The sequence below is a fragment of the Dromaius novaehollandiae genome, chromosome 4 (assembly GCF_036370855.1).
Source record: "Dromaius novaehollandiae isolate bDroNov1 chromosome 4, bDroNov1.hap1, whole genome shotgun sequence".
Classification (NCBI taxonomy): domain Eukaryota; kingdom Metazoa; phylum Chordata; class Aves; order Casuariiformes; family Dromaiidae; genus Dromaius; species Dromaius novaehollandiae.
Genome location: NC_088101.1, coordinates 37,743,068 through 37,815,156, shown reverse-complemented (window position 1 = coordinate 37,815,156; position 72,089 = coordinate 37,743,068). Strand labels below are relative to the sequence as shown.

The following is a 72,089-nucleotide window of genomic DNA, read 5'->3' as shown; positions in this document are numbered from 1 at the left end:
TTCCAGGAAGGACTGTGTTTTTTATGTGAGTGCCTGAAGTACTTCAAAGCTAGAGTAGCAGAGAATGGAAATTTCTTCTGATTTATTTTGAAGGAAGTCCATTAGAGGTGTCCAGGACCGAACTTTAATAAAAAGATTCAAATTAGCCATCCCAAACATCCTTAGTTGATGTGCCACATCTGGTATTCCATAGTCCTGGGGCAGGAATACTGAGCTTTAATGTTTTCAATTTATTTGTAGAGCATTCATACATCAATAGGCCAGGGGTCCATTATCATAACAGGCTTCGTCCTATTGTCTGAGCCAGCACTCCCAGGTGCATGCATGCAGCTCCAGGGGATTTGGCTGGGAGTTGCTTTCACATAAATGAAAACAGAATTTTGAGTCAAATGGTTAATTCAGTTCTGAGAGACACACTGACAGTATCTGAATGAAGAAATTGGCTCACCTCCTAAGTATCTGGTCCTACCCTGCTTACTCAGGCAAAGCTTCCACTGACTTCCAATAATCCAGTTTAGTGTACAAGACAGCAGTAAAGTCCACTTCAGTGTGAGTTTTGCCAGAGTAAATAGTACATAACTGTCTTCAGAATTACATACTTCCCTTGCAAACCCTGATTTTCATTTATTCATATGATTGTGCAAAAATACATTTTGTAGTCAAAACTTCCCATGCTTTGTCCTCTCCAAGCTCATTTCTTTCAGAAAGCTCAAAGGAAAACTTACTAAGATTCTGTTACAGACTTTCCTGCTAGCTTATACTAATGATTTTCCAGGTCATTGTAGCTTGACCTGCTTTGGAGTTTCACAAGGCAACGAAAGAGTGTCCCTGAAACACCATGCTACTCTTAAGTATCTGCTTCTAAGTATTTGGGCAAAAACATTTCAGATAAAAGCCTGATAGGATTTGTAGATTTGTTTTGGGAAAGGAATGAGTGATCATGGCTATTTTCTTTTAAGAAAACACATCTTCAGAGTAAGAAAGACAACCAGCATGAAAAATTTCAACCCAGACAGTTACTGTAAAATTACAATCAGTGTAAAACCAAGTCTTGTGATAAGCTAGTGGGCAACATAAATAACAAGCAGCAAAAACAGCCCCACCTATGATACTGTTAACTATATCTCAGTTGAAGGTTTTAGACATTTGCCTGTGTGTTTTGAGATTGAAGGCAGAGCTTGAATAATTTTGTAGCTTCCGTCTACATGGCCTTGGCCAGCCTGTGTAGAAAACTATGGAAGTGCAATGCTGTTATGGTGGAAGGAGCCTTGATGTGGAAGGACAGCTAGCATGTACACTTCAGGCTGAAGTATGATGACCCTGAAACATTTCTGGTAGAACGAGTTTGCAGAAATGCACTGACATTCAAAGAGATGAGTCATGCAGATCTTACTCTTTATTTTCTCCCTCCTAACAACTTCCTATGAAGTTGGTAAGTAAGTATACATGCTGTAATGTGAAGATCCGTCTTAATAATGACCTTTGTCATAGACTTCTCATTAAGAACACTGAATAATAATACCGCAGTGTCTAATATCAACTGTTCAAAAGAAAAAGAAGTCTTTAGGTGACCAGCAGGAACTGGCAGAGAAAGGAACGGCTAATCACTTTTCTACATTTCTAATGGAGCACCTATCTCTGTAAAACAGAACTTATGTTTTATTAATTTATTGTCATTTTACTGATGTTGTACTGAGGCAGGGTATGATTATCGTTAATTATCTAGGTATGATTTTAGGCTTCGCTGTGGACACTTTACAGGAGTTTAGCTATTTAAGTGATGTGTGAAAGCTCATTCACACAGTGTTAAATCAGAATCACTCTGCATTCCCAAATTGAGGAGGAGTATCCTGTAAATCTGTTCAGATGGTCTAACCAGTTGCCCTACTCTGTCCTGACAGCTAGGTTCAGAATTTTTATGCTGCAGCCTTTCCCTCACCTTTAAGGTTATATCTTCTAAGAGACGCAGCAGAATGCCAAAGTGTAAGTACATACCCTGCTGTCAAAGAGGAATGCTCTGCCAGAGCCTGGCAGAATCTTTTAAGTATAAACCCAGTGGCTGAAAACTAGCCAGGGTCAGTTTAGGGCTTGGTCCATATATCTGGTGAATGTGCTGATAAACTGGTTATAAAGCTTCCATTTCTATCAGAAAGGGAGTGCATCAGTTAGAAATCAGCAATACCAAGGACTGGGCCAAGAGGAGGGTTAATGTATCCTCTTGCACAGATCCATTTCATCAGAGGAGATGAGAGTTTGTCATCAAAAAATAAGCTAATTCAGCAACTGTTTGCTCCGGAAATCTAACAGTAAATGCTCTTACAATTTTTGTTACAATTTTGTTTTTCTAGTTTAGTACTGTTTATTTTAATGTCTCCCAATAACTATTTGAGTAGAAATACTTCTGAAATATTGCGGTGAAAACTGCAGATATTGCATATAGACAAATGCAAGTGTATAGCTCTTACATCAGTTGTTAATTTAATTAAATTAACTGAATTAATTAAATCAGTTATTGAACTGAAATGCTTCTTGGTGTAAAATTAGAGTTTACTGAATTTATTTTTACTAAAGGAAAATGATTTGGTTCTATAGATAGGAGCCAGTGGAAAAAACCAGACTGGTTTTACAGTGCAAAATTAGATCTTAATTGCACGGGATCAGAACATTTTTTTAATACATGTTTTTTATCTGATAGGATGCAGTAAACAGAAAACAGTCACAAATCACTAGGACAAGACAATATTCACCTAAGAATTCTGAAGAAACTCAAATGAGCTTTTGGCTGTAGGTACATACGGGCCTGCCTCAATACCAGAGAAACAAGAGGTAGCAAATACTCAGTTAAAAACAAAAACAAAACAAAACAAAAAAGATTCCTGAGTGAAACTGTAGAGCAGTAAGCTAGAGTCTGTATTCAGCAAACCAGTAGAAATTTTAACAAGTAATAGAATTAATGGCTACTTTGCTAAATATTATATGTTTAGAAGAACGAACATGGGTTTTGTAAAGGGAAGTTGCATCTCACGAAACTCTTTAGATTCACTGACAGTGTTATTTGTTGAATAAGTTTACAAGGGTTGTCAAGTTCATATAATCTATTTGGATTTCCAGAAGGCTTTTGATAAGATCCATCTTCAAAGACTATTGAATCAACTAGGTTTTTCTGGTGCAAACAGAATGTTAGGAGTTATTACAAAAGGATAAAGAACAAAATAGAACATCATTATGCTACTGCATCTTGAGCCCTAGGTCAAGTTGGTTTCTTTTGTATGCTTCATCTCAAAAATAGTATAGTAGAACTAGGGAAAATAAATACACAAAAGGGCAAAAAGATGATCAATGGTAGAGAACAGCTTTCATACAATGTATAAGTGAACAGACTAGCCAGCCTGGAAAATGCACCTGACATGTCTATGAACTCATGAGTAACAGGGTAAATGAAGAATGCATGTTTACTCTCTCTTCTAATGCAAGAATTGGGGATATTATATGAAATTATCAAATTGTAAGTTCATAGCATAGCTTCACACAATATAAGTGAAATCCCTGGATTCATTTCCTGAAGATGCTGTGGATACCAAAGATTTACATGGAGTGAGAACAGTAAATTCACGGAGAAATATCCATCTTTTAACATGAATATACTTGTTCTCACTCCAGAAATCCCTCCAAGTGGCGAAGGCTTGGAGAGTCTGCCAGTAAAGTGTCATTGTATGCTTATGTTGTCATTATACCCTTCTGTAGGTATCTACTATTGCTCATTATAGGTGAGAGGGTGGTCTGTCTCAGTGTAACTGCTTTTGGTTTCTTAGATTCTTATGATGATTAACACTCACTTGAGACTGCTCAAGGTAGAGCTGATGGTAAATTATCTAATTTACAAATAGTCATTGTTCATACACCTATACCTTTTGCTGCTTATTCCTGATGACACAATGTGTAATTTGATAGATCAGAAAAATAAATCACAAATAGTACTTTTTTACTTTCCAAAGATTATATCTAGATATTCTAGATAGAGAAACGCAGCAACAAATTAACAAAGTGATCAAGTGGATTTTAATTAAGGCTATACTAACCTAACAACTCTTTGTCCTGGACAGAAATGTGTTGTATTATATAGAGAGTTCTAAACTAATCTATTTTTATAGCACTAATTTCTTCTTCTACCATTTTTTTTAATTACTTATATTTTGAAGGACCTCTTAAGAAATTGGCTGATCCATTCCCTAACATCTAAACTTTTGTCTATGTGCTATCAGGATTGGATGTTTTAAATCACGATTGTATATTTTGAATGCAATTATTCCACAAATAATCACATCACAGCCACATGTTAAATCCCTGCCTGTGACAGTTAATATCTCTATGTATTTGGCCCAAACCACATTTCTCTGTTTTTCCTGCCATATCTCGTTGCAAATGCATTGCTTAATTGCTGATCACTGTCACCTGGAGGTCTGTTTTTATGATTCTATCTTTCCAGTAGGAAGCAGCCTCTGATTATCTTCTTCAGATGTATCGCCTTCCTTTTCCACACATTGGTACAATTTATCTTCTGTCTATGTTTATCTCCTTTTTAGGATTTAATCTGTTCTATGATGCTATTATAGAACTAAATTGATTTACTTCCTTGTTTGTAGTTAATCCTTCACCTTCTCAATCTTTTTTCTTTTTAGAGTAATATTTTGAAAGGTGCCAGACTGACAGTCCTAAAAAGTACATTTTCTAGCTATTCTGACATTATGAACAGCAAGAGCTGTAAACTCCCACACGTTGCTCTGTTAATACACTTCAGGCTTGACCTGAAAGGGCTTTTTCTGGGGCACTGTTTGTATTAGTGAAATTTCTAATGCAGCACTCCTGAAACTCCACAGATAGAAGCAAATGTGCTTTCCCCCCCCACACACACATGCAATTTTGGAGCAAGAAAGCTAGTTAATTTAGATCGTTTAAGGATAAGTTCTGAAGGAAAGATTTTGGGATCTGGACCTTTGTTTCTTTGCTAAGATTCTACACAAAAATCATATGACTGCCCAAACTATGCTTGATCTAGAGTTACATGAATTAATTTGGGTACCATTAACCGTTAATTGCAGTAGCATGTTCTGTCATGTTTGCTGTGCTGCTGATGTTAAATTTGCTGTCTGGCCTGAACATTTTGCTTCTGTAGCTAGATTAGAAATAACAAATCTAGGTCAATTTGGCTATACCTGTTTATAGTTTGCCACCTCTGGAACTGTTTGCAATATAAATACTAATCCATTGTGAATTAGACTTAAGAATTTTCTATCTTCCATATATCTAAATGTTTTAATTATTACTCTATAGCTTAGTATAAGGATCGTATAAAACCATTTGCTTCCATGATGTGGGATAGAAGTACTCATCTTTTTATTGATGATAATTCTGGAGTGTATTTGAGAGAATTTGGGGGAAATTGGACTGCAAATAGAAAGCATTTCTCCAGCTTTAGGAACTCATTTTGAATACCAACATTCAATGGCTTTTTTCCCCCATTAGTTTCATTCTGTTCCCTGTGTTCACCTGTCCTGCAACCATTGCATCAAAATTACTTTTTCTTCAGGAACTAGCCTGACAATTTAAGGTATGTTGATAGCAGAAATTGTGATATAGGGTAATAATACCTAAAGCCAACTTTAGGCCTGGATAGTGGCAACATTTGAAGCAGTAGGAGCAGTCAAAAGTTCAGCATGGGTTAATGGATCCTGCTTCCTTACAGTGATAAGTACAGAAAGGATCTCACAGAGAAGGACAGGATAGTAGGAGAGATACCAGGGACAAACTGTAAGCATTGAGCAGGAAAAATTTGTATTCAATGCACAACTGCTAATTTCTCTAACTTATGCATAGACATACGCATTCAGAGAGAGTTTGTGTAATCTTTTGAATTTGCAGAGTTCTCAGGGTTTTACAGAGTTGGATGATCAAACATAGTTAACTCTCAAAATTTCTTGCATATCACTACTTATCCTTATCATCAGACTGTTAGTATTATAAAATTTCCTTTTTACCGTGTAAAAAGTTATGCAGAGTATGTTGCCATAGCCTCACAGAACATAGTTTTAGAACAATTTAGTATTTATACAACATGTAGTTGAAGCAACACTGGAATAGATTTTTAACTTGTTGGTGAGCTCAGAATTGTTCTTGAGTTGTATTGTTTGTTTATCTGCATTGGTCAATCCTTTCCACTTTTCCCTGGCACCCACTGTTACAAATTGTTGCTAGCTAGAACTGTTGACCAGTTGTAGGCATAGCATGACAATTTGGGTTGCAAAGTAGTGCAGAAGAAGTAATCTTATTTTTAAATTAATCAAATGTATCCTATTTGGAGAGATGAAGTGAGCTAATTATCCAATAAATTAAGCACCATTCGACATTGGCTTCTTGTTTTCCTTTCAAAGAAGAGATTATTGAAATTAAACAGCAGATAGATTAACTAAGAAGTTCTTGTGGAGCTTGATAAGAAGTATGTCAGTTTGGCATAGTTTATAGAAAGGCCTTTTTCCTGTGACATCTAATTCTTTCCATGTAATACCTTTTCCATATTATTTTACTTGACAATTTTCTTTGCATACAGAACAAGGTTTATGAAATGACTTACTCATGGCAAAAGCTGCAGAGTGGGAATGACTGTATATGAGAGTTCTCATGCAGTGTTTAGTTAGTGTAAAGTGTGTTTTCCCAAAGCCTACAAAATACATCCTTAGAACAGCTAAATATGCACTTGGCTACAGAAGATGCATTTTCCAAAAGTGTTTTGTATGTGCAGTAGGGAAACTGAAAGAAGGCAGATTCCAGTGATCTGCATATCAGGAGAATTGAAAGGGTTTTCAGTTTGACTCAGCAGAGTAAACTGCGCCCCCCCCCCCCCCCCCCCGCCCCCGAGATACTTTTCTCTTGTGTATATCAAGTGCTTCAAGAATCCAGCACATTGCAGTGATGAACACTGATTCTGTGATTTTTCTGATATAGGATTGCTATATTTCTGAGAAATATTTGCTCACACTGTAATATGTCCACATTGATTTCAGTATAGCTCAGAACAGTTTCACTAAAACTGATCTGCATGATTGCAGTAGGCTTATCAGGGATACCTAATTTTAGGGTGTTGCAGCTAACTGTACACACCTCTGGTTTCTGCCTGAAGAGTAAAAAAGGACGCATCCAAGTAAAACAGTAGGTGCACTGACATAGCTCATCCTGTTGGTATCTGTGGGATGACTTGTATAAGTAAAAGTTACACCTTGGAGTAAGGCTTGCAGGATCAGGACAATATTCTGGATTTTAAGAATATCAATGTGCTACACTGAGGATTGCTCTCTGTAAGTAGACAGACTTCCTGTCTTCCTGTTCTGGCCACTCATCTCTGCTGCTTGAGTGGTGTGAAAGTAGAACCGTGTTACCTCTGACTTCTTTTGCTGAGCTGCTTTTATGGGAGGAAAAGTGTGCCAATGCTCCATTTCCTGCCTGGGCATAAGAGATTATAATTTTGCAATTATTCGTGCAAGCCACACAGAGAATCTTCTACTTCTTCTGTTCTGCTTAGCTGTAAAGGCCTTAGCCACATTACCATAGTCACCATGCTGATGGGGCTTCACTGTATATTCTGACAACGAAATCCCAGTCCTGCTGAAGTCAGTGGCAACTTTCAAATTCACTTTGGTAGGGCCAGCATTTTATCCAAAGTTCTTAATTATAACTTGAAATTACTTTAATTAAATTACTTTAATGACTGTTTTTAACTTTGGTTGGGGTAATACCTTCAACTGGAAAATAAAATAATATCCTTCTTTATTTTCTTTTTATTTCAATCACTGTCAATACACTCAATTCTACTGTGAGCAAATTAAAATCTTGAGCAACACTGGCTAAGTGCTGATAACTTTTTAATGCCTTCCTAGCTGATTTTATATATATTTACACATACACACACACACACACACATATGTATGTCTGTATTTCTACATACATATATACATATGTATGTATAAAAAGAATTGATAAAATTTATAAAAGCTCTTATTTGGAAAAATAAATTATTTACAAAACATAGAACTAGGATACAGTAGAAATGTAGGGCCACTTCTAGCTTGAAGAATCTGGAAATCTTGGAAGTGAGTTTGATCTTTATTCAGCCACTTTTTTATAATAAAGTTGTAGCTGGTAATTTTCTTTGTAGATTAGCCTTATGACTTTAGCCCAGTGATATTTCAAAGATATGTCTAGCCAAATTTGGGCAGCTCAGCCCAATTCTCATATTCTCCATCAAATGAGTTTACCCAATTTTTAAATTTACCACTACTATACTACTGATTTAGTCCTATTTTCTAGACTATAGAATATTGAAACATACTTTGATTTTTATGCATGTACTTCGTCTTTTCTTTTGCTCAAAAGGCAGTTTAGTTAAAACATTGAGGTATTTGGTTGCCCAATGCACTATTCACATCATTACTCATCATAGTGTATAGTCAGTTATATGTGGTGTGGAAGTGCTCATACTTAAATTATGAAGTATTTTTCTCTGCTGTCTGTCTAAATGACTGACACTTTAAAATAAAATACAAGAGAAGTTCAAAAAGGAGCCTTGTTTTTTGTACAAATGCAGATATTTTATATGGAAGAACAGCCACTGTTTAAAATTCTGTGCAAGCAAGTTCTTACTTGTACAAATGATCATAAAAAGGAAATAATCCAACATTTTTTTGATTACGGAGAAGTCATTGGCACTGGAATCATTGCAATTGCTTACTCATATGGGAAACCTAGAAGATGCTGCTTATTACAAAAAATATTAACCAAAGACTTTTTGTAGGTACAAGAAGGCAGTATTAGTTAACACTCAGTAAGTCATCTCCCCTTTTTCACGATTATCTGAGGCTGAGATGTCTCTCTCTAAACTAATACTTTGGAAAAAGACTGCAGGGAAATCAGAGAATCTTGCATTGGATAGTTTTGTCTTCCTGATCCCCAGGATTTAGAGCCATTTTATACACTGGAGCATAAAGAAAAGGGCATGTCCCTTATGTTAGTTTATTCCAGCTCCTGTAACTGTGGACATTTTCATTATTCACATGAGCCATGTAATCTTTTATTTATTAATTGTGGTTGAATTAGCAAAAGTGATAAGGCTTCAGGTTTTTCTCTGTAGAAAATCAATATATTTTCCTCTATCAGCAGTAAACAGTAGTATTCATTTGTCCCAAGAGTACTATGTTGGTTTTCTATTTAAAAACTGACCCTAAAAATTTGTGACTTTTCTGGTAGTGTAGTTTAACTGTGCTTCTATATTGGAATATACCACAGATCTGGAGATGGATGCTTATTGATATTGTATAGCTATTTCAAACAAAGCTAAACAAAAAGTGGACTTTATTCAGAGGTGATTCAGAGGAAGTCTCTTTTTATATATTTCTTTTAATATATATCTCTCTATAAATTTTCTACTAATTGTTAAATGTGTTACTTCTCTAAAAGAAATTTTTGCTTTATTAAATTTGAATTGTTTATATAGTAGAGTAAATAAACAGAAGTTGTCCCCTTAAAAGAAGGATGTTTGTTTTATAATGAAGCATGTTTGAGTTAAATGCTCTGAAGAAGCCTTGGGATTTTCTCTTCATTTTACAGAATTTTATGCTTTAGGAGATTCTGAGTACCCCTCAGATAAAGTTGTGCTTTCCCCAATGATGCAAACCCTCCTCTTTGACTTACACATATAGTTGCAAACTGCTTCTTTGCTAATTGTGCCTTGGACTTATTTTGCTGGGACAATTATGTTGGTTTAGTTTTGATAACTTTATTTTTAAGAACTGTTGGGGTAGCTGGTAGGATTTGTAAAAAAAATATTACCTAATCAATTTTATGTGGAGGTAAAGGTTTCAACAGCAGTACTTCTTTCACAAGCATGCTGAATTTCCAGGATTTGGAAATCATAGACTGTGACCATAAATGACACTGCCAACTAAAGTTTCCAAAACTTGGGGTGCTGTGCGTTATCAGTAACAACAGTAAATGACAGAGCCAAAAAGAAGTTGATTCTGTAGGCCATTTGTATAAGCAGAGTACAGACAATAAAAATGCAGGAAAAAAAAGGCAAAATCTCCTAAATCCTACTCTGTTATTTGAGAAACTTCAATTAAATACTGGATGAGCATAATTAATTTTGGTAATTCTAAATTACTTTGTATTAGAAAACCGTTTGTTGGATGATATCCACATGGAAGTGATAGAATTTTAGTGATTTTTTTCCTATAGTTTTTCCTATAGTTGTTCAGTTCAGAGAATCCTGTCAGTAATTTGACCACGTGCTTGGAAGTTTTAATTATTTGGTGAAATTCCCAACTGAAATATGCATTTCATTGCTTCTAAATGATGGAAGTCCAACAGAATGTTTATAACATGCTATACATAGCCAAACTGAAAGCCAGTTTCCAAATTCTTGGGAAAATCCCAATGAAAGCATAAAATCCAAATAAATAAATAAAGAAGCAATAAAATCTGAATATAAAAACTGCTCTGCTAAAGATATAATATTTTCGCATGTCTCCCAGTTCACATTAGCTGATTTCGTGGAGGTGTTTATAAAATGACACAATTTAGAAATATAATTCCTTATTTTCTTTTTCTCTTTACTTTCAGCTGTATCACTTACAATGGTAACACTGCCTTCAAATGTTCAATTTCATATTTCAGTTCTTCTAGCAATCAACAATTCTCTTAACAGAATTCCCTCTTTAAAATTATGTGATTGCCTAATTAGCTTTAGGTCCTCCGTTTTAAAACATTTTAAAAATCTTTGCATCTCTTGGTCATTAAGACAATATTCTCACCATTCTTCTGAACTTGCCATTAGAGCAAGTTATATTAAAAATACAGCAGTTCCTGTTCTTTTCCCATAGTTTCAGTATAGCTCTGTGTCAGCCTAAATCATTCAGAGAAGTTACATGAGATTGGATTAATATCCTGAGCTTTTAAAAAGTATGCCTTGTGACTTTTTTGTATTTCTAGATACTGAGTTTTAGAATTAATGTGTGCTAGTTTACTTCATAGCCTTGAAGTTAAGAAAGATGCTCTTTCCTCTCATCCTTTTTAATAGAAGCTCAGCTTCTCATGTAATCACAAAACTTCAGGGGTTACCCTTTAGGGAAGACAATGACTATTGAGGGAGAAAAGACACAAAAACTTCAGACAAGGAGATTTCAATAAAAATGAAGTGTGGTTATGGAATGGCAAGTTGGTGTCTAGTAATAGTGTATTCCTAATCTTCTCCCTACATTTCAAATGTATAGCAGAATGCACATTCTCATAGATGGCTTTTCTAGTCACCTATGGAACAAGACTGAGTTAGCTCCAAAGCACAGCACCAAAACAGAAGCACTATGAATCCAAGATGAGGAAAGATGAGGCAGAGAGAAGAGGGAGCTGGTGTGCATGTGATTCCAAAAGACAGCAACCTATCCTGCAACTTGGCTAGGAAGGACGAAAGGTCCAGGAATGGGAGTCTCTCTCCCTCCCTTACAAAGGAAGAACTCTTGCCTTCGTGAGCATGACAATTAGATTAGGAATCAAGAAAAAGAAAATTAATTTCAATTTGAAACTCAGAAAAAGCACGGTCATTGCTGCCTAAGTCATGTCTTTCTCCTGGAGCTCAATCTATAGCACTACAGTTCTGCACAACTGAGTTGGCTTATGCCAGTGAGATGCAGTTTAGCCCTCTACCTGCAGCAAGTGCTTTGGAAAGACTGTGGGAGCAAAAAGAATAAGCAGCCTCCTGGGAGCACATTAGAAAAGAACCAGTGTAAACTTTTATTCAGGACTGCTGGAGGAAATGTTCCTGATTTCTGCTACAGTCCTCTGATTGCTCATTGGCACTTAAACTGCAGCTGGCTTTAAGTCTAATGATCTGGAAAGAGATAGTGTGTTGCTGCCATCTATGTACTTAACAATGACTTTTGAAGTTGAGACAGGAAAAGAAAAACCAAAAAATATCCAGCCATGGTTAGATGGAGGAAATTACTCATCACAGTGTGGATCTAGTAACCTTCAAGACAAAGTCTAGTTTCCTTCCCTGACATTTTTGGACGCCTACATATAGGAAAAGATTGTGTCTTTCTAGTAAGATTTCCTTTTAATTGTAGGCATGCCTCCATTAATTGTATTAGCATGCTTCTATCTGTTAGAATCTACTAATATTTACATTTTCATATTTGTTATAATATTTTGGTGTAAAGTTTAATTATATACTCTCAGTGCTCAGAAGGGCTTCTCGCGAGTAGTCTTGGATGCATGATTCAGCCTTTTTGCTCCCAAGGACTATGCTGGCATGATATCAAAGGCCTTATTCTGAGGTGCTCTAAGAGATTTCCAAATCACAGATTTTAGAGCAATTTGTAGATACTCAGTTCCTCTGAGAAATGTGGGCAGAATGCTGCTAAGGAGTGGACTTGGGTGATGAGGGTGTAAGGGGAAGAGCTGGAAGAGCATGGTGGATAATGAGCGCAGGAACCAGTGCTTTCTGGTGAGTAGGAGAACCACTGGTCAAGGCATCCCTGTCCCCAAGCAAAAGATAAGCTTGATCCAGATAGTGTACATCCTATTCAAATAACAGCTTTGACAACCAAGCCCATGAATTTAGGCTAAGTGCGAGAAAGTAATTATTTTATTTAATTGAGGTTGGCTTGTCATTAATGTTGCTTGCTGAGACTGCTGTTTATAATGCTGCTTTCATGGGCCACACCTTCACTTGCTGTGACCATACTGCAGCTATTTCCTATCCCCTGTACTCTTCAGAGAAAGAACCACAGCCTGTTAAACTACTGATGTCCAATAGTCATATGCTGGCTGTGTGATCCAACAGCCATAGCTATTTGCCTGTGGGTAGGGTAGCTTTGAAGGACTTCAAAGAGACTACAGGTGGCTCCACTGTAGCCTACTTAAAATTATTAGTTATAGAGAGTTTTTAAGTAAAATGGTGGGAAGGGTTGTAGAGGCTTTGAAAAATACTGAGTCATGAGAAATTCTTGCATATATGTGTATATGTGTGTATTTGTAACATGTAGTTCCCATGGTCCCCTGTACCTCTGGAAATTCCCATTAAATATTTATTAAATATGTATTTTATATTAGATTTTAAATGGAATTAGAATGCCAAGTTTTCTAAATGTAATGTATTTATCAAATAGAAAAATGAGTAGACTAAGTATTTTTGATGATTTATGTTGTGCTGATTATGTGGTATTGCAGATTAAGCTGTTCAAATATAATTTTTTTTCATATCAGTTCTAGCACTTACTGTGTTGAACATTACTGTAGTGAGTAAAGAGGAAAAGGGTAGTATTTTAAAATATGAGAAATGTGTTCCCCTGATAGCAAATGAGATTTTATCATCTACTAATTTATTTATCTAAATGTATGTTGTAAAAAAAATTTGAGGACTGCTATTGTTGTAAAGGCAATATATATCATGTGAGGTGATGGGGTGAAAGAATATCTGTTACTATTAAACTGCCTGATTCACTTCCAGAAATCTTATATTTAGATTTTTGTGTAAGTGTACTTTTGTTTTTATAGATAGACAACAGCAGGTGTATTAGGCACCTGTGGAACATACATTGTTTTTCTGCCGGCTTTAGAGTAGTTGTTTGTTTGCAACTGCCTCTGCTGGTTGTTCCCCTTGTTCTTTCCTTCTAAACTCTGAGCATAGATTTTGGCTTTTATAGTGCAAATGCATTGAATTGTCATAAAACAATCTGTTTACAAAAAATCTTTTGATTAATACAGTGTAGAAATTACTAGAGAGATGTGAGGCAAGTTTCAGACCTGTTTTGCTGAAGTGTGTATTGGTAAGGACAACATAGTGATTTTGCCTGAGCATAAGGGACAAGAAGAATGACACTTGTAGCTCCTGATAACACTTAAAATCTTATGAAACAAACAAAAAAAAAGCGGACGGATAGGAAACGTGCTGTGCAGTGGCTTCTAGTACAACTTGATAAATCGAATAAAGCAATGACACATTTTCTACTGCATTTTCACTTTGGTAAGTGACATTGTTCAGAAATAATCATAACATGAAAAGTTATAATTAACATGCAAAGGCAACAACAATTGTCTTTACGTTGAAATCTTTAGATTTAGCACTGCAACAACATACTCTTTTAAAAACTGGAGCAATTGATTCCCCAACAGTCTCTATGTGAACATTGGTACTTAAAATTTCTGCTTTAAAAGACGATATGAGGATGAAACAGCACTGGAGATGTGCTCCCTGCACTTGTGATACTCTTCTATGTATTAGCATTTTCAACACTTTACAGCTTATGGCAATGCTGGATTTGGCAGTCTTTATGTTGTTGGAGGTTTTTTTTATGGTATGCTTATTTAGCAGGAAGAAAGTAGGAAAACTGAAGATGTAATCTTTAATAGCTGAAAAAGTTAAGGCCTCTTTGGATGGCTTTTCCGAAACTGCTCTGTATACAAAGATTTGATCAAGTCAGGTTGACACTGAGGGGGGCTTAAAAAATCTGAAAACAACCCTCCCTCCAAACTCCTACAGTCGATCATGACTCTCCCCTTGCTTCACTGGTTGCAGGTGAATGATGGACAAGAAAAAGCAGAGCTACAGTTCAGTGTTTTTAAGGTCCCAACAGACCTTGAAATACAGAAGCAGTATTTTTTAACAGATCAAGAATAACAAGCTAATGTAACCTATGAGACCGCAGAAGTGTGACTCAAACAACAGTTCATTTCAGAAGCAGTTGTGTCTGTATAGGGAAAAAGCTGATTCTAGATGGAATACTGGAAGTCATTTCATTTCATCTTCCTTTAGAGAAACTGGAGATGATCTGCTTTTTTTGATTTAGTTCTCATCTTCCTTTCCCACACTTGCACTATTGATAGCTGTGTTTCTTTTAGAGCCACATTTCAAACTTGCCTGGGTTGTTTTTTTATGCCACTTGGAGATTGTTTCTGGTTTATAGACTTTTTATGTATCTTCCCTCACGTTAATTTTGAAGATAATTTCCTTTATTTAATCTTTGAAAGGGTGGGAAGTGTAAATTAGGAATACTTTGCTAAGCCCAGCTCTGCACAATTGATTGTCTTGAAGGAATTTTGTAAGGCAATGTTAGCATGCAGTCTTCTACTGAAAGTGCATGTTGTCCCTCAGGGACATTTGAGCAGAAATCTGTTTATACAAATACAGAGGAATTTGAATTTGTACCATGCCTTCTTGGAGACTGTATCCCATAGTGCTTCACAGAATGAAATGATACAGTAGCAAGACTGTGGTAAATATGTAAATGATGAGAGAGAAACAGCAAAAAAGCAAGTAATTCCACAAGCAATGGAACTTAATGAATACTGGTTTCCAAGAATGTGTGTGTTGTGGTTTGATTCTCAGATGTCTTAAAAGTAACAACCTCTGATCAAAGCTTTTCCTGCAGCTACGATGTTCATAACTTCTATCATGTGAATTTGTTGAGTAGATATAAAATCCATTTCAGCAATTCTCTGTGTAGAGCACTAGCAGGATCTTGTTCTTCTATCTATCCACAGATTTTCATGAAACTCACTGGAACTTCATAGTGATGAGAACTCTAGTCTGTAAAATGTATTGGAAATTGGTTAGGGGGTTCAATAGCTATTTTTGAGAGATTGAGGGACAGACAGGTAGACACCTGAAACTGCCTGTCTTGAAAGTAAATATAAACATATGCAGACTTGAGGGTTGCATAAGCTTCATTTCAAGGAGCCAAGCTAAGTTTATCAGGTAAGATTTATGATGGATTACTGCATAGGCATTTTTTTTTTCCAAAGCAAAGGAGCTAGTTAGGTCACATCCGAAGCATGAAGATTTCCATGTGTAAATAAATATATACAAACAAATATAATCAACGCCTATGTATATTGTATCTGTGAGGCAAATAAAGATAAAATAAACCAAAGAGGAAATGTTTAGTGAGGTGATTTGAAATAAGTGCAAATTAAAAACAAGGATAATAACTGGATTCTAAAATGGAAGAAATGCCCGGAAAGTGTTTGCAGTTGAGATGTACGACTGTATACAAGAGAAAAGAGTCAATGACGTTTTACATTGACTAGAGTGAAAAAAGTTCAGAATTGTGAAGGCCACAGAAAAGAGGACTGTGATAATAAAATATATTTTAATTATGATACACAGACGTTAAAAAAAGTCTAACAAATGAGTCTGAACAAGTGAAGAATAAGAAAAAAAAATTGAAATCAAGAATCATACTGAAAACATGCTAAATACTTCTCTTGCCCAGCAAAATAATTCTGAGCCTGAAGCTTTTAAATACAAGAGACACAATACTAAGCAGGAGTAGGAAAAAAAGTATTAATATGCCAGAGGCATTAAAAGTGTTAAATATAACTATAGACATGAAGTCGAGGTTACTGATAAGATTAGGAGATGGAGAGATGGGTCTTCTAAGATTCCATACAGAAGAAACTTACGGATAACAGAGATTCTGTCAACTGAAGAAAAAGCTAGACTTGGTTCAGCTGAGGGGAAAACAAACGGCAGACATGAAAACATCTATAAAAAGGGAGGAGGAAGGAAGGATACTTATTGTGGAAAGCTTTTCTGATGTAAAAAAGAAGGCAGCTTCTGTGCTTCTCCCTGTTTCTGCTGAGAAAGCAGCAGAGCAAAATCCCCAATAAACCTACATTGCTTCTGATGCACAAAAATAAATGTCAGAGCACCTTTTTGTAGAAATTGGCAGAAAAAGGCTAAAGTTAAATAGGGTAGTTGAATTTCAGAATCATGGAAGGGTTTTGTTAGTTCTTTTGGAAAGGTAAGTCTTTCAAAATTGAGGGCAATTACAATACTAGGAGCAATATTTACCATAACCAATGCAAGAGGCAATAGTAGGAGAGAATGAAATAAGTATGTACTTTAATATGTTTTACAGAAACATCAGTTCCTGCTCACCAGAGCTGTCACATCATAACAGCCTTTCTCTTTATGACTGGCTTGTGCGAGCAGCAGCCCTATGCAAAACAAAGTTTGAGACCTCCTCCTCACTGCCGTTTAGGCTTGCTCTGTCCTTCCACTGGCTGGAGGGGATGGGATGAGGACCGCTAGCTAGCTTTTGTATGCTTCGATCCTTAGAAGTAAGCTTCTAAAAGAATCTTCTAAAGTTTTCTAAAAAAAACCTCTTGCATCTATTAGATACTTTGCCTTTTTTTTTTCTTTAGTTAAAGGACACAAGTTGTGTATTTTATAGTGCTGTCATTGAGGTCAGTCAGCCTTTGGGGAGGAGGAACATGTGTTTTCCAGATAGGCTAAACTGGCTTAAAGTCTGCCTTGTATTGCATGTGTATGTGTACTTTCTTTGCCATCTAACAGAGCCAACTATTGGGTTGAAAGCAACAGATGTTCAGAGTCTTAATACTGGAAAGAAAACTGTCAGCTTTTTACAACTTGTAGTTGATATCAGTGATGGTAAAGCCTGAAGATGGTCAATTTAAGAAGTAGGTAAGAGCTGAAATTTTTGCGGGTAGATCCCCTTTTTGTAGCAGTAAAGAGGCCTAAGGTATCTGTGGCCTGGATTGCCTCTGCTGTTCACTGCCCTGTATAGAAAGATAGAAATGATTGTCTTTGAACAACCAGATTATTGGTTTGCTGATATGGGATGAATTTTTGGTCCACCTAACCATCAGATGGTTAGATGGCCAGAGGTGGGGAAAGAGCACAAAGCTTTTTTTTTTTTTTTCTTGCATTGAAATAATGAGGTGGCAATTTACCACTTAAATCCATTCCTCATGTCTTTTTTCTGTTTACCTTTTTCATCCACTCAACATTCTGTCACAGCAGCAGTGAAGGTGTCAGGCTGTAAAGAGACCCACTAAACCAGCCTTTTCAGGGGAAAGCATTGTTACTCATTTGCTGTGATCTTCAATACAAATTGAGGATGAAAAGTTTTGAATAAAATTTAGCCAAGTCTCGTTCAATAGCATGCTCTTGGGTATTACTACAGAGCACATCAAAAGACTGTATTTAGGCTTATAACATATTATCATAAATGTGTATGTATTTATACATGCATATATGCCATAGAGACAAAAGCACACAAAAATACATAAAGAACTTTTTTTAATATATGTTAGAATATTTGTGTGTATGTAAACATTTGGAAAACTTGTGCAGCAGAAGTCACTGTAGGCACTAGTATTTTGACTTTGTAAAAAAAATTCAGAATTATGTCTTTCACTTGAAATGTAACTGGATGTTTAAAAACTCATGGATTTTTAGTTACGGCTTCTCAACCTTGCACAACAGATGCTATAAATCTCCTAGCAGAATTATGTAGGAGGCATATTATACATGATACCACAGTATTTAATTCCATTATTTAATAAAAGGCTATCTATTAAAAACTTTTATAGCCAAACACTGAATCTCTTGCCATGTAACCATAATGAATAGAAATGAAAAATAGATCACCTGTTTACATGTATGCAAGCAATATTTTCTATATATTATTAATAGCATTTGTATGGTTAATAATTCTAGTAAACTATAAAAACCCCATTAAAATGTTTAAATTTTGTGAGAATAAGACAAAAAACTCTGCAAGCATAAGGTACAAAATGTCCTTATGCACATACAGCTGTTATGGACTTCCATAGTTTCATGTTCACTATGACTTTAACTTTCTGTCCATTTAAATAGTGTTGTGCATAGTTGCTATGATAGTAATCACATTCTTAAAACTCTTTGGACTGCTTTAATAATGTTTTGCTGTATTCCACTGACCCTCGTTTCAATTTATATTTAAAGCAGCTATAATCTAAATAGATTAATAGGTTCATATAGTTTATGAATTAACATGGCAGTTGATCAGAAACACATGGTAAGATTCCCCTCTATGGATATTTTTCATTCTTTTTGCTGGTATAGAATACATTTACTTCGTAGAGAGCATTCAAATAAATAACACTGTATAGTACTGTGTTATTGATACCTTGTTTTTAGTATTAACCTGTGCTTAAGTGCCAAATGTTGGTGCTATTTTAAATGGTCTTTTACTATTTTTGAGTATTGAAGTGCTACAGATGTGACCTGACCAGCTAATGTCCTGACTCATAACATAAGTAAATAAAATACTGGTGTGAACCAACACATTTTCAAACCTAGACTTGAAGAAAAACCCAACAACAACATGCAAAACATACTGGTGTATGCAATATATCCACCACAAATAAAGGTAAAAGACAAATGGGCAGAGATAAAATATACAGTCATAGACAGATTCCATATTGATATCTTCTGAAAAGTTCCATGGTGATTAATTGTAGGTGACAGTCAGGTAAAAGGGTTGTAGTGTACCAGTCAGAGATACAAGACAGTTCCTGCTTGGTTCAGAAAAGCAAACCACAAGTGTGGTTCAAGTCAGTTTTTTGGTTTTATAAACACATCAATATAATTTTCAGAGACAGAATTACCATCCAGACGATCTCAGTTCACAGAACATCACATTTATAGTCAGCCTACTCAGCACCCCTGGAATTATATGCAAGGGTGCACACTTCTGAATTATGTTGTATGGAACACTCACAAGGCTTCCTGTTCAAATAGCTTTGTTGTGACTTTTTTTTTCCCTGTTCGATTCTGAAGTGGTGCCAGAGTCCTTAATTTTCAGTTTATGCTGTCTTTATGGCTGCTGCGATCTGTATTGTGATTTAGTTCTTGATTTTTCCACTGAATGCTTGTTCCATTCATGGGCACTGAAGTCACTAGACTTTTAGATTGGGAGCAGCAACAGCAAAGACATGACTGGAAATTAATAAAAGAAAAATGTGATTAACATGAATCTACGAACTCTATGCAGCTTGCCAACTCTATCCTTTGTTCAGAAGTGAACAGATGATTTTAGGTGAAGAGAGACAGCCACACCCAAAGAAATTTTTTATCATAAAATGTAAACAATTCTTAGGCCTGTTTTTATTTAAGAAGAACTTTTGCAGCATCAGAAGAGAAATTTGTTTGACTAAGGTAAACAGGTTGGGAACTAACAGAACTCCACACGTATTCTAAGCGCTGGGGGAGAGTCCTCTCTCTCACTGTGCTGAGGACCTAGAGATCAGTAGTAGCTGCTTAGCAAGTAGGGGGGAAAACAAAAATTCCCCAGCAAGTGATTTAGGTCCCTTCCAACATTTTGGAGGAAGACAAAATTGTTTAGCGAAAGAGACAGTGAATATATCGAGGCCCATCATTTTTTCATAGCTAAGAGTAGAAAGGCAGTCAGGATCATGCTCCCAGGTCCTTTGCAGGCAGGGATGTTCAATTTTCTCCATTTTTCAGAAAGAATTCTTTGGCTATCCTCCCCTCCCTTTAACAGAAAGCAATGCTGAACTCTAGGTAAGTGGGATCTTTCCACCTTATTTAGAGGAAAGAGTTATGGTCTCAGAGGAGCAATGACAGTAGCAGCAGTTGATCAATGACTTCTCTGAACTCAATGAGAAGGGAGTGTTGCAGAGAGGTAAGGCCAGGCTTAAAATACATGTAGTGCATATTTGTGGGTGGAAATGTAAAATAACTATGTTAGTACAGAGGTAGGGTGGGAAACTCAATTATAAAATGGAAAGATTGCCTGAATTAATCACACTGATACTAGAAGGAAAAGGAGAAGTTACAGTGAAAATTGGGGAAGGATTAAATAATAGCTGAAAATTATTTAATTAGAGTTGTTGGATCGCAATTTTATTTGGAAGGGCAAATGGAAAGACAGAGTTAATGATACGAGGATCAGCCTGGTAGTACCCACTGTACTCCCTTGAGGACAAGTCCAGGCATAGTATCTTCTCCAGTTTCCCACTGAAGTATGGAACTGTCAATATCAATGTCTAACAGATGGCAAAACAGATTTCTTATTTCTCATGTGGAAATAACCCCTTAAAAATAGTTTGTAAGTCTGAATGGGCTACAGAAAAACAAGCATTCTCTATTTTAATCATTTATTATATTTTTCAATAGCTTGTGTCACTTATTCATAGCCTTAAGGTTTATTGGAACGGTTCTTTTTGTTTTTTTGCAGATAAAGCTGTTTCAGTCTTCCATTTCACCACTTTCTTCTCCAGTATTTGCTCTCATTTTCTTTCTTCCTGTATTGTCTTTATTAGGTGAATGGGGACTTGCAGAGACAGTGTGATAAGGAAATTATTTTAGCCTTAAAATACATTTTCCTGTGTTGGAACTAGAAAAATGCAGGTAAAAGACATTAATGCTTATTTAATTGCCAAAGTCAACTCAGGTGCCCAGCTTTGGTATCCAAGCTTGAAAATTTTAGTCAGAATGTGACTGTTTAACTGCAGGCAGATTTGGTATCTTCTGTGCATGTTGTTTGTCCTCACCCAGAGTAGGAAATACGTTATCAAACAAATTCTGCTTCATGTACGTGCCACGTGCAGATAAATAGTACTTAACAAGAGCATGACTATCTCAGTGATTGTTTACATAGGAGGACTATGTCAAACTTATTTACTGGTTTAGCATTTCAGATAATGAGGATAGTTTCAGCTCTCAGTTTGGTATGTGTGCTATGTGACCTACTAGAAAACTAGATGATTTATAATCCTTCATTCCTTTACATGCCTATTCTCACAACGGATGAAAATATGTAGTAACTAAATGATTTAATGCAGTTCATCAACTGGACATAAAATCTCATCAACAGTATCTTACCTGAAAACAGTTTTTAAACTTCTTGCTCACAAAATAGAGAGCTATTGGGTTTATACAAGAGTTCATGGTTGCCAGGTTGATGCTGATATAATCCAGTGGCAGCAGGAAACTAGGCAACAAAAGAAAAAACAAAACATTTAAACTCTTCATATACTGTCAAAGCATCTGTGCTATTTGTGGTTGCAGTCTCTTCTGTCACAGAAACATTCTCTGTCAACTAGCTTCCTCAATCTAATCTTTTACCATGCCATGTCTGGAATAACCTGTCTCGCACAAGTTCACAAAAGCAGGAGGAAAGTGATTGCAATGGCATTAGACAACATTTATTTTAATTTTTGTACCCTATTACAGCTGAAACTCCTGAACATAGAAGGATGTAGTAGAAAAATCATGAAATAACAGTCAGTTCTTCTAACATCACAGTTGCATGCACAATGACATTCCTTACGTAATCTCCAAGTGTGCTGCATTATATTTTTCAATAAGAACATTTGATTGATATAAGAAAATAGGGTACCTGAGCAGCTCACATCTGCCAGGGTCTCTTTCATTGTATACCATTTTTTTCAAAATTCGGCTCAGATGGAGAGGAAACCAGCAAAGAGCAAAAATCACTACTAAACAGAAAACAGTCTTTGCAACTTCTCGACGCTAGAAAAAGAAGTAAAGAAAATGATTACCGATGGCCTAATTCATATTGGTAGGTGTCTATAGTGGAGTGATGTTGGCAGCAAAGTAAGTAATCTAGATAAGCATGCAAGGATTTCCAAAGCACAGCCTCCAGGCTACCTGCTGTCCATGAAACCTTTTTTATGGAGCCAATAAATTGAGCTAGTTCTTGAAATCTGACCACCCTCAACAGAGCCTACTGATCACTTAGACTAGAGGAGCTAGAGCACATGGGTGATTGCCTTCATTGAGCTGTCAGCCAAGGAAAATCCATCGCTGGATTTTCCTGAACCTGACTACTTTGCTAGCCATTCCTATTACTCTGCACTAGATTAGTTTTCTGGCAATCCCTTGGATAAACCTTTATCTTCAGGAGCATATGCACTCTGCAAGGAGACTTTTTCATGTATTAGGGAAACTGATATCAGACTGGACTGTTAAACCACTTTCATCTAATCCTTGATTTGGGGCAATTTGTAAGCCCACAGCACCTAAATCAATTGGTAAAGAAGTTTTATTCAACTGTGTATCTAGTCAGGATGTCAAATTCTCTGTGATGTACTGTTTTACATTTAGTGTGTATGCATTGTGTCATGTAAAGCGATGCTGAACAGGAAAGAGTTGCACAGTGTTTTAATTTTGCTGTGTGTGCTTGCTATGTGATCTTGATGTTCCTGAATAAACAGTCCCTCTACAAACAAAATTTTAGAAACCTCTGTATTGCAGCTTAATCACATAATACTTTGTCAGGAAATAATTTAATTTGATGGATATTTTATGTGGCTCTAGAGACTTACAGATGTTTTAGTGGATTTTTGACAGTGCATATGAGTGGTATTTGGTAGGCATGGATTTGATGAAGAGAGTCATACTTGGGGTGAGAATACCACTTCTTGAACTGCCATTGTAGTGTAACAATAACAAGCATTGCAAGGCTCTGTCATTAAAAATTTTCTAGTCAAATATATGATTAGATTAAGTCCTGTTTGTCTTCGAATAAGACTATTATTGTTTCTTCTTTCTTATCATGGCAGTTTTCATCAAAATATGAAAGGATCATAACTAGACATTAATGTGGACAAGGCTGTAGGGAGTAAGGAGAAAGAGAGGAAGAGCAAAAAGTGATAGTTAAAAAGACACTTTACATTTGTAAATTGCGGCATAAATCCATCCTCCAGTAACCAGTCCAAGTTACATGCTGGGCGCTGCACTTCATGATGGGGAAAGAGAGAGGGAAGACTGCCCTGTACATACCATTCTAGTCCTAACAGGTGGAGTAGATTATGTGGGGCCCTAGGAGAAACTGTGTTGCAGGCCCTAGGGGCCTGATTAGGGAAGGAAGTGGAGGATTTGCACCATGGGAGGAGGATCTTCTGGTCTGCCCAGTCTGGAATGAACCAGCAGAGGGAGAACCCCTCAGAGAACTCACTCTCATGCAGAGGGGACTGCTTTAGGGATTCACGTTTCTAAATCAAAGAGTGGGATTTGATAGGCTGAAGTTAGTCATTGTATCCTATTGTCTGACTAACTGCAGGGAAAAAGCTGCAGATTATTTTCAAAATTTCAGTAAGGAAGGAAGCATCAGAAAGTGCTGCAAAAACACCAAAGTGAGATTTGTGAGTGACTTTGCTCTGTGATTACTTGTTTGTCCAAGTCTCCTACTCCTCTTTTCTATAGCCAGTACAGCTACAGTAGTGATACTGCAACAGATAAACAAGCCTGAAAAAATCCAGCTTATTCTAAAACCAGGTTACTCTACAACTGCTTTTTATAGGACACAAAAGTTGTGCATCAAAGTATGCCAAAAATAGGGAGGACCCATGGAGTTGTATCTTTATGAATAAAAAGAAACAATATTTTGGCAAATCTTTGTAACTAAATTCCAAGGCATATAGCCAGTAGTGATTTAAGGTTAAAGAGTGGGAGAGCAGAACTGTCACACTTAAGAAAAGAAATAAACTCTGGTGAACTTCCAGAGCATGTTGTCTTCAGTAGCTCCTTATAGTGTGATCTCTTATGTTCTGGGTTTGACTGAATATCTTAAGGTCATAAATAACCTACATCCTCACTTTCTATAAGTTATTGCATTCAGATACACTTTGAAACATTTCTAAGCTAACGTAAAGATAGAAGAACAGCATTTTCAAAGACTGTCATTCTTAATATTTACCTGCTTAAGATGTTCACTGAGAGCGATTCTCAAATTACTGTTCCTTCTGTTTAACATTTCACAAGTCATTAGTGTGTAAAAGATAGCAGTACATGCCAGTGGCATGCAGAAATAGAAACCAAACAGCCACCAATCCTTTGCATCTTTGTAAAACTGCAGATAAGGGAAAGAAAAGAGAAGATATTTTCTTAAAATTCAACAGAAAGTACCACAGAAATGTAACAGAGAGTGTGACAGTTGGTATGGTTCTTACAAGTCTAAGTCTATTGGTAAACAGTACTGAACTATGTCAACATTCTTATCTTTCTGATCTATTTTGGACCAACATGAAAATGGGAATTGTGGCAGTGTAAACCTTTAGTTTACCTTACTGATAGCCTGTGTGTACCTTTGTTACAACCTGTTTTGAGTTGGAATTAATTTCTTGTGATTGTGTTTTCTGGACATGTACTCCCATTCATGAAAACCAGAGCTCAGTTTTCACAAAAATGACATGCCAAAATGTAGCAAGTGTCAGTTTGTGATAACAAATCTCACTAAAAGCCTCAGGAAATGCCATTTACCTCTATGGTTCCTGTCCTGATTCCAAAAAAGGAAGGTTCAAAATGTCTTGTAAGCTTAGTCATCTTTTGTTATCAGTGAAAAGATTGCTAGTTGGTTTGCTTATGTACTGGGCAGATAGAGACCACTTCGTAAGCATTTGTCTGTTATATGCAAAACTTAGGACTGGTGGCTTCCAGTGGTATAGGTACTTTTAACTCTTTGCCTGCCATTTATACCATTTCACTTTTGTGACTGGGCACAGAGTGAATTGATAGTGTAGCATTACTCTGCTGTGTAATTTTAACTCTTAACTGTGGCTTAAGGTTTTATGTATTATGGGAAATACTACATTTGACAAAACACTTAAAATTGTACTTTTCAGAAGATAATTATATTTGCAGACGTGAGAAAATGCTGTATTTTTGTACTTAACTTTTATGCTCAGACAAAACTGTGCATTGAAGTATGACATTTTAAATACTTCCTGTCTCTACGTTATTAGTCACTGAGATGGATGTGTGCAAAAGGGAACCTTCTTTCTCATAATCTTTCTCTTAGCTTGTTTATTCCTAGTGGATGTGCTCTTGTAACATCACAGTTCCCACACCAAATATCAAAATGCTAATAACTGAGGGCTATATGAATCCCATTTGAAAAAGTCAAACATCTGATATCATGTTTACTTTTAAAACTAAAGAGTGCTAAACTTTGAAAGATGAAAATGGATGTAATTTAATAGACTAGTATCTAATAATGCTATTTTTTTAATTTACTTTAGTTACATCAGAAAGTTGAGTTACAGAGAAAAGGGAAATGTTTTTGATTTTTATCCCCCCACCCCAACAGAGAGAGTAAGTTGCTTACAGAGTTTGCTAATTTAGCATACAGTACTGGTATCTAGGCCACAACCCCACCTCACAGGACATTTTGAACTGCGTTGATTAGCTTGTTTTCTCCCCCTCATTAGCCTCATCCCTGGGAAAGGAGGGGCTGCAATCCACTGCATAGTTGCACGCTCCTTGGGGGCAGAATTTCCCCCCTGGGAACTCAGCTTCTGCCAGCAGAAAACCAGAAAACAGTATGCTTCATATTTTAAGAGTCTGTACTGAGGGGAAATCTAATTAGCACTCTTTCTGCAGAGAAAAGGACTGCAAATACATGAAGACAATAATTTTTTCCGTGGCAAATTCCTTCAGGTCAGACTAGAAGCGCGTTGGCTGGGCAGCACAGCAAAATGTGTACTCTCTGAATCCATGCTGTATTAACAAGGCAAACTTTCTGTCCCAATAGTCTAACAGCTTTTGTGAGCATTGCATGTCAGTCACAAAGAACACGCACACCCAGTTCTGTGTATCAACCCTGGCCAGTGCATTAATTCTGTACGAAGACCTGGCTTTGTGAAGTTATAAAACCTTCATGAAAATGTCTGCAAATGATTATGGAATCTGAGCTTCACAAAGCTTACATCAAAGCACAAAATTGGGTTGATTTAAGAGAAATAGACGTTCTTTTGTTTGTCTTGAAAGTCCACATGGAACTGGTTTTCTACAGGAAATGTGCATTTTAAACAAGTTTCCTAGTGCACTCAGCCTCTTGGGAATCATGGTCAAGCATGAATCTTTCAAGTCTTTCAAGGATTGCTTTAAACATGAATAAGGCTCCTATTAAAAACAAAAGTTAATCTTAATTCCTTCCCAAAGTTTAATGATTGTTTATTGTGGTGTTTGTGGTAGTAAATACTATAATTAAGTTAAAATGGTATTTCCATTTTAATATCATGTTTTTATTTGCTCGCAATTCATTGAAACACTACCCATTTTGACTGAGGCTTCCAACACTTAATTCTCAGCTTGAAAGTAAATGCTGGTTTCTTTCCTGGAAAATCAACTTGGGATTGAGGGGATTTGGAGCTTTTGAATTGTGCTGAGCATGTAAAAGATACTAATTATTGCTAAGAAACAAAAAAACCAAGCTATTCTACTTACTGAGTTAAGAACAGAACAATGATCATTAAAGTTAATGTGCCCACAAAAGACGTGAACTGTAATGTTTTTGAGAATACCGAGGAGAAAACTATTCTTTTTCTTAGGGAGAGAAGAAGTGAAGATTGCCCAGGCACATTTGTGGAAAAAAACAGCCATTATAAAAGCGAAAAGCCTAGATTTGCTACAGTACACATTTCATAAATCTCATTCTTGTAACTGAAATATCTACAGCCATAGAATCTGCAGACTTTAGAAACAAAAATACTGTAAGTCCTGGGCAACTTTACTTGCCCTTCACCTACATGTTTTATTTCCATCAAGGAAAGGCTTTTGTTTTCTCTTGCTCTTGTCTCTTGCTGTTTCTGCCATCCCTGCAGTCTGTGTAACCATACTGAATTTGGGGATCTTCCATTGAAAACCATGAATCATACACCCCTTTTATTTTCTAAATTTTCTAGCTGTTTTTGGTGCCTTCCCCTCCCCAGTTCTAGCCCAAGCCATGTTATGATCCCATAAAAGGAGAAGTGTCAGACATTTGAAAACAAACAGAGAAACTTATACTTTATCATGAAAAATTCTAGCTCAGGAAAAAATGTGGAGTTTCCCTCAATAGTTAAGACCTTGCATTATCTGCCTTCTCTCAGACAGAACAGAGCAATGATCATTTTTTATTACTGGGTGAACTGTATCTGGCCTTTCTTTGGATCCACAAAGGAAAATATAAGATACCTTTTCCCATTTTATCAGTGGAGGGTCAGGCAGAACCACTATCCTTCTATGTAGTAAAGATATGTTAACTCTGTAGTGACTTCCACCTGACTTGCTTTAAACAAGCTGATGTGGGTATTGACAACTGTTAAGCTGCAGTAGCGTTGTGGATGAGGGCTATGAAACATGCTGAAGAAGTCCAAGCCTACTCAGGCACTTCTCTTGCTCTGAATATTGTGCTGCTGTCTCTAGATGACAGCTAACAGTGACCAAGGTTCCTAGGTTAGAGATATGAGTCTGTCAAGTTTGTAGCCATGAATTCTTATAAATGAAGGGATTACTCTGCTTGACTTTGTAAATGGCATTCGGAAGAGGAGAAGTTATGTTAGAGCATGGCCCCACCCTTTTGTTTTTCTGCCAAAAGTTGGCTATTGCATACAAAACGATGACTCATCATGGTAAAACATGTTTTCCGACAGTTACAAGCTCGAAGGTATTATACCTAGAAACGCAATACCTCCTAAAGCTCTGGCTACACTGGTGCTGTTCTTGACTGTACTTCAATCAGATCTACATTGTAAATTACTGGATAAAGAATCCTCACTAGTGAAGGAATGGAAATGTTGTAAAGACACATTTGCTATCTCTGGATAAAAATAGAGACTGACCACTGTAAATGAAGGATCCTCCTTGCACCAGTCAGTATACATTAGAATACATTTTACACTTTAATGGATGAATAAAGCATATTTTAACACTATAACCCAGTATCTTAAGTGTCTAAAATATGTACTGCCAATCCCAAGAAGAGAAGAAAGGATGTTACTTACCAACATAAAACTATTTGTAGGATTGAGCATGCAGGTAACATAACCTTCATCCTTGTATCTGAAAGGTACCACAGCAAAACCAATTGCTTCTGGAATAGCCAATATAAAGGACAGAAGCCAAATGGAGAAAATTTCAATAGCAGTGATCATAGGGATTCCAATTCCCTGAACACGGCTCCAGGAGGCAACTGCTCTGTACCTGAAAGAGACAGGCATTAGATTCCAATCTCCGGTATCTTCCTTAGATCCAGAGCTCTTGGTCTAGTTTTAAATTTTAAATAAAATCCTGAAGCTGACATCCCAGCTTGTTTTCAACTTGTATTGCTTTTTTTTTACATACACTAATGGTTTCTGATTAAAGTAGACAAGGTTTGTGAGGACAGGCAATGCCTTTTACTAGATCAACTTATGTATCAGAAGGAAAAAAGCTCTCAGGCCCAGAAGCCATTCTGCAGATTTGAAACAGCTTATCTCCTTCAGCCACATCTGTAGTAACAGCAGTACTAATCGAAGTGAAGTCGTCAGCTTGCATATGATGAAATACTGTGAAAATACTCTTCATAACATGAAAATGCACTCATTTTACTTATCCTGTTTAAATGTTAAAAAATACTGGGTTTATGAGGCACTTTTATTTTGACCTTAGACTACAGCTGAGTGCTAGTAAGGACTGTCTGGCTGCCAATTCAAGTCTTAGCCTCTGCATCACCTTTCCAATCAGAAACTGAAGTGCGCAGCTAAGAAAAGTCTGTACATGCCAGAAGCAACACATTTTTCCCATGACTTTATCCCTTAGATAGCAAGTTTCTCTGTGAAAAGTGAAATTATTGAAACCTGCTTTCTTGTATACATGTGTCTCATAGCTGGAATCTCTGGCAAAATGTGAGAATTCTTAAAGAAGCTTTACACATAGTCATGCATTTATAGCATTTCTCACTTTTCCTCTTTCTCCCTTTACCTTCTCCATCCCTTCCATGGTGGGGGTTTTTTGTTATCAGACTCCATCCATTCTCCCAGTACAGGAACTTAGAGGGTCTTTCTCCTCTACCTGTCTGCCAATTTTCAAGGAACTTGTAGGGATTTTTTATCCTTGAGACCTCAATCTCTGTGCCATGTCTAGTCAAAAGGTTCAAAAACTATTGGGAGGAGACTGATAGGCATGCAATACAGAGTACAAACTGGTCTGTAAATAAAATTTTCAGTAGCAGACTGTAAACTTTTGTCTAGGAATAACTGCCGTAAATTAGCTATTTAGCATTTGCAACAATTTAGCAAAGACAGTGCTATCTCAAAATTAGGGCAAGAACAAACAGTATTTTTGTTCTTGTAATAGTCGGAAGTATGTGTTGGACAGCTTTCTTTCATCTGTGACCTAACATTTCCTAAACTGCTTATTTTACTTCCCCAAAATAGTTACAGCTTCCCATCTGGAGTTATAGCACTGCATGGCTTTATCATGGCATCCACTGATGAAACATTCTTCTTTAGCTAAGAGAGAAAAAAATCAAGAAAAATTGTTCCCCTACTTTAAAAATGTCAGCACAAGAGGTTATTGAAGCAGATTAAGAATTTATAAGGAGCTGTGTCATTTTATTGTCCTGGCTATGGCAAGTATTCTTTGCTTCCTCAGACATGCCCTCATTTTCTGCCCCTCTGAGTCTTGGCAGACAAATTTGGATGTATGCAGCTGCCACCTCTATTTTTAAAACTTTGTCAAGGCAGGAGCCAGGTGGTGATTTTAGCTGATGACAGAGGCTAATTGGAGTACAACAGGGGATACCAGCAGGCACAAGGAAGGTGAAGGGTGTGGGAAAAGGAGGTGCCCTCAGCAGACCAGGAGCATATGATTTGCAAATACGTAGGCTCTGAGTTGTGGGGCTGGGTGAGCTTTGGCACGGGAAAGTTGAAACTGCGAAGAACAGGCAAGTTTAGATTGGGAAGCTTTAGGTTGGAGAATTAGGGTAGGAGTTAGAGAGAGGATTGGAAGGGATACAGAATTCTGGTGTGAGACAGTTTTGAGGAGGAACTTAACCAGGAAAGTACTGGGGGCTTGAGGGCTCCCACCAAGGGTTTATGGAAAAGAGCAGTTGAGAGCTCTGGGTTGGGATGCTTTGAGAGTGCTGGGAAGGGATGGAGTTTGGGAGGATGAGAAGAAGCACTAGTTAAGAGAAGTTGGACCCCAGGCTACAGAGGTCAGTGAATGTTAGGGTTATTAAAAGGCATCCTCCCGTTACAAACTTCTCTGAACAAAACAGAGGGAGGAAGGTGTGTGAATGCTAGATCAGGCCTTCGGCCCATCAGGAAAACTATAGAAAGCATTATTACAGAACACCACAGGAAGGTGTCAGAGCCTTGTATAACATCATTCCTGTAGTAAACAGACTAGAATCTTTTGCTTTGATATTGATAGCAATATCATACACAGCATAGTCACAAGTATGCTATGGACAGGTTCTTAGTACACCATTTTTACATAAATATATGTATAAACTGAAGATTTGGAACATACTAAAGCAAACTAGTACATTTTAGACTTGCAGATTAAAAAATGAAAACATCTAAAGGCATCCTTTTCTTCAAATCATGAAGGAGGGAGGCAGTGTTTCAATCATGGGGAGGAGGCCTTTGAGGTTGGAATTCTGAGAGCGTGCGAATGAATAAACTATACTGAAATGATTGAGAAAGCTACCTTCATCATAATATCTTCACACATATATTAATTCATATTAGAATTTAATTTTGAATCATGTTTGTGATCCTTTCATATTGCCTTTTGCCAAATATCAAATCTTGGCTTTAATTACTAGATGGTATATACTTAGAAACATACCCTTTTGTACAGATACTCAAAGATTTGTACCAAGTGAACTTTTACAGTTTTACAATCAATGCAAATTTTACTTTCTACTGACTGACAGTTTTACAATTAGTGCTATCCGGTGCACAAGCTACATGGTACTGTCTCATCATCCTTGACTAAATGATGTTCTTAACAAACTATGGGCTGTAAATATTTTTCAAATAAGAAAAGTAAAGTTTGTATTATGCTACCTGTGTAAATTTAGTAACAACAAGTGAGTTGTAAATTGTGAATTTGACTTTCCTTTCTTGCATTTTTTGTACCTGTTCTGTTTGTGTTACATCTGCTTTGTACAAGAGAAGATCAGTATGTACAACAGTAGGGAACTAAGTCCTATATATATTTTATTGGTAATTTTTTCAGTTGAAAATTCAAATAACCCATCAGATGAGGAGTTAGCTGAAGAATTTCATGAATGATTTCAGCTGAAGTATACGAAGCTCAGTAATTAGATCAGAATATGTTGAATGCATATTAACCTGCAATTACTTGGTCTCTTTACTTATTGCTGTAAGAGTGACTTGAAAAATAGTGGTAGGATAATTTTTCAAGTGGATGTTCTGTGAATTATGTAATATATAGGATCTTTGTCTAGCCACAAACCTCCTATAATTAGGAGTGGGAAAATACTGCAGGGTTTATTTCCCTCAGACCTAGAGATTATAGGACATCTGCCAGGGAACTGAAATAAAATGGACACGTCATGCATTACATTTAATTCCCAAATCTAAAATCTGCGTGTGTATGTTTTATCTTACATTTCTTTTACTATTTTTTCCTTTTTTGTATGAACCTTTTCTAAAATATTCAGTTCTTGTCCAGCTCATTTCTTTATTTACTGTTGTAGCTGCTCTTCTCTCTCCTTTCATATTCTACTGCTTCCCCGTGTGCTGTTGACTTTTGTATACTGTGCCGTTCAGTTGCTTTCTCTCCTCTGTTTTCTCTGCTTCCTTTTTTTCACCTATTCTTAGCTATTTATTCTAACTTGCTTTTCATGGACCCTTCAGTCCCTCCTGCACAGAGATGCACAGTATTTAAGGACTTGGGACCATTATATCATAAAGTATACCTATACGCAATTAAATATTTTGCACTCCTATCTAATTATGAATTGCTTAAAGCATGTCTTTCAGATGGACATCCTGTCTTGATCTCAGGACGTTAAGAGCAGGACCCCTGCTCCTCTCCCGGGTGGTTTCTTCCTATAATTAATTTCATTGGTAAAAATGTGTACCTTATTTTCGTTTGGAATTTGTCTGGCTAAAACCTTGATAAATGGGTTCTCATCATATCTTTTTTTTCTAGGCTAAAGAGTCCATGGATACCTGATACTTTTTCTTTGTTTCAGTGCTTGGCCACTATAGTCAAGCAGCTTCTTCGGTGTAGTTTTTGATAGGCAACCAATTGAGATACCTTCTCCATGATTTTGTCAGTGTTTGATCAGTTATAAATCCAGAACTCTAATGAGCCTTCCGGTATTGGTCTCATTAATGCTGGGTGCTTGTGGTGTCTGCTATGGCCTAGATTACTTTTTGGAACAATATTTGGATGAATTTTACCATAGTGGTATCTAGTCAGAATTTAAAAAAGAGTATGTAGTATGCACCGTATGAAATGAAATCAAGGAGCATATGAAAATGAAATCATGGGCCATAACTTGTCTGCAAACTATCAGTCCCGTACTCCTGCTGTCTTAGAGTAGGTGCTTTCCTCTTCCATTCCTTTTGACTAATCACATGTTTGTAAAGACATAGACAAGGATTAGAAAATTAATTGTTCAAATGACCCATTGGTATGACGTATTTCTACTCTGCAAATGCCATCAGCCCTGCTTATAAAAAGGAAAAAGAACACAGAAAAGGCAAGAGACTTGATCGAGCACATTAGAAGCAGTCACTGTCAAGACTGGAGTTAGAACAGTTCCTAGATAACACTACTGTGGCTAACATTGATTTGTTCCTGCTCGTCATGAGAGATCACAGCAGTTCTCCCTTTTAAAGATGGCCTGTAGTGTGTTGACCGGAAAGCCCTTAATGTAATAAAGCTCTTTTTGCTTTGTTTTAGTGTAGAATCTTGATTATCTAATACACTTAATGGAAGTTGGTCTGTCAGGTGAAAGCACCTAACCTGAGATTACTGTTCTAAGCAACGCAGTATGTAGAAGGGGCAATAAGCTGTATACATGTGAAATGAGATCCCTGTCTTCACTCTTCATCTTAAAACCCACTCATTGCAAGAGTAAAAGCTCAGGAGGGAAAATACGTTTCTTCTTAGTTACAGTCAGGCACTGTTTATAAAAAGTGTCAGATTATAGTCATCCTCATGAGCCAGAGTTTAAAAATGCCTGAGAGGCATCTGTAACAAATGTGAGCTTCCTCTGCAGGGTGAAAGGCTGGTTTGGTGTTACATGTCAGCCTCTGAAAACCCTCTCCAAATGTGAATGAGTATTGTTTCCCTTGGCCACGCACAGTTAAACCTTACTACGCTGTCAGTGCAAGCCACTTTGTGGAAGGAGCACTGGTCATGAGTGGAGTTTCACAATAGCAGAAGGATATAGTCGACACAGAGACCAATCCTTGTAGAAAAGAACAAGCACTTTGTTCTAAAGCAAGGCCACAGTCTTCAAAAGAGGATCAGAGAATCAATTACTGAAGCTGTGGAGCTCTGAACTGATTATACCAATTGACTCCCATCTATTTCTACCTTGCAGAATGCAGCCCCATGTTTAGCACCCAGCGAACTGTAAATGAGCTAGCTTTCAGGAGCTTTTTGAAAATAAAAATGAACAAAGCTGAAGACTAGAAACAGTCTAGCTGTGACAGCACAGAGCTCCATACTGGCCGATTTTTCTTATTAAAAAGACTACATTAGCTGATGTGGAATTCTGTGCTAATGTGACGATGCTACTTACAATGCCTATCTCTAACTCGTTGCAAGTGCTGTCAGATCCTGATTTCACTATAATTTAACCTGAATGCACCTCATGTTAGTTACTGTCAGAATCCAGCCATATATGTCTATTTTCTAACACATTATCTGCAACTATTTATTAGAGTAGCACCAGGTGATAAAGAGTATGTCCTTGGCAAAGCATGTAAACTGTGAGAGGAAATTAAATGGGTTGTCTGATCCCATACAAAGTTTTATACTCAAATGCAAATGGCATGTGGTTGTTGTGGGGATTAACTAGTGCTTGTAAAAATATATATATAAATATATAAAGAGAGAGCTTCAGTTGAGTTACTTCCAAATTACGAAAATACATGTAACAGTAGAATTAAGCCTAGTAGAACTGCGTTGGTCAGAACTTAGCTAACAAATTCTAAACTTCATAGCTGCTTGATCTAGGAGTTATTCCTTAGAGTAATCCTCAGGATTGTATTTTATGCTAGGCAGATAAGAATTCTTTTTATAATGTCCAGACTCATAAAGGAAATAGAGCACTACCTGTATTACGGCTTTTTGTTTCTAGGTTCAGCTAATGATTTAACACTTGAATTACTAAAACAATAAAGAACAATATTTTGGGTATGGATACTACTAAGTCACTCATCCCTTGTAAACCTTGTATATCAACGCTTTGCATAAAACCAAGTAAAGCTTATTTTTAAAGTCTTTGCATCACTGTATTAATACACATAATGAAGTTTATTTATCAACAATTTGTGTATCAAAATTCCTTATATTTTGTAGTAAAACATGATCAAGTAAACTCGAGACCAAGAAAAATAGATAGTTTTTATAGAAGTGAAGAAAGTGAAGACTTCATCTGCTATTGCCTAATATATACAAAGAAAAAAGGCATAAAGGAGTAATATTTAAAAGCTTCTTAGTTGTTGTCATATCATCCTGTTTATATATCTTCCTGAGCACTTCTAGCAGAGGCATTAATTTTCCAACTATCAAAGCAAGTTGCTGGCATGGTTTTCAATAAAATTCAATAAGTGATATATGTTATCAAAATAAACACTGTAATTATATTCCATAGGCAGTGATTTGATAAAGGTCACAATTATTTGTAAAACAGATTTGAACAGTAATCCAGGATTAGAATACAGAGATGCTTCATATTCAGGCACGTGCTTAAAGCTGTTACCTGCCTTCTGGTATATGAAAAAATTGTCTTTAATAGGTAAAGTTTCAAAAATTGGCATGAAATAAATCCCAGTAGTTACACTGAATCCCATATGCTTTTGAGAGCATGAACAAGAAATGGTGATAAATGTACATGCCTGTAACTGCTGAGGAAACCATACTGAGTAGTACTCCCAGTTTTAGAAAAAATTGCAAAGGAAAGAACAGCATCTGCCAAAAGAGTAGAATATACTGTACCTGTCCACACTAAGGGCACAGAGATTAAGGACTGTGATTCCTACTGATGCCTTCTGTATAAAGGGAAGGAATTTGCAAAGAAACTGTCCAAATTCAGAATCCCCAAAAGGCCACTTCTGAGCAAGGAGCTAAAGAAAAGATATAAAATAATTAGAATATTTAAATAATAACTTAGTGAATATGTATTGATTGTAATTATTTCTTGTCTTTAGACACAACCCTTTTAACCTTGAGTTCTCCATATCAAGCATATCCTTTGTTACTGAGTGAATCTGGGTAGTAAGTGCTGCTATAGAAGCATGGAGGGTGAAAACATAAATATAAGTATTGATCTTCTACTGTTATAATAGTAACTTGCCTTGTTGAAAGATCTTTTTTTAACGTACTTCAGCCACCGGTACTGAATACCAAAAATCAAATTCAGCCTTGTCATAACTGATTGCAATTACCGTGTCTCTTCCCAGAACCAAGCATTCAAACCCTAACTTGCAGTTCATGAGATACTTCATAGCCAAATTCCCATGTTGCACGCAAGTAGATTCTTGTCATTGTAAATGTACCATTCTGTAACTCATGGCAGTATTCACTGCCAGATTCTTAAGCGTGTGGAGAAAACATTGTACATACATAATTTGTTCCATATTACGCTTTAAAGGACTAGCATCATACATATGAGCTTACTACAAGGCAATGGAAAGGCACCCATATAGAAAGATGTGACTGAGAGTCTGGTGTTTAGATTAGTATTTCCTAGGAGACATTAACATAACAAATATAAGTACATCCATTCTTGTGAATAATTAGTAAGTAAACACTAATCTTTCTGGCTGTAACTGTTAATGCTTCAAACAAGTAAACATACAAAATACATGATACAAAATTATTCAGGATATTCAAATCTACAACTGACTGCAGAGAGTTACAGATGATCTCACTCTACTGAGGGTCTGGGCAATAAAATAGCAGATGACATTCAATGTCAATAAATGTAGTAAGTGAAAAATTATTAAATCCATACAGAATATTGAGCTCTAACTTAGCTAATACCACTCAGGAAAGGGATCTTGGAGTCGTCATGACCAATTCTTTTCAAAAATGAGGTCGTTAAACCTTCTCACCAGAAAAGGATGGATCGCTCTTGCTCTATGGTTTTCTAATCCTCCTCCCTAAGCCTTTGCTACTGAGCCTTTGTCAGAGGTAGAATAGTAAGTATGAGGTAAAACAAGTTCTTTGTCTGACATAGCATAGCTGTTCTTATGCTCTTATCAACTTCTATTCAAGTAGTTGTATAATACAAAGCATTAGATTTAAAATGAAAATATAATGCACTTGTGCCAGACATACAATTTTGTCAACATCCTGGAGGATGCTGTATCTCCTATATAAGCACGGGGCATATTTTTCAAGGCAATACTTAGTAATAGTCATTGTCTGATTGGATGGTTAGCTTATTATTACTACGATGTATTCATCTTCTGATTTCTATTAAGCCTTACTGAACAAAGGCTGGAACAGAGGATATTTCGATGGCACCTTTTAAGAGGTGATTCTAGATGTTTTTGTTTGCTTCAGAGAAAGTTAGCAAATGATACATTATGGAGTAACAATTATAAGCCAAATCCAGGCCTGTGAAAGCTTCTGAAACCTTGCTCTGCTGAAATTTTGATCTAGACCAGGGACTCAGTTTTATATAGCTAAAATAGATTTAAACTTCACAACAGTTTTATTTGCCAATGTCAGCATGGGATGCAGATAAATTGGGGTGGCACAGCTAGTGTTTCCAGTAAGTACAGTATGTATAATGTGCCAGATTCTAGCTGTCCCTGGACAAGAGCACAAAATGGAAAAGAGAGAGCAAGGAACCACCCTCTCACCTGCACAAATGTACAGGGTGCCATTTCTTTCTGCATACAAAATTTAGTACAAATTTGCATACAAAAATTAGTTGCGTTCTTACAGTAATAAAAAACAGAACCTCTGAAACACATATATAGATATATTTTTTTAATTATTACACTAAAAACTTTTGTACCAGAACAGTACAATCACTAGGATTGGTGATTTAAGCATTGTAAATAATAATGAATGTAATGAGATGATACCTGCAAGTTCTCAAATATTTCCTCTGATTTTATCTCTATTTATAGACTGACATTGAAAGCTTCAGACAGTTTATAGCTAGATAGATTGGCAATATTACAACAAATATTTGCAGGACATATTTTTGCTTTTTGCCGTTAACTCTTGCATGAGGCTTTAGTTTATGTCAAGGACTGCTGAACACCTGTTGGAGAGAGAAGGGCCAATTTGAAAAGTAATTCTCCAACCAGTTGTAGTCACATGGAATTTCAGCTCTGAAATTCAAATGTAGGTTTTAATCCAGATTCTTGATAGTCTGTAATCATATGGTGTCTGCGTTTGGGCCAAATCAGAATAGTTTTCAGGTACCACTGGTGAAAGCTAAATTAGAAGGGGCACTGCCAAGGGAAAGAGGTCCTAGCAGACTTTTATCAATCCCTTGTGCCCAAAAATTCATTTCTCATTAGAGGTCACACTTTAAGAGGCAAGAGAAAGGCAGACATCTATTCATTTATGTGCCCTGAAAATGGCTCTAGTGTATATTCAGCAATAGACATGAACAAGCACTTTGTAGTGACTGTGAAACTCTGTTACTACAAAGCAAATATTAGCTTCAAAAAGAAAAGTATTGTACTTAAAAAGGCTCATTTAGTCATTACTCTTCACAGGGAAGCTTTCTCATGGTTCCAGCATGTACACATCTTCTCCACGCCCCAGGAAGCTCTCCTTTTTTAAGATGGAAAGTATTTTATTCCTTTTGTTTCTTACACTTTTCCACTAATTTAAGTAACATCAGCATCAAATGATTAGACATTCTTTTCAAGTCAATTTTAATCAAAATGACTGGTATCAGGATTAAGTTATTTGATTTTTAAGGTTAACTTTGCTATCATTTCTGTGAGTATACCCCATTATCATTGTGCATCAGCTATGTGTTCATTACTTCCCTTTGGATCAGGTGCCAGTTTTTTCCTATGTAGATATTTTTAGTCAGCAAATCTGATCCTGTCTGTGGTTATACTAATTTCATATCAAAACAAGTCCATTGCCCTCTGTTGTACCCTAGCAGGATACAGAGACATCAGAGGGAATAACACATTTATTTTGTATGAAGAATTGGGCCTAGAAGTTTAATTGAATTAGTGCTCATTTACTTAGATAGAGGATAAGAACTGGGACCACTGGCTCTGCTCTTCCAGTGCTCTTGCATGTTTTAATATCCAAACAAAATGGGTATAAAGTTCTAGCAGATTACATTTTCTCTCAAGGCACAAGGACAGGAAGAAGCAGGCTGGTTATCCCAGCTTGTATCCCAGTTCTCCATGACTTGGTCAAATGGATTCTGCCCCTGCAACCTCACTCATAAAATCTCTGAGGTTTCAAAATAAGACATGTGGCAAAGGAAATACACTTTTCCCCTTGTGTATTTTGCAACTTAGGGGTGTTTCAACTGTGGTGCAATTCCCAAGAGAGAAGAGTGTAGTCAAAAGCATATTTTTACACTGAAATCACAAACAGAGATTTCAAGGTTCTACTGTCAGTCTTAAAAAAAAGCTCAGAAAAGTGACCAGCTACGGCTTCCTTGCGCATCCCCCCTTCCCTGCTCCTTTATATGGCCTCTCTGCCCTGACACTGCGGCTTGAAACAAACAAGACAGCAGCGCTGAGAACATTCCTTTGCAGTGATTTTTAAATGTCACTCAGTTGGTTTTATTCTACTGCTGTTGCTATTTTCTAACCCCCATTAGTATGCTAGCTGATGTACAAAACACAGATAAAGTCCCACTCTGCATCCCAAGCAATTTATAGTCTAAAAGAGAGAATGTTATAATCCAATGGCATAAGCACTCACCAGTACATGCTCATATGCATCCACAGTGTTTATCTAATTCCAGGCTGATACTGTGTGTTTACAGGGAGATGATGACCCTGGAGATCAGCCCAAAATAGATGGGTTGGGTTGGGTGCTGGATATGAAACGGCTCAGGGCTGCTCTATAAAAACTCCTTTGATTCAACAACTACATGTTAGTAGGTCCTCTTTCTCTGCCTCATGGTTGTTGAGGATGAAAGCAGTTTTCAAAGATTTATAACTGCCCTTTCCCACTTTAATCTGATAGTAGTGCTCTAGAGCCTTTCTGTTCTTGCTGTTTCCTCTTGGGACCGTTGTTCATGTGCAGACACACAAAATACTTTTCTCAGAAGCTGAACTGGTTTTCATACAGACAGTGCTTGCCCTCATGTAGCAGCCCTCATGCAGGAGAACATCCTGAGTTTCATGGCCTTTAGGTATGCAACAATACCTACAGTAAAGATATTGATGGCGCAACTCATGTCGTCTGCCTCTCAGCAGTCAGGGTTTCTGCTCCATCTTCAGCAAGGCAGCTAGAAATACAGAATGACTGCTGTTCAGCTTGTGCAGTGAGGGAGACAGGGACCAAGGCAGCAGAATTCTGGTTGTAAAGACAATTTCTGATTGTATAAATAAATGGCATCCTCTAACTGTGGGGTAGGAGTTACCATATCAGTGTATTTTTCACTGATTTCCTTTCCCTGCAGCATAATGCAGAATGAAAGTCAAGAAAAATTTCTCTGTTTTTGTCACATTGGCAGAGGTCTTTTTAAGACTAAATTCTTCTAGGAGACCTTGAGCTGTCTTGGTGCAGCTCTGTCTGTCTGTGTCTCTTGTCTGTGATCTGCAATAATGTATGCTCTTGTAAAGCATGTCTGCTAAATTTCAAGGCACAAGCCACATATGGTACCTGGTGTTTAGTTGGAATTCAGATGAAATCTGGTTGAACACAGTGGTGACCAAGGCCTTTACCACTGTGTTGACTGCATTAAGTGACAAAAGATGATGATTCTGACTAATGCTTTCCTTCTGTCTCTGATCTGTGAGACTGGTTGGTTAGGAAGAAGGGTAGGTTGAGTCTCCTGCTTGTGGTATTTTGATTCCATGACTCAACCTACCCTTCTGTTGCCAGGAAACTTCACAGCATGAGAAATCACTGCATGCTCTTGAGCCTTTCTTTTCTTCCTATAACCCCTATATCCAGTAGAGGATTACATTGCAGGAGAACTCCCTTCCTCATCCATTTCTGTCTTGGGACCCACAGACTGTTGCTCATCCCACTTACGAGACTCACCTGTGCTGCAGGATTTTGCTGGAAAGAGAGAGAGCTGTAAGGGTGAAGGACAGAAAACAGCCTGTCTCTAGCTTTCCTTGCCCTTGCCCTTGCCCTTGCCCTTGCCCTTGCCCTTGCCCTTGCCCTTGCCCTTGCCCTTGCCCTTGCCCTTGCCCTTGCCCTTGCCCTTGCCCTTGCCCTTGCCCTTGCCCTTGCCCTTGCCCTTGCCCTTGCCCTTGCCCTTGCCCTTGCCCTTGCCCTTGCCCTTGCCCTTGCCCTCCCACTCCCCTCCCCTCCCCTGCTGAAGTGAAAAGCCTCTACTTTGGGGATGGCATTGAGTAGAAAGAGTAGAGGAAGACACTGAATGAGACCAACTTTTGCAATGCAGGGCACAAGACTAATACTGAGTGTATCATGGTAACGTGGTAGTTTGGGCTCCTGCCAGCTTTAGTATCTCTTGATATTTTGCTTATACTTAAAATCATGATACTGCCATGGTACAGAAGGCACACTACATCTCTTCAGCTGTTCTTTGCAGGAAATGTATTCCTCATTTTGCTACAGCCAAGAGAAGTTTTCTTTCTACTTTCTTGGTGGAGAAAAGACTTTTTTCTGGAGGGAAGAAAGGTTATGTGGGGATGCAGGAGTACCATCAAAGACATTTTTTCCCTCTGAATTGCCCTACTACAGCTTTTTCTGCAATTTTGCTCACCTTTGCCCAGCTGAGCAAAGGTGGGAGGTAGCAGAGGGTCCCATGCCATTTCATGGATTCCTACAGTCTTTTTTTCCTCCGCTTAGGCAGCTATAGAAGGGAAAAAAAAGGGAATGCATAGTTTGTAAACAAGAGAAAGTGGATTATACTTCAATAGATCCTGAAAGGTCAGAAAACAAATGCCTTGTTTTTGAAGTAGAACATTCTTGATTAACAGGTAAAAAAAAAAAATCCTAAGTTTTATGTTCTCTTTAAATTTTTTTCTATTTATTACAAAAATATACTTAGTGGTAAAACATTCCTGACAATTCTAGACATCTCCCTTGTGGTATTTTTATTGTTTACACAGTAGGATTAGTTTCTTTTTTGTTGTTGTTCTATTGTGTTGGCTAACGTCCCATCCTTTTAGGTAAACTGTTTCTCAAGCTGTGCTGCTCTTCTTCAGGGAAATGAGCTGCAAGGTGTGCTTATGTGCATGGTGATTTGTTCAACAGACATTTTTCAATCCCTGGGCAAAATACCACTTTTATTATTCTTCCAGCTGTTCTGTCTTTTGTGTGTTGCTAAAAGAGAGTGACAGTATTGCTCAGAAATTACTGCAGAACTGGTAAACCCTGGATATGCACAGTCAAAACAACTTCTTGTTATCTGTAGAGTTCAGCTGATTGAAAAATGAGCACAGTGAACATACTAAAACATTCTGTTAAACCTAGAGTCTGTAGATACTGTGCAGTTTTACAGATCTACAGGGCAGCAAGGCAAGCATGAGATGCAAAATTGAAGAAGAGGGAGGAGCTCCCTGTCCACTGAAGGGAAGACATATTCCTCCATAAAGTCTCAGGATTGCCCATTTACTTACAGCACAGCCATTAGTTAAAGGTAGACTGGATCGTGGACTGAACCCTAGAATATAAAATCTCTTCCTCAACTCCTACCTTGGAATGCAGGTTATGTAGTTTCCACTAGGGAGCCGTAGTCTGCAAATGGGAAGAGCAGTTTCCAGGTCTGCTTATTCTTGTCCCTTCCCTGTTCCATTTTCTGTGATATGTGCCATGAGGTACTGTAGGACACAGCAATTCCTTTGCTACCTCTAGATTTCTTTTAGGTATGATCGCTACATGGAGACGTACACCCGAATCATAGGAAATGATATTCTGAGCAATTACATTGTTTTCCACATCCCGTAGGGCTACCAGTGCACTCTTTCTTGGAATCACTGATAGGAATTCAGTGCGAGTTGGAATGCAGTTGTTAGGTTGATGGCCACAGAATTTCCTGCTGATGTTTGTGCTTAATTTAAAAGAATACACTGCACATGTGACAGATTTTGCTTTTAAAAGGGGTTTTCTTTTCTAAGTAGACTTAATTTTATGTGCACTGTGGGCTTGACCTTCTTTTCCTTTGGCACAAAACTCCATAACTACTATGGATGCCACTTGCTTGATTAGTCTACAGGATCAGTCCCAATGTGTTTTATTATCATCCTTGCTTATACATAATATTAATTATCTTAGTAAAGGCAATCAGTTAACTATGCCAAATAGCTTTTGATCAAAAATCCGTGCAGTGGATGAGAAGAGATTGGTCTAACTCCTCACTTATTATGCATTTTCTCTGATGTTGAAAATGTTTGTGACTGGAAAGGCCCCAGATAAGTCTTCTTTCACTGAAGAAAAAATGGCTGAAGATGTTTGCTTACTGCCAGCTACCTTTTACAACATTTAGCCTCACAGTGTTTTAGGTGGGCCACTCAGATTTAGATACTGTTCTAACTGATGTTAGCATGAATACCAACTTACTAACGAAAAACATAGTCTATAAAAGAAAACACCATCTTGTTAAGCTGTTTGAGCACTGGACACACACATTTATTATCTGCGTTGACGTCTTTGACTTTGTATCAGTAAAATGATTAGGAAAAAGTTTGTAAATCACATTTAAAGGAAAAGGTTAAAAAGTGGCTATTTTGCATCATCTGCTTTTATGTAATCTAGTGGTGTAAGGTGTTAAGAATATTAAGATGTAAGGCAATATAACATACATCAATCCTATGTAGGTCAGTTTTCAATCAACCGAACTCATTTAAACATTTTTCTCCGAATCATATAAAAAGAGAGAGCTTTACATGAGAGACAGCTCAAGACTTCTCAGCAATGTCGTTAAAACTGAATTTTGCCATTCCAGAGGTGAGAGCCTGGGCCTAGAGTGTTTCTAGCTCCACGAGACCAGGAAAGAGCTATGGAGAGTTTTTTCTATGGAGAGCAGCTGTTGCTCTTACTGCTGCTACTGCTAACCTTTTGCCAGTGATAGCAGTCACAGCTGAAAGGGCTTTCCAGAGCTCTAGCACAGCCAAAGGGATAGTGGAGCTATGGATATTCTGCTGTTCCTGCCTATCAAAAGCCTTAGAAAACTGGCTAGTTTCCTGATGGAAAGCAGTCCTCTAGAGAAGTTTCCTTGCATTAGGTCCAAACTTAATTTGCTACATCTGCATGTGGCAGTGATGTGTAATGCAGGCGATGCAGCAGCTTTCAGCTAAGTGCTAGGCGACCTGAAACTGGAAGAGGACGTATGAATCTCTCTGTTCTTCAGTAGCTTAACCCTGTCTCTACAGCACCATAAGACATGAACGTTAGATTTCCCAGCCATCTTTCCAACGAAAAGCAGTAATTCTCACTGATTTGGAGGCTTCAGGATTTGATGCTGTGGATGTCTGAGATGTGTATATTTTGGGGAAAGAGGAAAATATTTGGGCCTAGGTGCTATAAACATGTGCCTGAAAATGGAATTCTCTTAGAACTAATGTTTCAGTCCAGTAAGGCTGGATTATAATTGGCACCCCTCCTGTAATACTCAATTTGTTATAATCAATTCAATATTAAAAGCAGACATACTAGAGATAATTAAGCATAATAAGGCTTTAATATATTTGGAGTATCTTCAAAGGAGGCTAGTGAATATTAGTGATCTCAATCCATTTTACCAATTCCTAAGGGAATCAGCTATATAATTATAGTAATTGGAGAAGGTAAGGGAGAATTCTGAGTCTGTTGTACAATGAAAAAGGGTAAAAATATCCAACACTGTGACTATATCTTTAGCTGACATAAAATACGTAATTTCATTTTATTTTTCCCAGCAGCATCACATCATTGTTAATTGTGTACATGCATAACACAATGATGGACTTGGAATTCTCCTAGGGCTTTATGTTTTCAATTAATATAATCTTATAACTGCTTCTTTCTACAGATACGTAGAACAGATTTGAATATCAGTAATATTACCCACTGCCTTTTGAAAATATTTTCATTATAGGTAAACCTTCCTTATGTTTCAGGAAAGTGATTATAGCTGTTTGCAATATCACATTATCATTAAATATTACTACACACTGTGCATTATAGGATGTGTCCCCCATAATATGGTACTATTATTTATTTTAATATGCAGATAAATGCTTGTTTACTCTGCTTGCACAGTAATTTTGTCCTTCTAAAAAATGAAGATCAGGCCTGTAAGGTATTAAGTGTTTCACACCTTTTGTTTATATAGGATACTACTAAGTTTACATAGGTCAACATAAGGCTGACTCTGAAATTAAAAAGTGTTTAAAATAAAGTTCAGAACTGAATGTATAAAAAACTTTAAAAAGGAAGTTTTAATGCCATTTTTTTAAATGTTGCTTAAAAGACTGTCACTTCCACTTTCAAATTCTAATAATATTTTCAGTGGCCACCCTTCATAGATTGTTGGAGTGTTGTCACTTGACAAGGAGAGATAAATGCTGCCACAGATTTTAGGATTCCTAGAGGTCCAAATATGAATGCCAGTTAACATAGTTTAAAATCAGCTCCTAATGTAAATAGAGATATCTTTGAATAGTTTATATGAAATGTGCTATAAATAATAACAGAATTTCTTAGTGGAAGTACTAGGGCTCCACTATAAACGCTACAAATGCTTCCCTGTATCAGAATATATGCAGCTAATCTTACACAATGAGGTGGTTGTATATGATATTATTTTTAAGTAATTCATTTTGAAAGTCCAAGCACTCAAAAATTACTATAGGTTAGAATTAGGCTTGTCAATGTGATTTTAATTCTGCCTTTTTGTATATTGGAGTTGAGATACATTGATGTCAAGGGGCTGCCGCTTCATCCACGGCCTTTAATTATCAAATACTTCTCTGCAGTCCAGAACGATATTTTGATATGGGCTAAGATCATTTTATTCATATATGGATATTCAGGACCACAGTTCAGATCATCATATAAGATACAGGAAGGCCAGTGACCCTATACAGTGCTAAAGGAGTGTCAGAAAATTAACAGAAAAAATATATTGCAAAGTAATAAAGTGAATGTAAAAAATATTTTTGTTACTTTTACCTAAACTTAAAAGAATTTTCAGAAGACCAGCAAAAGGCAATTCTGAGAGGCGAAATTAATTTCAGATTTCCAATTTTGTTTGAATGCAAAGAAGCGTCAGAGCTCTTGAAAGGTTAGAAAAAATTGCATAATAAAAATACCAGTTCTCTCCTGAACTGAGCTCAGAAAAAACACATGCCATTTTTTCTTGAAGTTTCTTGTCAGAAATTCCACCAGAAGTAAAAAACCTATCTCAGAAAAAATCCATAGAGGCATCAGCATAATTACCCAGAGAGGATACTGTAATGTATCGTGGGAGATGTAGTCCAGCGTATCCCATGTCCCACTAGGCATCACACAGCTATGGGAGACACTGTTGAAACTCAAATCAGGCAGAGGCTAATTGTGTGAGTCAGCCTGATAATACAACATATTTTACTTCTGCTAACATCAAATTGAATATTTATTTTTAATTTTCTGGATGGAAAATTGAAAAATGGAAACTAAAACTTCCATTAAATTACATGCATCTTTCTCCTAGTTTCAAACTCACATTATGTTAAAAACAGATAAAGTTATAAGATTTATCTGTAATTTATACTATCATAAGATCAAAATCAGGCACCTCGTGACACCTTAGATTATATGTCTCTATACAAATTAATGTATGCACATATACATATTTTTAAGCCATTATTGAGTTCAAATTTATTATGTTCTTGTCCAATGAATACCTGCATTATAGTGATGTCAACAGTTATTTACATATAAAATACCATTTTCTGGTCAATTTACTGGTTTTTCCTTTAATTTTAAAATCCAATTTCAAACCACAGGACACTGCTCATTATAAAGTTATGCATTAAAATGTTCCATGTAAAATATATGTCTCAAGAATATTTAAGGCCCAAATTGTAAGGAATGGGTTTTTTCATTGTACTATGTATTATTTTACTTACTAACTTAAATGCTGTAAGTTTTTAGCAAAAAAAAAAAAAAAAGAAAGAAAGAAACATCGTAATATCCTATCAGCTAACATACTTGATTACAATCCACAGGATAGAGGTACAAGTTTGCAAAATTCTTTCAAGATTTTCTGGGATGAGTTAAGAGCTGCCACATGTATTGAAAAATCGGTTCCATTCATTCAAGCCTGTCCAGGAATCATGCAAATTAATCTTGTATATATACCAGTAAGCATATATTCCATCACAAAAAGCACTGTTTTATGGCTTTGTTTAATTAAAATGCAAAACAAAAAAATTGGGACAGGATAACTTTATTCCAGTTAAAAGAGTTCCTGAGAATCCTTTTTATACTTTGACAAATCCAGATGAAATTTAGTATTTCAAAAATGTTTTGTGATAAAGTTGGCTATACCAAGCTTAGAATGTTTTTTGAAAATCTGCTATTAATGAATATTAAATTAACCTTAACACTCAACCAACATGATCTCTCTCTGCAAATTCATAACGTGAAGCCTGCAAATCACAGAGAATATTTTCTGTATAAACATACAGTAAGGATAGGCTATTCTAAAAATAGCAACTGCTCCAAAGCTTTTTGGCCATTAATGAGAACAGTTTAAGAAGAAGTCTATTCTCTTAATTTTTTTTTTGTGGGCTATAATAGCTATAATAAATGAACAGTTCCTATGAAATACCCAAGCCCAAGCTTTGGTGAAGTGCTAAATAACCTTTAAAAGAAGATACACTTTTTCTTTATGGAGGTGAGACCTGAGAGTAAAGTTTTTGTTGCAGAACAATAGCAAGTTGTATTTTTTCTCTAGTTGACTATTCATTAATAAAAAATCACAACTTAGACATAGCATTAACCACAGAGAAGAACAGCAAACTTGTAAGGAAACTGCAATTAAAATGTATTCATTGTTGCGTCCTACCTTGTACACAATGATAGGAATATCAATCACAATATAGATAAGGTCTCCTAGTGCCAGACTGGCTATCAATGCATTCGGGCCATTCCTCATACACTTGTTCTGGTAAATGATCCTCAGTAGAGTTGCATTCCCAACCATTCCAACGATGAAAATAGCACAAGACACCACTGTGTTAATGTATTTAAAAGTTTCAGCAATTTTAGTCTGCTGGGAGCACTTGACAGTTTGGTTGGACACCAGGGGCTGCCTGGTAGTGAGGAGCACGCTGGATTCTATCCCTGAGAAGGTGGGAAGATAGTTTCCCAGATCACTGCGATTGGTGGTGTATCTGTCAGAGCTGTCACTGAGGGCAAATCCTGGTACCAGCAGCAGCAAGGAAACTCTTAAACACAAGGCTTCCATCTTGAAGTCCCAAATGAGCAGATTCAATGAAACAGGGTTTTCTCAGTGTATCAGTGTGATATTTCTCACTTCTTCACCTGCACAGAGAAATAATAAACAAAAACAAAAAAGAAGAGAAAAACGGAATCAATACAACAGGCACAATACATCCTGTTTCTCATTTAGGAAGAAGGCTTTTTGAATGTACAGTTTTTACAACACATATGTACAAGCATATTTGTAATCACTGTGCTACTCTGAAGTCTAGATTATCCACATTCATTAAATGGTCAGCAAAATTCAAACACAAAGAATCCCAACAGTAATTGAAGCTTATACAAATGAGATCCTGCAGAGCCCTTTCAGTCTGAGGCAGAATTTGTATATGAAAGGAAAAAATATGGTGGATGAAGTTCTGCTATAAAATATAATCTTGCAAGAAAAGTGTCCCTCAGTAAAGTCCCTCAGTAAAGGGAGGCTTTGAGGACTCTACTGAATGATATTTTAGCCAAAATTCAAAGTTATTATTTCAGCTTTCTACTAGAAAGTAAGGCAACAACCCTACATTAACAATTAGAGCTACTAAATTTGTTAATTTTCTGAGTATTTTTGATGTATCGCAACACTGAAGCTTTACATCATTTTTCTCTGTCTTCAGAGAAAATTGCTTGGATTTTAAAAAGAAGGCTGAAAAGACATGAATTTCAAATCAAATTTTTGACCAGATCCAAATTCCATAGATTTAGCAAGAAGACTTTACAGTCTCAGGCCAGACTTTTGACCAGGACAAACCCTTAAAGCCGTATGTGTTGATTTATTGTAATAAAGGTATGTGTTTGGTTCCTGCGTAAAGTCATTGCAACTCATGTTCAATCCCTAGCCACAGCTAAGTTAAGTATAAATACCCCAACATTTAAACTCGTTTAGCCATTTAAAATTTTCGATTTCGTAGTCTAAGCAATATCGCATGACATTTTCAGATGGGAAAGGGAGCATCAGAGCATTCTGTCACAGTAAGTGTGACCACGTATGCATGAAGGCCAGAGCCAGCTCCTCACAGCGGGGTGTAGATACCACCTCCAGGGGAACTTCTCCAGTGTACAAGCCAAGGATGTCTGTTTTCCTTAAGACTTAGTCTGATCCAAGATTAAAAATTTTAATATGACTTGTCTACGCAAAATAGGATGAAGTGCTGCACTATTGCCAAAAGAAGAGTAGAAAGTCGAGTATTTACAACTTTCTGATTTCTAGGGACTCACATGAAGGATTTGGAAGGATACTTTTAAATAAATAAATTGTAATTTCTTTCCCTATGAGACTACTAATTCAGGGTTTGTAGTGAAAAATTTACAAGAGAAAGAATGTGGGAGACAATTTACTAATAGGACTTGTGGACACTGCCAGCGTATAAATATTTACTACTACTATTATCCTCTTATTGTTAATCTAGTTATTGTTAATCTAGATGTTAATCTGAATATTCCTTTCTGATATGTCGAGTGCTGTCCCTCACAGACCAGTGATACAAATTTCCAATGTGTTATACTGGTGTATCTGAGATGAGGGTCTGACCAACTGTGAGTACCTGTACGCTTGATTTTGAAGTTTAATACTAGATAGAGAATCTTTTTAAATGCCCCTTATGTTGGTGTCTGGGGGCAATTAGCAATACTTTGCATGATGTAAGTGCTTTCACTTTAGGACTCTAAATCAGTCAGAAACAACAGGCATACTTTTACTGTGTAGGATTACTGAAATCCTTTCAGGCAAGTATTAATACTTCTATTATTTGTTATGACTACGGTTCCACAATTTACAAATGGGAAAAACTGAATCACTAATGGTTCAAATGACTTTCCCAAGTTCGTACTTGCCCAAGTAGATCTGTGGCACAGCTATGAACAGAGACCACAGCTCTATGCTTTAATTGCTGTATAAATCTCCTTCTTATTTAATGACGTTTTCTTCTGCAAATTTAATATGTACAGATAATACGAATATGGTGGCAGCACGGTAATCATGCAGCCAGTGTGTGAAGCTCAGAACAAAAATGCCAATTACCATCTCTTCTCTCTCCCAGAAGAAACTTTCCCTTAACTAAAAAAACTAGTAATTTCTAGGAATGTTTTCCTATGGATTCCTGACAAGTCCTTTCATTCGTCTGTGCATATTTTCAATGTGTCTATATTGTTATAGAATATAAGAAGAACATACTAGTATCTATACCAGCTGTTCATTACAACGTAATCCAGTATTCTTCCTCCCATGTAACGTGGAGTACGGGAGGGTGTAGTGCAGGCCGTGCGTCTGTGCCGGCCGTGTGCTCGCGCAGCACCGCCACCAGCACAACTCCTAACTTGGCACATCTCTTTCCTGGGGTATCACGCCCGAGATATTCCCCTGCCGACATTCACAAGAAGAAACAATACTACTGGAAATGAAATCATTCAAAGTATTAAAGACAAGCTAAAAGCGTTAACACTGATTAATCTGCCCAAGAGGCAGCTGAAATGTAAACAGGATCCAACAAACTTAAGGGGGGCAAGAAAGCTCCAAAAGAAATACGGCCAACAAAATGAATTTCTCTTGGTTGTCTCCCACTGCAGCACAGACAGCATACTTTGCTGTTGGGATAATTGCCTTGTATTTCTTCCTCATTCTCTGCTTGTAACACACATCGAAAGATCTATTCCAACATGCGCCTGGCAAATCAGTACTACCTCTTCTCCAGCCTATATAGGTGATCTGAGAAGATCTATATATGTGCAAGTTTATTTAATAGTATCCCAAGCTGCCTTGTGCCTCTCTGTCTCTTGTTCTCTCTCCTCCCCCCTCTCTCACACGCATAGTTGCACCATCATCACCTAAGCGTTATCGGGAGTGTTATCGAGAAGTGCTGAAAGTGTCCCCCGGGCGCGGGCAGTGGCCCCCGCCCGGCTCCTGCAGCGGGGGACCGCGCACTCACCCCAGCCGTGCGTCTTCCCGCCGGCTCACCCTCATGCTGCTGCTGCGCCCGCTGCTGCTGCTGTTGCTGCCGCTGCTGCCGCTGCTGCTGCCGCCGAGAATTTCCTCTGAGTGGCTTTTCCTGGGGTAGTCTTACCAAATCCTCCTGCCTGCGTCTAACTGGGTGGGATTGAGAATCTCCACCTCCGCTAAATCAGTGAAAGAGACAGACTGAAGGAGAGCGTCCCCTCTTTTCTGCCCCCTCCCCCAATTAAAACAAACCTCCAGCCCAAACTGAGCCCCTGCCAACGTTAAACACAAAGGCTGCCTCCCGGGCACGGGGGAACACTGAGGTCTTTAACTGTTTCCTCCCTAAAATGGAGCTAAACTACTTCGCTGGGCTCCTTTAAGCAACGGTAGTGGGAATCCACTACTGTAGCTGTCTGCTAAAGTAGCACAGGCGTTGCGTTTCACGGGGACATTGTAGGTATAATTGAATGAGACGACATAAGAACCATAAGCAGAGCAGGAAAAAATATCATGATACAGCTTCTGTTTTGCGTTTTCCCTGGGTTTGGTTAGGATTATAATATTTTCCAAGACAATCAGTAACACTGGATGTGTAAGAGTTTCAAAACCTCTGGATCTTTAAAGAGCAACTGTTCCTGGATGGGATTTTCTGCAGTCCATCCAGGACACACCTTGCTAGTACCTCTTATCTGCTTCCAGACCAAAGATGCATTTTAAAAGATAATAAAAGCACAGCATATACTAGCATTCCTATGTTTCCTAATACTGTTCTTCTGTCAAGGTAGCTGTACAAAAAAAAACTTCTGCTGAAAAAGTGGGAAGTCCTCTTATAGTTAAGCAATCTTGTTTCATTATGAAAAAATATCAGTATCTCAGAGGGAACAGCCATAGTGGAAACAGTTTCAAGGTCCCTTCTTGAATCCCCTTAAACTATCAAGTTTAAGAAATTTTGAGTCCCTTTTTGAAACATTCTCAGATCCTCATTTCATGTTAAATTTCCATCTGGCTGTATCACAGAAGTAATTTTCTAAACATATATGGGCCTCTTTTGAATATAAAAAAGCAGTCTTCCTAAATATGATGTAAAAATACATAGTCCTAAAAGAATAAGAACGGATTGAAAAGAGCAATAGAAAATGTGATGCCTAATGGTCTGCAGAGTTAAAATCGTATGAGTAAAAAAAAGTTTCTATAGATGCTCTCTTAGATCATCTGACAAACCTTGTACAGAAAAAAGCAGCATCTGGATGGACTAGAACAGCAATACTTTGTTTTTTCCAGAAAACCATCTCAGTTATATGATGAGTCAGAACACAAGACCTGCGAAGGAACAGAGGTGTTCAGGCTGAGAATCTTAAGAAGCCTGTTCTTTGCAAATCATGTAGAAATGTTTAATTCAAAATCTCAAATTGTCTTGAAGTTGAATAAATGCAATAAGCCACTAAATTGGCTGTGTGATATTAGTGAAAGTTATTTAAAAGTTCCTTACAGTTTTGTCATAGATGCTTAGTATTACTGGTATGCTTTGTCAAGAATCACCTGTATAATAATTTATTGACAAAGAAGACCTAGAAAGGGTGTACCTAGAGATTATGCACACTTTAGGAGTGCTTTATCACATGCAATTCTTAAATCTCTTATATGTGCTCCAAACATTCCTGACACCCTATTTGTTTCCTAGGGTCATTTGACCTTTATATCTAAACAACTTGAATTGCTCAGCAGGATTGAGTTTAGATTTCTGATCTCATTCAAACACACATTTTTCCTTCCAATTCATAATTCCATTAATTTAGAAGTTTCACATCATATCTTCAGACACTGTCATTCCTAATTATATTTACTATTAAATGGAATAATCAGATTTACTAATGCTGCTGAAATCTATTTTAAAATATGAAAAGGGAGAGCTATTTATTACCATTTGTGAATTCCTCTATTATTGGCAAGCCACATAAATTGCATTAATTATTAGAAATTACTGAATTGCTTACAGTGGTTCTGTGATCTTTGTTGTTATTATTGTTGCTTATTTAGTAATTGGACCTTTGTTTTGTCTTTAATCTTGTCAGGTACCTAAAATTGAGCTGAATTCTTATCTGAAACTAAGTTAAATTCAGAAGTTATATTTAATCATTCCTGCTAAGTTCTTTGACTGTGTTCAGGAAAGTAACATGGGAAAGGAATTTACTATATAGGAATTCTCTGAAAACTGATACTAAGCAAGTGCAGTTGACCTCGGCTACTAAGAAAAGTGGTCAAATACAGTTCTTTACACCAATATGTTTTTAGGTACTAGAGAAGCTTTCACCATAATTGTAGGACTGCTGTCCTTTATATGCACTCTTTTATTGGACAGTTCTTGATTGACGTCTCTCAGAATCAGTTTAGTGAAAGCGTTTCCTCCAACCTCTTCCATTTTGTCTCTTCAATAAACCACTTAGCTTTTGGTTTAAGCTTCAAGGATTCAGCGTAAGGGTAACGTGTCACTGTCCTTACAGATAACAACACATTATACTTAAGTTTTAAGACTACTAGGAATGTACCTGGGTTTTGGCACTGGAGTAATGCTTCAGGAAGACTCTCAACATTTTTAAAGCTGTTAGTTTTCCTGAAGAATTCATATATCAGAAAGAAATTCTTTATTTCAAGTGTTACAAGCCTAACGATACTAAAACAGCAGTGATTTTTATACAACTACCTCAGAGGCAATAAAAGAGGATCTTTAGTTATGTTTGGAGGAGTTAATTTTATTTGATTAAAATTAGGATTATTTAGTGAGTGTATTACCTGTAAGCCACTTACCTCCTCAGATTTGGTAGGAAATGTGAGCACATGTTTGTCAGCTTGAAGAGTCCCAAATCCCATTGCTGAGGTTCAAAAGACCCAAAATCAAGAAGAGAGATTCATCTATAATTGGCAATCTCATAAGCTATCAGATGATATTCCTATAATCTGTAGCATTTTCAGAAAATCAAAAGAAATATTTATGGCAAATTATATAAATATCTAATTATTTTGCTTTCTTCCACTTGATTTCTGATCCAATTTTTGTTTCTTCAAGAAAGAATACAAAATATTATGTTAAGAGCCACTCGGATATTTTGGAAGAATGAAGCTACATACTTTGATTAAAATCCTAGATGACTATTTCACATTCTATTCAATAGGTAGAGCTCGTGAATAATTTTCCTTTATGTTTTTGAAAATGCCAACTCATCAAATCCAAGCCTTTTTGTGCAAACGTATTAGTTTGGCAAATATTTATTAGCCAGGTTTCTCAATTTTTATTAACCAAGATTCAGTCAGAAGTTGCACCTCATTGAAAAAAGCCAAGAGTCCAAACCATAGACAGTATTTCTATCTTGTGTAGTTTCTCTTTCTTTGACAAGAGTTGCACTCATGCAGAGGCTTTAGAGTAATTCAGTTAAAAAGTAAATCTAGCATGAGATATAAATTCATTGCAACTCAGTCTCCGTTATTCCCAGTGATCATGGAACTATTTGCTGTTTATTACATAAAATTTCTGTTTCCCAGTAGCTGTCTTATTTAAATTTTGTCTCTGTTAATGGCATATCTATGAATCTCTGTATACGCTTAACACAAATAACTCTTTCTGGCAACAGTATCTTGCTCCTTCCTCCCTCCCTCCCTTTTTTTACTTTCTTGCTTGTTTCTTTCATGTTTCTAGAAAATTTTAACAACTTTTAATATAGGCTTATGATTCAAAGTGACTTATAGGGAGAATACTTTTATATTAGTGCATTCTAATAATTGGAAAGGTATTTGGATTAGAATCACTGAAATGTTCCTGTGTTAGGACTATAGGAAGTTGAGAAACAAAGCTATGATGGATTCAAAAGGGAACAAAGGATGGAAATTTATAGGATTGAATGGATCATGGTGCAAAGCATTTAATATAGGAACAGCTGCAGGAGCTATTGCACTCCAAATGGAAATATTAGGCAAGAGCTGTGGATGGGGAGTTGGATTGGATCTGCATCATAGCTCCCCTCCTTTGATATTAAGGAAAAGCAAGATATTATTTTATTGTCTTTGAACTGGTTAGCCAAACCATGTTCTTAGTAAATTAAAATATAAATTTTGCAGAAGCATGATAGAAAAGTTCTAATATGAACTGCGATTGCTGGACCTTTTGTGTGCAGGTTAGAGTATCGTAACCTGTATTGTTCACTCTTCAGTTACTGAGCAGAATCACAGAATCACAGAACGGTTGAAGTTGGAAGGTACCTTTAAAGCTCATCTATTCCAACCCCCCTGCTCAAGCAGGAGCAACTAGAGCAGATTGCCCAGGACCCTGTCCAGACTGCTTTGAATATCTCCAGGGATGGAGACTCCACGACCTCTCTAGGCAGCCTGCTCCAGTGTTCGATCATCCTTAAAATAAAAGAGCCTTTTCTTCTGTTTAAGTGGGATCTCCTGTGTTTCACTTTGTGGCTGAATGGCAGAGCTCAAAGGGTTGTCATCAGTGGCGCAAAGTCTAGTTGGAGGCTAGTAACTAGCGATGTACCCCAGGGATTGATACTGTTCAACTTATTCATCAGTGGTCTGGATGGTGGGATAGAGTGCATCCTCAGCAAGTTTGCTGATGATACAAAAGTGGAAGGAGTTGCTGATATACCAGAGGGCTGTGCTGGCAGCTCTAGTTGACCCTGCTCTGAGCAGGGGGGTTGGAATAGATGATCTTTAAAGGTCCCTTCCAACCTCAACTATTCTGTGATTCTGTGACTCAGATCGAACTTCCGTTGTGTCAAGAGTATTTTGAGCTGAGTTATACAATTATAGTGTCCAAAATACTTTGAATTGTACTGTCTTTGTTGGTGAATAATATGGTATTGAATTGAGCATGGACTATACTAATAAGAGTACCTGTAAATTAATATTTTTTGGAAAATGGGGTAGTGTCCAAAAGAATAATGTGATGTTTACTGGAATGTTAAGCAAATAGCATATTTTTTAAAAGTTAGTTGTAAAAAGACATTTTTTTTCTCCCTCTCTTCTGAGGCCAAGACAGCAAAGCTATTGACTGCAGAGAACATTTGGCGGTCTTCAGCTGTTCTCATAATTTATCCCCCATTGTTTCAGACAAGGGCAGACTTTGCCACTGCCACTAACTCACATCAGTACCCCTTAAATCTTACTCCTCCATCCTGTCCTTGATCAGCCATAATCCATGTTTAATTTTTCATGCGTAAGTGGGAAATTCAAATTTTAAATGTGAAAAAATATTATTTGAAATTAATAATCCTACTTGCTCAATTGAAAGTTATACTTGCTGAATAGAGTTTGTCCACGATCCAACTACAGTGACGGAAGAGTTTTTGCAGGACCCCACTGGTTTTTTTGCTCCCTTTCTTCCTGTTTGTAAACCATAAAATGATAAAATGGTCACACCAGGTCAGACCAAAAAGTTCATCTAATTCAATCTCTGACAGTGGACATCCAAGTTGGATGACCAAGTAGAGAAGAGTAGCAAAATGGTGATGTTTTCCTGTACTGTTCTCTCAGTTCCCAGTGACTGATCCACAGCCAAATGCAGTGCATTTGTGCCTTCTTGGATTACGAGGTCCTGTGCATTTGGACCAAAATCCAATTCACTGATTGTCCAGATCCATTTCTCCTTAGACTAATACTTCACAGTAATTATCTGAAGATCACTGATCTAAATACCTCCACCTTTATCTTACACTTAGAGACCGTTCACTAAAGATCAGATTTAATTAATGTTATCAAATATAGGCAATAGTATCCTGCAGTGGAAGGACCTACGATAGGAATATATAAGCACTGAGAGGGATGTCAGCATGTTGAGACCCTGAAATTAGCTGGGAGCTAAGGGAGTTCAAGGAACCTGCTCCAAAGAGACTAGGCTTTAATGGTAATAGATAAAAAGAATTTTACTTAAAACCTAAACATGCAGTACAAAGAATAAATAAAGAGCAATGGAATAGAAGTATGATATAGAAAATACGTGTTATGTAATGAAATGAAATTATGCAATGAATGATTATACCCATACCAAAGAAAATAAATGGAAGAAGAAGGAATACATATTTAAAGAAAAGGTAAAGTGTATTTTAAAGAACTTACAATAGGAAGGGAATGTATAAGATTACAAAATCTTTCATAAGTTACTTTAGTTCACAAAAGTAAGTTTCAAGGAGAGTTTGGAAGCATCTGTAGATGGGAGCCTGTGCAGAACACACGTTCAGTGATAAAGGAATGCTATTCTGCTGCCAGTTCCTTCTTTTATTATCTTAATCACTAATAAAATTATCTAGATAAGATAGTGAGATATTAGAATGCTGTTTTAGCTTAATCTAAGTAAGGTTAAAATTATTTCTATTGGCTACTCTGCAATGAAGCTGGTTTTCATGGAAAACCCTGACTCATCTCACATACTTCTAATGTTTCCAAGTTATCTAATTTTTTATTAGCCTAACTAAAGCTAAGTTGAAATAAGCTGCTTTTACAATTACTTTGATTCACTGAACTACTGTTCTTACATTATTCAATGTCTAATGGTTAGCATATACTATTCCACATATTATCTTATGCTAAGTGTTACACTTAGCCCTATTTACAGACTTATATTTAAATGATAGGTCTAATATTGATAGATGTGAGAAATGCTCTGCAACTCAATTTTATGGTGAAGACCTTTGAAAGAACCAAGGTTTCTGGAATAAAGGTTACAGCATGCCTTCCTGCTACCTAGAAAATTGTTCTGTATTGGAAACCAAAGCACACCTGTAGGTAGCACATAATTAGGAGAGTAAAAGTAGAAAAATCTAGGCTTGTAATACTTGAGAAAGAAGGATTGGAGAGCTCTTTAGATTTTGGTGATTAAACTTGTCTAACCTTTCAAGCATGTCCCTTCTATTTTTATGTTCATGCATATGGGGTATTCCGTTTGTTTTACTGTTACAGCTGGCTTTATCCTGTGTTCAGAGGGGTTGGGCTAAGATGATTGCATTGATAGTAATATGATTGCTATAATGTGCTGTCATATATTGTCATGGCCTTTGTATGAGGCAAATGGGAACCTAAATTATGATATTTATAACTGATTAAAGAAGATAGCAATAGCTTTTATTAAGCATATTCCATTTGTTACCTTGCTGTGACATGAACTTCCATTGTACGACCCACCTCTTTTGGGTAGATAAGAAAACAATAAGCATGAATGCTATTATGTCAAGAGTCAAAGGAAAGTCCTTACGCTAAGGCCTCAAGTTAGTTCCTTATGGTAGGTACCTATATATATGGAGTTTTTTTTACTTGATTCAATAAAGAAATATCAATAATCTCATAAAAGAGATTAACTAAACTTTTTTATTAGATCAAATCCAGCATTTCCTGGATGCCTGATATAACTACCATTTTTGAGGACTTCTTAAGAGTCATACACACATCTACAATGAATAAGAGCAATTGGAAGGGAAGGAACTATTTTGAAATCCTGCATATTGATCAGAGACATCATGCAGAATTACACACTGGTTATTTACCAAAAAAATACCATATATTGATTCAACAGAACCCAAACTGACAGAAATCTTTTTCACATTAAAACTACCATGGGGCCCAGTTTGTCAATGGGAATTGCTCAGTGTTTCTTAAAGGTAGACCCTATATGGAAAAAATACATTCGCTGCTACCTGACTGTGTTAATGCAGTTCAGTGATACTAAATTTCAGAGTTTTCAGGACATCTGAACTTCTCTGAAGGATTGAGAGCCAACCAACCTTGGCTGATTTCATTCCTCTTCCATCCCAGCTCATAGAGAGCCTTACCTTTTCTTCCCTATTCTTTCTAATGAGAACCTCCCATATCTCCCACATATGCCTTGTAGGCATCAAAACCTGACAACAGCATTCATCTGCCATCTTTCTTCTACTGACTCTTGTCCTATGCACTGTTGATGATCTACTGTAGACTCTCACACAGTTGGTACCATGTGCCTATTTATTCATATTCTAAACACTAAGTGGATGAATTTTGCTGGTTTACCCTTAATCCCAGTCCCAGTGCTGGGGTTTGATGTGACAAGGAAAAATAGACGAGGAAAGTGGGAGAGTGAGAGAGCCGTGGCTGGGGGGGACCCTGCCCTGCCAGCTGTGGTACCCCCGCAGCTTCCAGCTCCCTGTCCCTGAAGGAGCAGCCCACTCTCACTGCCCCCTGGCAGAGGGCATGCTGGGAGAGAAAATAAGGAGTCATTTCATGGGGGTTAGTGCAAGTATCCTAGACAAAAGATCCAGTTCAGTTCTTTCTGCCCTTGGACAGAGATATTTCTTTCTGTGGGGATAGTAACTTAAGCTTATTTTATAAAATAATTTGGAATGGAATTAATTTCTATGTGTTAAGCCACCTATGTCCTAACAAATAAAGGAAAATTATGGAAAGATAAATCAATTCTGCTGTTAAAAAATATGGACTTATTATTTGTGTATTATTTATTTTTATTTTTATCTTGTCACAGTTACTACTTTCACAGTTTTCAGAAATACTGAACAAGAGATATTTTTGCCAGTCTGTCTCCCTTTCCTGTCTGATAATCCACTACAGTTATAGAGCCCTTCATTTGATAATACTGGATTCTTGGTGTTTGTTAATATCCAGTGCAAAGAGAGCATAAATGACATATAGAAGAGACTCCTGCAGCAAGTCCATCGTATCAAGGTATAACACAAGACTATTCTCTTTGTATAGATTTAAAAAATTAAAATCTGAGGCCTGTGCAATTTCTGGGCATAATAGGGTGAATAATGACATAAGCTTTCAATGACAAATGGTATGAATATACCCCAAAGTACTGTATATTACTAACTATTGTTAGTAATTAAATAAAACCATGTATTTTTTTATCCAGTATAGCTCAGTTTTTAAAGTTAACTTTTACTTACTGATCTTAGTCACAGACCTATCAACTCTAATTGATTTTACTAACGAATAAATAAATAAATGCAAATATAAGCCTATATATTCTTTGAACCAGTGAGCATATAATTTGCATCATACTTTCCTAAGGAAGAATATCTGGAAAAACACTTTGCACTGCCTTATGACTTTAAGACTCACCTTTTCTAATCCATAAGTAAATGGTATAATGCTAAATCTTAACTAGGTCAGATTTAATACAGTGGGAATGTAATGTTCTCTTCTGCAAGATGAAAACTCTGTAGTTATTTAGAATAGCATACTATGAATATACTCAAAAACAGGCATATCCGTATGAACTGTATACTGAAAACATACATATCTATATGGTGATCAAATGTCATTTACTTCAAACCCACTGAAATCAAAGATTTATTGTGGAACTCCACTCTTACAACACTGTTGGATCAGATTCTCCGCTGGCATAAATGAGTGTAAATCTCTTGATGGAAATGGAAATATATTTATATGTATCATCAGAGAGTAATCATAAAAGATGTAATTATTTCAGGCTAACATTAATACAGTTTGTAGGGAACCATGCCATCATGTTCATGTATCTCAAAGTGTATCTGAAATTGGGCAATTGCTGCAATTTTCTGCAAAAACTATTTCTGCTTGTTAATTATTTTGATTCAGTCCTTTTCATAACATTTTTTAGCATTTCCTGATTTTTTATGGATATTCATTCCATAGTGGATATATTAATCTAGATCAGTAAATTTTCAGTAAGTGTTGGAAAATGGTTGAAAATCAAATTTTGATTTAGTATGTAATCTGAAATATTCTGATTGGAAATCAGGTTCTGGGGAATTAAAATATAGTAAGAAATCTGTGTCCAAACAAGCTTTACACTTAAATGATAAACATATGCATAGACTTGCCTGTAAATGAGCAGGAATCAAAGCTTACTTACAATTTTTTATGTTTAATAATTACAAATAATATAAACATTTGTATAATATAATTTTGTATGAACTTTATAAACAAAGATAAACTTATTTAAATAATTTAAACAAATTATTTGTACAGCCATAGGAAAAGCAAATGAGTGGATAAAGGTGAATTCCTGTAAATTAAATAGTTTCCCTGTTTGGCATATATTCACATCAAAATATCTGGATCTAATGCTTCACCAACTGCCTTTGACTGATTTATAATACCCACATAGATATCTCCTATTTTTTTCAGATGGTGCTGTTCAAATCTTGTTTGTATCATTACTTTTGAAATAATGGCCAAATAATAGAAGCCTTACAAGAACTATGAACAATATGAGAAAGAGATGCCTTTTGGACTTAAATGTAGAATATCCTCTAACAGCTTGGCAAAAGGCAAGATAGATTAAAGAACTGCTTCTAGTTTAGCTTGGAACCTGTGCTTTATACCTTAGCCTGAGCTTTATTTGGATCAGGATCTGTATGCAGACTTTTTCACCTCAATCTGTGTTAAAAAGCAGAAAAATGGGAAAAATAATACCAAAAAACTCAATTTTTTCTGAAATTTTGTAATTTTGAAATATAGTGAAATACCTGGGGTTTTTGATTGTGAAGAACTTTATCTAAGATATTTGCATTTTATTCTGCAGTCTCTTATTAGTTCAGATTGAAAAACAAATTATTAAAACTCTCCTTCCTCTGAGAAGTATTTATTAGCTCCACCAACTGTACTTTTATTCCTAGATAAATGTCCTCAGATTAAAGAAATTTACCCACCTTTGCAGTTTCTTAAATACACATGCCTGTACATATATATCAGATATAGAACCCTAGAAGATCTTGTTTATTGTCAAAATTCATATATGCAAAAAAATCTTTCAAGTTATGCAGAAGTAGGGAAAAAGTCTGTATGGTTTTAGCTGCTAGCATTTGGCGAGACTAAAGGGAAATGACACAAACAGATGTCCTATAAGCTGTCAAGACCTAATAAGTCTGGTATTAATAGACATGTCTGGGCCAAGTACTCTCTAGAGATAGTAACCATTATTGCCTCTAGATAGTCATGCCTAGTCTCTGCAATTTTCTAAAGGGTTCAAATTTTCAATTGTGTTTTTAAAAATTTTTAATTAATCATTGCTTTTATTGTAACATTGTCTGTAGATTTAAATAACCACCCCTAATGAGGTGTCTCAACATGAAACAGAGGGGTTTTTTTTGTTTTTAATGGTGAATAGGAACTAAAAGTTTAATTCCTTCTGCCCTGGAGGGGTTGGTATGACTTGGTTTATTAAGAAATGCTTGTTTGAACAGATATGTTTGGCAACTTATATCCAAATGATGAGACTCAGGTTCAGGCTATTTCCTTGTATGAGGCTGTTCTGTAGTTGTGCACCCTAACTTCCAGTGTCACCTGGTGGTTCTGTCAACTGTCACTATACCTGACTGAGCATAGCAAGTGCTCAGGGAAGGGAATGAATAATACTTTCCAAGGCAACAGTCTCCTTTTCTTTTAGGAATTTGGATATGAAATGATATTAACTAATCAATTTTTGATTGCTTCTGATAGGGCACAGTAAATTTTGGCCTCTTTTTTAACCTCTATCAAATCAATTAGGTAGGCTAGACCCATGGGTTTGGGGGGGGGGGCGACTTAAACTGCTTATAGAAATCACAACACTCCTTTATGGAAAACATTTAGAACAATTATAAGCACAGTTAAATAGAGTGACATAGAACATTAATCTATTTAATATTTGCATGTTTGAGGTTAAACACCATTTGGCTTGCTAAACAGGCTGTCATATCACTCAGTGACCATTTTAGAAAGATCTTCAAAGAAAGCAACTCTTGTGCTTTCTTATGCTGTAATTTGTTTATGCATGTTTACATTTATAATAATTTCCCTGCTTCACTTGTTTGTGTACCCCATCATGATCTACAGTATTCCACAGGCTAGACACTATTACCATTTAAGTGTTTATTACTGTACCCTGTTTGCTAAGGCATTGCTGCAGTATGTAACGCTGTAGTGTACTATTGTTTACTTTGATTAAGTCTATATTTCCTAGCAGTTATGTACTTCTTTAAAAATTCCTAACATTACAAACAGTCCTTGGGACTTAGTTACCTACAGTATCTTATTTAGGTCACCTGCTTTTAGAGGGCTGTGCTTATTCTTTAAGTTTTAAGCTTCATTGTTCTCTGCTAGAATTTCAGAAAAGTAAGTTCTTAAGATTAATTTTGAATAATGAAGAGCTGAGATATAGTTCCAAAATCCAATGACAGACACTGTTCTGATTAACACTGTATAGAAGACAACACATATCATGATACATGTGCATTTATCTGAAGGTTTGAGGATTCTTACCATTTTCCTCTCTTTATCTTTTTCCACTCTTCAGCTGTGCTAACAGTTCTCCCTAGCCATTGAACAGCAAATTAGTTTGACTCTGCTCTAGCTCCTTTGAAGTCACTGTGATCACCACAGCACTCTTTCTCATGTGTGATTCAGCTCAAAAATTGGGTGGAAGGGGAGGGAGTTGTATGGACCAATTCACAATTAGGCTGCATTGACCTATGCATTCATACAGTGGCTTCTGAACAGCACCCTATAAATGTAGAGATAGAGTACTTCTGATACCTCTGTTAAGTGGAGGAGATCTTGCCTATCGAATTAGAAGGGGGGATATCCTACTCATTCTGAGGAAGGTAATAAATAAGATGTCTTAGTCATTATGGCCATGTAAGCCTGTAGGAATATTGTGGAGCTGAGCACACCTTGGATCACTGTGATCACATGCCACCTGTAATGGGAGAGATCATCTTTCAGCTGTTTTTTCCAAGCACTTTCTTACTGAAGTGGTATCCCTTTGGCTGCAGTGTACCTATACTAAAAAATCTTGATCTTTTGTTTTTTACTGCACTGCTTGAAACATTACAGTTTCCAAACTCAGTGCACTTGGCTACATGCAGACAATGAATAAGAAAAGACACCGACTTAATCATTTCTTATGAAAGAACTCCTGAGGATGGTGAAGAGTAGATCTGTATGGCTCTGACATTTCTCTGGAAGAAACAGATGCAGTATCTGCCAAATGGTTAAGCCACAAGCTAATTATCAGTTACTTTAAATGCACTGACTTTATGTACTTTAAATGACATGTGAAAGAACTGTACACAAAATGGCTGTAGTAGGGGTAGAGGGCAATAGTAGTGTCAAGGTAGTAACTGGAAGGGAAAGGATGAGAGAAATAGAAACTTACAGTGAGGAGATTGTCAACCTTTATAAAGATCTTCACAGTAAATTCTAAATATTAAGGGTGGTAAAATCTTAACACTTATTTCAAGGTGGAACATAGTATATGTGGCCATCTTCAGTCAGAGTCAAAAAAACCCACAAAGCTAAATTGCTATACATGATAGATGTAAATGTAGTCTTTTTGATGGCTCAGACTGACTTAAATACGTAACAGTTGTAATGAATGTAACCATCATGGCAAATTCAGCAGGTTGTCAAAATACTGAATGGGCATAAAACTTAAATACTCATTTCACTCCTAGGTATGCTTCCTCCAAGTGATGACTGAGCTTTGTTGCTAATACTATATGGATAAGTTTTCAGTATACCCACTTTTCAGTGGATTATTTGGGTTCTGATTATGAGGTCTGTCAGCATGGTATACTGAGTACTAGATTAACTATACTCAGAGAAATACCCATGTGCTGTGTTTATCCTAGAAAGCCTTCAAAAGACTGAATTGTCAGTTTAAATAGAGGTCTTTTGTTGAACATTTACATTTCTGTTATATCTGATACCTCTTTCCCTCTTCTGCACACTCACGAACATGCACAGGAATTAAAACTACCAATATATGTTTTTAGATATACTCTTTTGTTTGTAACTGCAGATGTGTATGAAATGTTCAGTGGAAGTGCTGTGGCTTTTTCAAGAATGAAAAGATTTTAGGGTTTTTTGCTTTTAAAATGGTTGACACAAAAGTGTTTTCAGCTACTTAATAAAAACAAGCTGGTATGAAGCTTTTAAAATAAGACTCAAAATGGCTGGCACTAGAAAAAATATCAGTACACAGAAACTGGAACATTTCTGCAAGTTTGCGGTATTCTTTTCAGTTTCCAGTAGGAGGAACTGGCCTACAGAATCTGTTCTCTGATTGCTTTGAAGTAAAATAGCTCTTCTCTCCTAGTTCAAAGCAGGCCATAGACTTAGTTGTCTAAATTTAAGGTGGCGTTACCCATCCACTGCTTGTCAGCAATCAAGAGATAGGCTAGGCTAGGCTAGGCTAGGCTAGGCCAGGCTTGGCTTGGCTTGGCTTGGCCTGGCCTGGCCTGGCCTGGCCTGGCCTGGCCTGGCCTATCACTTCCCCCTGCTCTATAGCTCTGTTAGCAGAAGGAATATTATATGTGCTTATAATTCATCTCAGTCCCAATCTGCCTCATGCTAATCCCCACCTGCACTGATGTATTAAACTGGGGCAGTTGAGTTGGCCTGAAACAAATACGGGATGCTCAGGCAGGCCTTTCCTGTAGAGAAAAGCTGGTAGTGACAAGCAGCTGAGGTCAGAGTAGTCTTCAAAGGAACAGTTTATTGCAAAGTAAATGTCAGTTGGTGGCCTAAGATACAACTCAAAGAGAAGTATAAGCTCTGAAAAGTTTTAAGTCACTCAGTGACTACAGAGTAGTGCTGATTCATTAAGTGGTTGATATTATTAACTAGCTTGTGCTGGCAGCTGCAATGACTTAAGTTATAAAGAAAGGAAAGAAAACAAAACAGAAACTGATGCTTTAATTAACCATTTCCAGCTTCCTGTTTTGCGCAGTTGGACTCTCTTATTTTTCTTTCTTATTCCCTTGTATGACTAACATTCTGATTAGTTTGAAATCCAAGCAGTGTGTACTTTGCTGAAGAGCGTGTGAATGCACTGACAGATCTCAGTTCAACCATTTACATTGGGATCAATTGATTGAAAAGGCTCTTCTACTATGGAAGCCAATATTCCAAACCCAGGGAGTGGGTTTAGCTTTTTCTTATGCTATTTCTTATTTGTTGTTATTTATATTCATTACTATGCTATATTATAACGCTTTTTTCTTATGCTTTTACTTATCTTTTTCTTAGTTATTTTAATATATTTTGTGAATAGACACTGAAGCAGAATCACTGATTAATGCCTGATTAACCGTGAACTGATTTTCAGCTGTTAACTTTGACTGTAAAGTGCTACATTTATTTTATTTCTGACTGCAGAATATGTTACTCTTTGTTGAGAAGCAAGTTCAGTTCAAAATGTATTTCTCAAATAGAAACATGCCGTTTGCTTGGCCAAAGTCCATTAGTAAAAAACAATCCAACAAATAGGAAAAAATTCACCCCAACCCCCAAATCACACTCATAGTTTATAAAAACAGCTTCAAAAATTGCAGGTTTTGAGTCTGCTGAGACTAAAATGTCTAAATGGTTCAAATAACTACTGGAGAGGAAAGAGATAATCTTCCACTCTTTGCATGTATGTTTTACACAATAAAACCTACTTTAAATCAGATTGGAAAGATTTGTCTCTTTCCATCGATCTGTGCCAGAATCCAATTATAGAATACATCCTAGTAATGGCAATAAATAATAGTTATAAGAGGAGAATGAGGAATGGGAAGGCATGCTACAATTTGATCTTGCCAAATAAGACCCTTTAATAAGAAGTCTGTTTATTCTCTTTAAAGTGACATTTCAAAGTTTTTTTTCCCCATTTACAAATTAAGAACTGGTATACTTCCAGCATCTTGGTGTATCTGAAAATTAACTAAATCAAGCATATTTTTTAAACTTCAACAGCTTACTCATCTTCTGAATAAAATATCTGAAGCATAAAAGGAATGAAATCCTGACCACTTTGAAGTCACTCAGAAAATTCTCTTTGTCTCAGTGGAGCCAGGATTTCACCCCAAGTGACTGAAATCTCACACTATCCTAAATTGCATTTTAGAGAGCAATCTTTTCTGTGAGGAAGTCAAATTCCCATTTTACATCGTTATCCTCTTATAAGCTTTAAAATAAATTCAAACCTTTGTCTTGTTCAAACTTGCTGAAGAACAGATGGTTCTCTTCATCTTCTCTACCCAGTCTGAGAACTGATAAGTTGCAGTGTTCCACAGTGAAAAACAGGAGGCCACATAAGGGTCCATGCTGCTATGACTTTACAGTGAAGACTATATGCAGAACGACTTCTTTGGTGAAGAAGTACTAAGATTACTGACTGCATCAGCAAAAAAACAGCAAGCCCAACAGTAATAGCTTCTACAGAGTCACAGTGGCTATTTCGCTGACATTGAATTGGATGGCATGAGGCTTTCTCATTGCCGATTACTGCCATATTATGGAACAGGGATGGGGTATGTTAAGAAGAGCACTTCTTTGTTTACTTTTTCAGTGATGGTTAGTTTGTCTCCATTTTTCTTTACTACCAATTACTTCACCTTTAATTTAGGAAATACCTATGCTTGCTTTTTGTTGATGATCACCTACAGCATCTGAGGTTTGTGGGAGCTGACCCTAACTCTACAGATGTAATGAGCTCTGTGTCAGAAACACTGCTTTGTAAAATCAGGGCCATCACACTGATGACTTCAGAGACCTGCTGACATTAAGACTCAAAACTATCAGCAATTTTTATGGAGCTTTTTGGTGTGTTTTAGATTACCTGACTTTAAACCTTTTTACCCTTCTGTCTAACATAGAATATGCTGCAGAGAGAACTGGTACAAGGAGAAGATTTTTTCTCTTACCGTGGAAATAAATTACTGCATTTCTGAAAGTGCACAGGATAAAATATTGGACTGAATACAGACATACGACAAAAGATACTAGACACCCTCAGAAAGAGGGCGAAAAACACAAGATCTATCTTGCCAAGAAAAATGGTTTGTATTTCCAGATATGCAAGAAGGATATGTTCCTTATTTTAAATCCACTCCGAATTCCTTTTGCCAAAAGAACATATTGTAGAGCATATCCAATAATATAGTGCTTAAATAAGTAGGTCTAGAATAAGTAAAACTGCTAGATAATAAGTAATGGCTTGCAATATACAGAACAAGGTTGTATTTGAATGTTTATATGGCATCATAAAAATGCAACCCTCTGTGGAGGTGGACATTGTTTATCCCTGTGCCTGGGTTATTGTACAAGGTACACTTCAGTAAAAGATGCCAGCCTCACAGCTAATACACATTTTCTTTTGCTACCTGGTATAGGAGAATCTAGAAGGTACCCTGCTTAAGGGGTGGTATAATATCTGCGCATGTTAGGTGACTTCAGTAGATTCTGCGTGTTTCCTACATCAGGTGGTAACTTCAAGTGCATTCAGTCTTAATTGTTTCAGTTTTGAAAACTTCTCCATGTTGTTTATGGACAGAAAGCATATTTGTTGGTGGTTCAAAGGAAAACTGCAGAGTCATATATAATCACAACTTTTGACAGTAATATCACAAAATGATTTCCATGCAAAATTTTAATTTTAATGGCTATTGGTGATGGTTTTGAAGAGAATTTTAAAGACAGCTTAGAATATATTGCCTTTGTTTATAGGGAGGAAGCAGATCAGTAATTTAATTGCAAATGTTTATTGTATGATATATAGTGAAAAATTCCAAAAGGTTAAGTTGCTGACGTGCATATATCATAGGAGGCAAATTGTCCTTTTATGGTTGATGATCTCACATTTTGTCTCACCATGAAGACTGAATCTTTCAGTCTCTGCTGTTATGGACAAGTAGCAGTACTGGTCTGTAGCTTAATTCTGTTGTCTGAAATTATCCCTACCCTACCCTACCCTCCTATTAATAAACGATATCATCACTGGGAAAAATTGCTGTGCCATCATCCATATGTAAGTTTAAACTGCTTCAGTAAAGTACTTCTGGTTTATATTAACTAATGGTCACTAGTCTGTTATGTATAGTGCCCTTATATCAGCAGATTGCCTCTTCTTAATTTTATACTTTTGTTCTTGTCTGTCACAGAAGGGTAACTAGCAAGCATCCTAGGTACAGGTACTAAATGTACTTGGCTAGCGAGAGAAGTCTAAAACAGGCAACACACAAGGGAGATTGCAACTGTTTTTCATGTAAAATTTTCCAGAGTCTCTGCTAATCAGAGATGTATCAAAATTTTACAGTTCTCCTCATAGCATTTTCAGCTGTTTCCTTTTATTTTTGTTCTCTCAAATATGGGTTGTTATTGAATCACCACTAACATTCAGTTGGGCCAGAAATGTAACCACAGACAGATTAAATTTGGCAAACAAGGATAAAACCCAAATTTCAGGCAGTTACACAGCTATTCTGTCTTAGGTAGTGCTGTTTTGTGTTCTTGCTCTTCCATTGCTGGTAGGTATTAAAATGTAGTTTTCTTTTACTAAGATGATCAGTCAGTCCTAGATCTGTGCTTTATAAACAGATACAAAGGTGGCCTAACATGTACAGAGGGCTAACAGGAGAATGGCAAAGCTTGTAGCAGTGCTTGCATATGTGATTAGCATAATGTGTGTTAGCATTGTCATTGAGAGATCATGTTCAGACCTTTTTTAAAAGTAGCATGCAACTCTAACATCTCAGAAGTAGCATTAGAAAGAAACTGTGATTCAGAATTTTATATATCATAATTTATCTGTTGCTTTTGCTGTGCTATAAAGGAGTATACTACGTCATCTGATTTTTGTTAGCATGTTCTCTGTCCCCCTTAGTTCTTGTGATATCTCTACAGTTTTTCTGGCTAATCTATAGTAAGGAATTAAATCATACATCTGCCTGTTTATTGCTGCTTCTCACTCTTTCATGTTCCCATTACCCCTAGAATAATAGTCTTAAGGAGATGGCAGCTGTTACGTGCCTCATATCTGTACTCAGAATGCACAGACTGTACCTGAACCTGGCTCTAGTTTTTCTGAATGGCTGATTCTGATCAGAATGATTTCAGGCTATAGTAGAAACTTTGACTTTCGGTCTGTTCAGAGTTTTCCTAAACTTTGGTAAGTGTACAAGTGATGATCTTCAAACTACTTCTAAGTGATCCAGCTCCTACCTGCCTTTGTAGAGATGAGTCAGCCAAAGTATAAGATGAATTGATCTATTCTGGACTGTGACTTTATATGCGGAAATGAAACAAGCTAAGAAAAGGGATGTGAAGAAACCTATAGCTAGGAGCATATATTCCCATTCTCAGCTCTTGTGCCTTTACACTGGCTTATGCTGCTATTGTGGAATTTTTGACGGGCTGTATTACAGTTGTTTTACGTAAATAAATGGTGAGATGGCGTGCCATTGGCAAGCATCATGCAGATGTTGAATACAGTGGCTCTGTAGTTCATGGAAAGCCAAGCCTTTCTTTCTCTCCTGGGAAGAATTGAATTTGCCTCATGTTATTTACATCGTAATAACATTACTGACAATGTGCAATGTATGCTCACAGCCAGAAGCCTACCCTTTGTACTAAACATATGAAGTTCAGTTCTGCACAGTGTGCTTAGAGATGAGTTTGACTTGTAGGACGTTTTCAACCCACTTCTGAGTTTTAGTCCCTTGGCTTTGGGAAATGTATTATGTGCAACATGTTATATACTGTATATTCTGGGCAAATGTTTCTGTGCTATTGTTGATTTTGATGCCTGTTTTAAGACTGACCCAAACTATTCGGTCTAACTTCTCTATGCCCTGGCTGCCACTAGTATTTTGCATCTGAGAAGGAGATTCCTTTTCTACAATGTGTTTTGAAATATTACTTTAAAGTATTACTGATAGTGTGTATAATGATTATATCACTGCAGATGTCCCATGTGTACAAGGTTTCCCTGTCTGGATTTAAAAAAAAAAAAAGGAAAATTACCTTCATTTTTCCATAGGCCATAAAAATGGTACCATGTAAAAGTTTGTTTGAGCCCATAGATAGAAGTTTTTCAATGGTCTAGATTCATGTCTCAGGTGAGCACAGTATGTAGTGACATTGCCTTACACAGAGGTGGGGTGGTACTGTGTGACTTGTATGAAAAATTGGTAATGATGACCTCAGGTCACAAAAGTGAAAATTAATACTTATTTTTATAGGTTATTGCATGATTGTATGTCATATGGAAAATAAATAACAAATGAAATTCAATTTGAGTGACAATACTTTCTTTAAAGGTTTTTTCCAGAGATGGTTACTTGGACATAGAAATAGTTGTGACTAAGGTCAAAGGGAGGTCTAAATCACCTGGATGTACTGAGGGAAGTCCACAAATAACACGGCAAAGGAGTGTGAATATCCAAATTTTTTTAGCTGCCATCAACCTGTGTCCGAGAGCATGTCCAGGTTGCTCTTGGGAAAGATGAAAAAGCAGTGAATGACTATAAATTGTTGCTATTAAATTGATATCAAGAAGTAATCATGTCCCCTCTTTTGGAATGTTTGCTTTCTCCAGAACTTGAAAGCCTCATGCAAAAGCAGGAATTCCATCAATAAATTGGTAGGGTGGAAAGGAAAATGTAGATTTAAGCAACTCGTATTGAGTTATGAGTTATTTGTGCATTCAGGAAATTAAACGTTGTGAATAAATGGAAAGGATATATATCCAAAAAGAACATTTTCCTGTAGTGCACCTGGTCTGAAAATACTTTTTCACTTGCTGCTAGTGAAGCAGTTTTACAGGGTGGAGCTAAGTGTTTGGACTTAGAGGTAACAGAAAGTGTTCAAAAAGGTTCCTACAGATATGTGAATTTCCTGAGATGGTGATTCACACAGATATTTTAGAAACCACAGAAGTCTATTCAC

The 72,089-nt window shown here is 36.8% G+C and overlaps 1 protein-coding gene across 2 annotated transcripts; it reads right to left on the bottom strand.

Moving 5' to 3' along the window:
* Positions 1-16,173: 16,173 nt before the first annotated feature.
* On the bottom strand, positions 16,174-51,707 carry EDNRA (endothelin receptor type A). Of its 2 annotated transcripts, none has more exons than XM_026106365.2 (8): positions 51,364-51,705; positions 48,018-48,496; positions 35,834-35,961; positions 28,642-28,840; positions 24,576-24,728; positions 22,254-22,387; positions 21,737-21,845; positions 16,174-19,828 (listed from the first exon to the last, which is right to left on the bottom strand). In XM_026106365.2, the coding sequence occupies exons 2-8, from the start codon at positions 48,417-48,419 to the stop codon at positions 19,691-19,693; spliced, it is 1,263 nt and encodes a 420-aa protein (XP_025962150.1). In that variant the 5' UTR covers positions 48,420-48,496; positions 51,364-51,705; the 3' UTR covers positions 16,174-19,690. The 2 variants fall into 2 exon arrangements, with proteins under 2 accessions (XP_025962150.1, XP_025962151.1); XM_026106366.2 differs by lacking the exon at positions 16,174-19,828 and adding an exon at positions 19,835-21,185 and having other exon boundaries at positions 51,364-51,707.
* Between the last annotated feature and the right edge of the window lie 20,382 nt (positions 51,708-72,089).

Excerpts from the sequence above, each read along its gene's own strand:
- EDNRA (XM_026106365.2), bottom strand. The coding sequence starts at position 48,419 with ATGGAAGCCTTGTGTTTAAGAGTTTCCTTGCTGCTGCTGGTACCAGGA. Across the intron at positions 21,846-22,253 it reads GGCAGATGTGAGCTGCTCAG|TTTCCTGCTGCCACTGGATT; the intron begins GTACCCTATTTT and ends TTTGTTGCCTAG. Across the intron at positions 19,829-21,736 it reads AGTTTAAAAACTGTTTTCAG|TCATGTCTTTGCTGTTGCTG; the intron begins GTAAGATACTGT and ends ATTAATTTCCAG.